The 72,089-nt window shown below is 36.8% G+C and overlaps 1 long non-coding RNA gene across 1 annotated transcript; it reads right to left on the bottom strand.

Moving 5' to 3' along the window:
• Positions 1-33,582: 33,582 nt before the first annotated feature.
• LOC145681670 (uncharacterized) lies at positions 33,583-48,563 on the bottom strand. Its single transcript, XR_014130857.1, has 3 exons — positions 48,446-48,563; positions 40,002-40,111; positions 33,583-34,800 (listed from the first exon to the last, which is right to left on the bottom strand). It is a non-coding gene; the product is annotated as an uncharacterized LOC145681670 (long non-coding RNA).
• Positions 48,564-72,089: the final 23,526 nt, after the last annotated feature.

Here is a 72,089-nt window from a genome sequence, read left to right on the forward strand (position 1 = left end):
AAGAGCTGAATGACATTCAGTCGGTGTAATAGGCCTTGTAAGAGGATGATTGTGATCAATGTGATGTGATGTAGAAGGTTGTAGAGAACAGAGGGTGGAGAGATCAATCCGCTCATTACGGCGAAGGCGATTCCGATGAATTAAAAACTGTCTGTAATTTGTCAGCGAAAGCATTTGCCTTATCTATATCAGTGTGAAGTGGCACACCATTAAGTTGAAGCGGATACGTATTTATTGTACTTTTACCCGTTAGTTGGTGAAATTTCTTCCAGTATCGGATTGGATGTACTTCGTCTCGCAGTTTGTTGCAAGTACTGATATAGTGCTTGTGTTTGTATGCAATAAGGTAGTTCCTAAGTGCTCTTTGCTATTGCCTGTGGTAAAGGAGCTCTTCCTCATTACCAGTTCGGTGATATTCTCTAATGTGTTGACGTGAGCGCTTTACAAGTGCAAGATATTGAGGTGGCAATTTTGGTTTCTATACACATATTTTGTCTTCAGGAATAATTACACGTGAGTTTGTTGTTAAGGTGCCAGTAAGAGAATGAGAGTATTATATAATTCGTGTTCGCTACTCGGTGCAGCAATATCCGTAATATCTCTGTCAATATTCTGCCTATATGTGCTTCAGTTTGCTCGATCATATCGTGTGACAGTACAGTATTCGGTTTTAGACTGTGGGCAACGGCCCCTAGTCAACTATAGCTTAATTGGTGCATGATCACTGTCTATAGTGTCAACAATTTGTATAGTGTAGTCACTGAATAGATTAAGAGACGTTATCAGTACATCGGGTGTTGTTTGACTAATTGGTCGTGAATGACTAGGTAAACGATATACATGTAAATTCAAATTTTAAGTTACACAGCCAAAAAAAGTGTTCTTCCTCTCGGTCGCCTCGACTATGAATGTTCATATCAGCCAAGATTATGACATTTCGGAAGTTATGTGCTATGTAATGAAGAAAATCAAATGGGATCGGGTGTCGTGGCCGTATATAGATTGTAGCAATATTGATAACAAGTGATGGGTAATAAATTGACGAAAGAAGATGCTCCGGATGATTGGTGAAAATCTGTTGATGATATTGACGAAACGATATCTTAGGGGAAAACCCAAGTGCGATCACACCCTGTGCTCTTGCGCGTGCCCTGAATAGTCATGGCAATATATTTGATAACCTGGTAGACATATTGTGGTGGTAGGTTTGAGTGCAGTTTCATTTAATGCAAATAGATCAATGTGTTCCTCTAGCAGTAGCTGTTCCAGTAGAAGTTTATGTTTGTAGAAACGATCGTATATTAAGAAATAGAATATTCATAATTGCCATAATGAGAAATACGAGTGCCATGGTTTTATACGGTTTTTTCAAGTGGTGCGATTTGAAAAGGAGCATATTGTCTGGAGTAGGTAGCGTGGAGATTGATATTGAAGAGTGATTTAGCTGTGTCACTAATAGTGCGAGGGATATGATCACGTTGAAAAGGCAGTGTGTTTTGAAGTACTATAGTCAAACAGCGAAGATCCTCAACACTGACAGGGTGTAAGATTGATTGCGCTTGTGGCGTTGGTTTGTCAGAACTTCGGAGGGGTGCTGTAAGCTCTGGACAAGTAGGTTTTGCCTGAGGCTTTTCCTTGCAGCGATATTGTAAGTGGGGTGTGCGTCTCCGCACGTGGCACATTTTGGAGGTTCCTGTTGGTTTTTACACAACCTAGTGTTATGTTGTTCAAAACAATAGCCACATTTAGGTTGATTAGGCAGGAGTTTGTAAAATGAGAACTATAATCTTGACATTTCTCACATCTGATAGGCACTGGTCCAGTAGTTTTTGACTTTTGTACCTTATGGATCTTTTCCTAACTGGGTGCACCGTAGGCTAATAAGTGATCAATAGCTTGTTGGTTTTGGGATAATAGCCGAACCATATAAGTAGAGCCTGAATTATTCTTGATACGAATGCATTTGTCAAGATTTATGCCTTCTTAAATAAGTTTTTCACGAACTTCTTCATCTGTGAATTCAGGTAGGGCGCTACGAATGACCACAGACAGCATTGGTTTCTTCTTCGGAGGGGGAGATTGTTTGATCCTAGAGTCCCTTTTCTTAGTAAGTTTGGCACTTTTCCCAAAGATTTCGTAGGATGCCTTGTTTCTCAAGTAGGTGCCAAAATTCGGATCTTTTGACTTGATGATATACCCTATTCTAGTGTGAATTATTTGCTCAACATTAGCACGTGGAACGTATTTAATGATCTGCAGAAAGATAATCTTCGGATGTGTGTATTAAGAGTAGAGATGCAAGGGCTCAGAAAAAAACCGGCTTTTTTGGAAAAAAAACTCGGTTTTTTCTGCTTTGCTTTTTTGCTTCGGAAATTTTGGGCTTTTTTCAAAATACTGCTTTAAATTGATAAAACAGACTTTGTATCGCTTCTCTATAACACAAAAAATCATTTAATTAGTGATTGATGCTGATAATAATATAAAACATCGAAAATAAACTATGAATTTCGACAAAATATTTCAAACAATTTTTCTTCAACATATTTACATTATGAATTCCACAGGATTAACCAATGTATATAATAAGAATTTTTTAACCTCCTATATACAAAAGCAAGCAGCATTGGCAAGAACCGTGGTTGTTTTTGAAAATGCCAAAAACCCGTTTTTTGGGGGGATATTTAAACCAGGCTTTTTTGGTTTAAACCAGGCTTTTTTGACTTAGATTTTTTGCTTTATGTATTTATATTACATATTCACAGAAATAGCCTAAGTTGGTTTCGCCTTGATGCTATTATGCAACAGCGGGGTTATGCCGGAAGAACTCCCATAAGCTTAAAGAAGTGCGGTCAGTAAATTTCTTAAGTTGAAAATCTCCCGCCCTAACCATTGGGAAAATCCCGTCATTACTTGAAATGTAAGACAATAACGGGAAAATCCTGTTATTGCTTTGCATGTAAAATTTAAAGGTCAACGTACCATAATCAGTACGCTAAAACTGAGGTATTAAATTACAAATTTAGTACCGGTACGTAAATATCATTGAAAGTCCAATCCAAGCTAATGTTGGAAGCTATGTAGGCAATCGATAAATTTTTCCAATTTCTATCAATATATTTAAGCAATATTGGCTTCTTTATAAAACAACACGCATTTAGGCATGTAGAAATATACAATTTGGTTTGTTTCGTATATTTAGGCTTAACATCCTTACGAAATACCGAGGTTATCAAGGAGAAGACTTTCGCTTAAACTGACATCCGAACCGCTACTTGGGTTACGCATGAAAGAAGGATTGTGGTTCGACCGAGAATTGAACATGGGACACCTTGATTAAAAGGTGAAAGGGAAATAAAACTATTGCAGGTGGTTTGATATCTGGAAACGTTACCATGAAGTTCACACGATTCGCATTTTTCATTCTTTTTATTTTTGTGGTTTAAACCAGTTATTAAAAAAAAAAAGTTGGTGTAAATCAGCCAACCCTAAAAGTAAACACTTCTTTTTAAAGAATACACAAATAACTAGCAAAATAGTATGTGGTATTTTTACTTCAAAATATTCCATACCCTCTTTTTGAAACAAAATAAAATTAAAATAAAACATAAGAGAAATACTTAGATTTATATGATACACTTAAAGACTGCACATCTAGAACTTTTGGTTCTGTATATTCTTGAAATTCTACTGTTAAGTTTTATAGAACCACCATCACAGTTTACCCAATCCTCAAGTTTTCTGAATTTTTAACAAGAGGGATTCAACATATCATTACGGAACTCCCCCCCCCAAAAAAAAAAGACTACGGAATATATTTAAGTTAAGCTAAATACAACTGCACAACAAACATGACTGAGTGATTAGCTTTTGCGCTTCTATCGGGAAGTCCGGGATTCAACCAGCATTCGACCATTCTGTCAAAGCTTTTCTTCATTCCATCTGTGAATGTAGACATAGTGCGTGTACTGTGAGTTGGGCGACTTCCTTTTTTATTGTTTTTAAATCGTCATTATTACTAATTACCAGCAGTGACGGTTTTGCGAAGGTTAGGGGGGCGGTCTTTCGGACTGAAGCCCGTTCCCCAAAGTTACGGAATGTCTGCAACAAACGAAATATCTATTATTTATGCCTTTACTGATAAACTTTAAGCTCCCGTCAAATAAAAATTACGAATGTTTAAAAAAAACTAAACATTAGTAAGAAACCCTTCCCAAAATACTTTTCTAAATCCGCCACTGATTCTCAGTATAAAATGATTTTTAAAGTTGTATCCGGAAGATTATTGCTAAACATATAAACGAAACGAAATATTAGTTATGCCTGTACTCATAAACTTCAAGCACTTCCCAAATAAAATTAGGACTTTTTAGAAAACGAAACAATCACAGAAACCCCTCCCAAAGTACTTTTCTAAATCCGCTACTGATTATTTGTATAAATTGGTATTCAAGGTTGTGTCCGGAAAATTATTGCTAAATCACTTCACAGCTACAGTGTAACAGAAATGTGGAAGTACGGTTTGACGGATATATTGAAAAACGTACGCTTTGACGGATAAATAGAAAAACGGGCAAGTTTAACTTTTGCGCTAGAAGCTAGAGTACTAAAAGCTCTTAGAAATGAAACACGGATGACAAACTAGAGAAGAAAAAAGATGTCGATAACTCAAAAGTTAAAATAAAGTTAAATAGCCTCTAAAATTACCCTCAAATACTACATTCTTCATGTTAGCTTTAATTCGTAAAACATGTGCTCCATCCATCTTGATGGTGAATTTCAGAGCGAAATATCACATTCAGGTCATGGAATTTTTATCTAACTATAGAATATACTATAAGAAAGCTATTTAGATAGAAAAATCATGAAGTTGAAAAAAGCCAAAATTTCCAAAATTCTCGTTTTTTCCCCAAAAAAGCCGGCTTTTTATGTGAAAAAAACCATCGATTCAAAAAAGCCGGCTTTTTTGCATCTCTAATTAAGAGTCAAAATCAATAAACCGGATCTGGAGTTCTGCCGAGAAAGCTGTAGATGATTCTGAACATGGTGATACCGTGCCCATGGCGTTGTCGACATGAATTGGTTGAATGTTAGTAGAACGGGTTCCACCGCGGAATGTTTTTCCAGACTGGACAGAATCAGTGGATGGGTGTCTATCCCTAGATGTACTCGCTACCGGTTGACTTCCCCATGAGAAATGTCTAGTGCAGCTGGAAGTTCCAATGGGTGCAGCTTGAGCAAGTGAAGTGCTGGCGTGTGTAGGAACTGAGGCTGGTAATCCTATATGTCTACAGAGAATCTATTGCCCGTTAGTGATGCCAGAGTCCGCCATTGTAAGAAGGTAACCTAGGGCCGAAGCCCAAATGAAGATGAATGTGAAAGAAAAGATGATGAAATGAAATTCAAAGAGCAAGTTTACCACCCGAAAGTGAAAACTTCCGTCAATCCTCTAAGTATGGTATATGCGCTTTGCTCACAAATGCATATTGCAACACTTGGTCTTAGCTATCACTTTAATTGACACAAGAGAGGTTAGGCTCCTGCATTCAGTATGCATTAAAAGCGACTGAGCTCCAATCTATAACTTTGGCTTTCAATATTTACGGTTATATGTCATTTCACGTTTAACAGAGACAAACATTTTGAGTATGTGTACTTTAAATAAATTAGTTAACTAGATCTTTTTCATAAAATTTATGTTTTAAAATTATTGTACAAAGCCTTAGTATTTTAATAAATCTCCAAAATCAATGCAAGTAAATTGTGCTTCCATCTTCCGAGTTCTTTTAAACTATATGTTGTGGACGTTTATATGTTTGTGGTCAATTTTTTCGACAATGAGATCTCGGATATTACAGGCTCCACAAAGATGGCGTTTTTACTGATCGATTGGAAATTTTGCGTAGATTGTCCACTTCTAATTGAATATTTAAAAGAACATGGCCGTTATTTCTTTATTACATTTTTAATGGTACACTGGAGGCGTTGAAATTAAAAAAAACTAAAGCATCATATCCTACGCATTATACATTCGAACACTACACTGTTGGATAAATGGGTTACATATCTTTCAGGCGTTTGTTTCATGGTCAAATAATAATGAAATAGGATGGATAACCATTTCTCCAGTGTAAGATGAATCTTTATTTTTGGACTGTTTTGCCCAATGAACACCATATATAACTGACATTATAATTAATTGTGTATGTAATGTATTTGGTTACTACATACTGCATGCAAGAAGATAGAAAGCACTGGTTATGCATGAATTAGAAACACCAGCCGGAAGTAGGTACAAATCTTGCAAATGTTGCGAGATATTCAGAAAAAATAACACTAGTCAACAAGATTTTTGCCACATGAAAGAAGAATGCTGATCTCTAAGGAACTTTGACCGCTGAATTCGAATCTGCAATCCGTTTTTCTCTATCACGCACAGTTTTCCCGTGACAGAGGGATTTTCGGGAAATTTCCCCCAAAATTTCCCTTTTTCTTCATTGTTGTACCTCTAGCTCGGGTATCCTTAGGCATATAAACATACAAATTATATTCTAGGTTAGCTTGATTTATACTTAGTAAACTCTGTAAGTTTCATTTGAGTCGCATCATTCTTCATTGAGAAATAAATATATTTCTATAAATATATGCTATGTATACTGTCCATTTTATAGAAAAATCACATGTATCTTCCACGGGAATTACAATATAAGCAAGGTTTATACTTCATTGGATTTGTAATGAAACATACTTTACAATGATATATACACCATGTCCGCCATTTTATAAGAGGGAAATTCTAGAGGGATTTTTCGGGAAATTCCCTAAAAAAGTAGATTTTTTGTCTCATGTCACTATTCATATAGTGATACAGAAACGGGAATTGCGCCAGATTAATCCTATTGAAAAACTGATCTTTAACTCCAAAAGTATATAACAAAATTCTAAGTTTCCACGCCTTTTAAACGTTATTCAAGATAGTAAACAAAAAATTAATATTGACCTACAAAAACAAATATCAATAACTCACAATGGATGAAATGCACAACTGCTTTACAAAGTATGAAAATAAAACATTTGTACTTACAATTAATTCTTCCTTTTGTAGTGCCAGTCACTTTCTCTAACTAAAAACCAGCAGTAGTCGCCCATCATATGAGGATCCCATTTACCTTGATAACGTTGCTCCATTTTTTGAATGTCCTGATGGAATCGTTCCCCTTGTTCGGCACTTACAGCTCCAAAATTCTCGGGGAAAAATTCCAAGTGGGAATGAAGAAAGTGAATTTTCAGGGACATTCTACATCCTAACCTTTGATAGCTATCCAAAAGCTCTTGAACCAATTGACGGTAATTTTCTGCCTTATGATTTCCTAAAAATCCATACACCACTTTACTGAAAGCTCTCCAGGTGAATAGTTCATCATTATTTAACTTTGTCTCAAAGATGTTGTCCTTTAATAGTTTCCGAATTTGGGGCCCGACGAATATCCCCTCTTTTACTTTCGCGTCACTAAGTTTTGGAAACTGACTTCTAAGGTACGCAAAACCTTCTCCATTCTTGTCCATGGCCTTAACAAAGTTTTTCATTAAGCCTAATTTTATATGTAAAGGCGGCAGCAGAATTTTTTCTGAATTAACCAAGGGAGAATACTTAACATTGTGTTTCCCTGGCATATATGTTTCTCTTCGGGACCATTCTTTTTGAATGTAGTGTGATTCAGTTGCCCTACTGTCCCACAAGCAAAGAAAACAACAGTATTTTGTAAATCCTCCCTGAAGCCCCAGTAATATAGCATGACCTTTAAATCACCACAAATTTGTCAACAATACTTGTTATAATGTATCACAGCTAACAACACAGACAAATTTTCATAAGTTTCTTTCATCTCTACGGATATATGCCATTGAAATTGATGCATAGTGTTCCCATTATGCAGCAAAACAGCCTTAAGGCTTGTTTTAGAGGAGTCGATAAACAACCTCCATTCTTCAGGGATGTGTTGGAAACCTAGTGCATCCATTAAACCATCTATATTTGTACATGCACAGAGGGAATTTTGCATTATATAGTAACCTGAAAATTGTTCATGTCGGTTTCTGAAAATTGAAATTCTGGTGGTAGGAGCCAGTAAATTCCATTCTTGAAGTCTCGATCCGAGCAACTCAGCTTGTTACTTACTCAGATTTAGATCCCTCCCTAAGTCATTCAGTCTGGACTGGTTAACAAGAAGACGTGTGTTTTTGGTTGGGCTATAGTTTGGATCAAAGAAAGTTGATGGTTCGGGCAACTCATCTACTTGCTCTTCTGCTGGAGAAGATTCTTCTGACTGTGCGTATGGATCAGGGATTGGGAATTCAGGTCCATGTGGTATTGGTTTTAGAGTGGATGGAACATTTGGGTACTCAATATTAGATTTTGTTCGTTTAGAATGACCCCAAATTTTTGTTAGACAGAAATAACAGTCTTCAGCATGACTGGTTGGTTCTCGCCAGACCATTGGCACCGCAAAAGGCATAGCTCGAGTTTTATCGCCACTTTTCCACTTAATAAGAGTAGAATAGCATGTTACACAGCACACATGGGGAGCCCACACTTTGTCTTGATCACCCACATGACACCTAAAATAGCTATAATAAGCTTGTTTTAACGTTTCTGTTAATGCACGGCGCTGACATTTCACAGTATATTTTCCACACACGTAACAGAAAGTGTTTGGTGAGTTTATACACGCACGCCGCGATCTCTTCATAGCGGAGAAAGAAAACAAACACGCACACGCACTTACGACCACTTGTCACAGGTAAATCCAAATTAAAACTAAACCTACAATATGCATGCAGTTATACAACACTTCCTTATCTATTTGCCATGGACCTGAAATTTATCAGTAGAGTCCGATTTTGCGCGGCTTTATTGCATCAGCTAAACACGTGTTGTTGTACAGCTGTATCCATGCAATCACATGCCAGGTGGTAGAAAACCACAGACCTCTTACTCCATGTCGTATACTCTCATTTTTCGTATTTGTGCCTGTATGGATAAATTAAATTGTGTTTTTTCCTTTCGGTGCAAAGAGCGCAACATCACGTCTTAAAATAAGTAGTACAAACAACATACATGCAGCTATATTTATTTCTCTAGAAATAATAATGCTTTTGTTCTGAAACTTGCGAGGTTTCTTAAGTATAAATCAAAGTTTTATATGGTGTCATTTTTGTATTTATATTTCAAGGGCCAGTGGTACGAAAATTTAGAAAAAAGGTATATTTTGAGGGAATTTCTCAGCTCCCTCCCCTTGTCACGCAAAAAACTGTGGGTGATGGAGGAAAACGGATTGCACTTTCGAATTCAGCGACCAAAGTTCCTTTAGGATCAGATGTTTTCTTTCATGTGGCAAAAACCTTGTTTACTAGTGAGCTATTGATTTATTGAATTGATATAAATCTATATTCTGGCGCAATTCCCGCTTCTGTATCACTATATGAACAGTGACATGAGACAAAAAAATCTACTTTTTTAGGGAATTTCCCGAAAAATCCCTCTAGAATTTCCCTCTTATAAAAATGGCGGACATGGTGTATATATCATTGTAAAGTATGTTTCATTACAAATCCAATGAAGTATAAACCTTGCTTATATTGTAATTCCCGTGGAAGTTACATGTGATTTTTCTGCACCTATTGTATATGGTAAAATGGACGGTACACATAGCATATATTTATAGAACTATGTTTATTTCTCAATGAAGAATGATGCGACTCAGATGAAACTTACAGGGTTTACTAAGTATAAATCAAGCTAACCTAGAATATAATTTGTATGTTTATATGCCTAAGGGTACCCGAGCTAGAGATACAAAAATGAAGAAAAAGGGAAATTTTGGGGGAAATTTCCCGAAAATCCCTCCTTCACGGGAAAACTGTGCGTGACAGAGAAAAGCGGATTGCAGATTCGAATTCAGCGGCCAAAGTTCCTTTAAGATCAAGTGTTTTCTTTTATGTGGCAGAAAAAAAGTTAAAATTTGTTGACTAGTGTAATCGAAAAATCTCCCCTTTATGATACCTCTTGCCGATTTTTTTTTCTGAACACGTCTTTACTTGTGTCTGTAAAAGGACATGTACAGATGTGAGGAATGAGAAGGATTTATGCTCATATGTGAATAATGCGCTGTGTAGAGAGCACAGGTTCACCCAGTAAAATATTAAAGTTATCTATCTATTAAAATGCTACAATAGCAATTAAAACGATTTTTTTAGGGTTAAGCTGGTCAAAGGGTTACGCCCTTTCTTCAGGACGAGGATTATAGGTATGGGGAATTATCTTTATTTGTAGGGGGCATTGAGGGTTGGGAGCATTGTTTTATTTTATTTTATTTTATTTCATTCTTAGCTGTGGGCATCATTTATTTTTTAATATATCCTTGGAGACATCAATTTCCAGTAGGTAGGTGGCATTTATTATTCACTATTGCTGTAATTCGAGGCCGGGCTTTTGGCATGTTATGAGAGATGAGGTGAAGTGCAGGTGGACGTCACAGACACAAGGGTACTGTTAGTATGGACGAGTGAATGGTTATCTTCTGCTCTGGGGCGTCACAGGACTAATGAAGACAGATGAAGCCCGCTGCTAGCAACATTGATGGAACACTAGTTCAGAGATGAATAAATGCATGGACTAAGATGAGGTGGATGGTAACTGCCAAAGTCGGCCTTTTGAGGGTCATTGTCGTCTAAAGTGTTATGGTATAGAGTGAGAAGATGTAGAGGATTGGCTTGGTGATGTGAGGGCGTATCGTGTATTATGTCCTATTGAAAGGTGTCTAGGAATATCGGATTTCCTTCTGCAATGACTTTTGTAATATATTTAGTGCGAAGTGTTTCTAAGTGTGGAAGTATGGTTGGAAAGTTGACTCGGCGATAGAGGTCGGCAATCAGTGCTGGTAGTTTGATACGATAAGCAAGTCGGAGAACATGTCTTTTGGAGATGGCGAGTCTATTATATAGTTCATCAGGGGCAGAGATCCAGCAGATATGGCCATCTGTGAGAGCTGGTCGTAGGAATACTTTATATGTTTATGACTGTGTCGGTATGTAAGCCCTAGGTTGTGACCACTAGCCGTCGGAGGAAGTTTAAGCGGTTCGCTGCCTGTGATCGAATTTTCTGTAGATGGGGTTTCCAACTGAGTTCAGAATCAAACATGATCCTAAGGTAGGTAACTTGTGATGATGGGCGGATGAAAGTGCCATTTACATAAATGTGAAGAAGTGAAGGAATGGGATGGATTCGTGAGCGGCAACGAGGTGGGAGAAAAATAAGGCCTTGTGTTTTTATAGAATTGATGGTAAGACGCCATTTTGAACACCAGGAGGTAAAGACGTCTATTGCCTGCTGGAGTGTTCTATTTATGTTTTGAACAGTATTAGATGTGGCAAGAAAAATGGTATCGTCTCCATATTGGTTTACTGAGACATTTTGTGGGAGAGGGGGCATGTCGGCGACATATAGAATATATAGAAGAGGTGAAAGGACAGATCCCTGAGGGACGCCACAGTGAAGAAAGATCGGATAGGAAAGGGATTGGTTGATATTAATATAAGCCATAAGATTGAATAGGAAAGAATGTATACATCGGATGTACGAGATAGGAAGATTGAAAAAGTGAAGTTTTGCGATGAGGCCGGCATACCAAACTTTCTCAAAAGCCTTCTCCAGATCGAACAGTAACAGACAAGATGGTTTTGAGGTATTATAATGAATTGTTATAGCAGTGGTGGGGAGCAGAAGCTGCTCAGAAATACTAATATGTGGACTAAAGCCGGCTTGATGTAGCGGAATGAGATTATGGTCGGAAAGATGGCTAGGCAGACGGTTGATTAGAATGCTTTCAAAGATTTTGCTCAGGACTGATGTTAGTTGGATGGATCGGTATAATGAGAGTGCAGTAGGAGATTTGTTTGGTTTGATGAAAAGGAGAGTTTTTGAGATTTTCCATTGGACAGGATAAAATCCGTTGCGAAGAATGAAGTTGTTGATGGTTGCGAGAATTGAAAAGAGGATGGGAAGAGATGACTTGATGAGTTTATAAGTAATGTGACCAAGGCCGGGGGACGTGTTTCGTTTTGATCGGATGGTGGAAGAGATATCTTCAGAAGTTATGAGATCGTTAAGAGGGGAAGCGGTAAGTTGGTGGTGAAGATTAGGTTGGAGTTGGGGAGCATGCGGGTTTGCAAGATGTTCCACACGGAGGGTGAGAGTTGGATGAAGTGAATGAATTAATGGTTAATTATGTTAAATCAATAGTGATATCCATGAATGTTATTGGTATGACGATGGAAGAATCAGAGCTTGTTAAAATCATTTTGAATTGAATGCATCCTAACCAAAGGTTTCGTATGTCGAACTTTTATGTTCCTCGTGATAGAGTTGAACTTATTAGTATTGCGGAACAGTATGTACTTAGAAATAGGGATCAGCTTGAATGTAATAAATTTATGGGAAGTAATAAAGGAAAACAGAATGTAGTATTATCTAATAGTCGGGATAATCGAAATCTTGTTCATAAATCCGAAATTAATCAGAAAGCTTGTAAGCTATTTCCGAATGAACAATCGAGTCAATTGAAAGGAAAGTCACGGAATCAGATGACTTCAGGATTGCATTTGGAGAAAAATAAAGACCGATCCAAGAATGAAATTTCGAATTTTGATCGAAGAATCCCATCCGAGTTAGATGGAGATGTGGCGACGTTTGTTTATGGCAAAATTAATGGTGTTTCGGTTTTAATTTGCATTGATGGTGGATCAAGTTTTAATCTCGTCACTTATAATATAGTGAGACGTTGTAATGCCGAGAAATACATTCGAGTAGTTGAAGAACCAGTGGTTAATGCTCCTTCGGAACTAAATTTCATGATGAAAGAAGAAATATCACTCAAAGTGAATTTATTTGATCATTTTGAAAGGGCGAATTTTCGAATTATAGAGCAACTACCGTGCGAGTGTCTTTTGGGGATGTCTTTCTTGAGAGCTACTACTGCAGTGGTTGACTATAATAATAATAGTTTAATTCTTTACAACGGAAAGAAAAGAATTAGCTTGAGTTACCACCGAGGAGTGAGAGATTTGGAGTTTAGGACAGGTGATCATGATGGCCATAAAATGTTTTCGAGTATGGGTAAGAAAGATGGTGTTTCTGCTTCTATTCTTCATTTTGGATTGACTTCTATCTTCATTCGTGCCGATTTGAATTCAGTTGGAAGGTCTAATAAAGAAGTACAATGCGATTTAGACTATGATAATTTTGAATCAAAAATTTTGAAAATCAACGCTCCTAATCCAACTCAATTGTTAGAGTTGCGTAATATGATTGAGTGCGATTTAAATAAAGATGATCCATTAGTGGTTAGGGGATTTTGTCAATGTAGCGGTGCTGAAGAAAACCTATTGGGAACTATGATTGAAGATATTGTACCAAAGGCGGTTGAGGTTCAGGATAATAGAAAGTGGGACTTTATGAAGAGTTCGGTAGAAGATTGTGGTGTTAAATTTTCTTCAGATATGGCTAAGATTTCATCAATGCATTGTGGTGAGCTTGATTCTCCGTCAAGTGAAAATCCGAGAAGGACTTTATTGATGGATAACGGTGATGAACAAAAGGTGTCAACGGATCAGTCCCAGAGTGTTCCTCGGAAGTCTTCGGTGGTTGATGCATCGTTAATTACTGGTAATCAGAAGAAGAAAAAGAAGAGAGCTAAGAAGAAAAATAAAAGTTTGGCTGAAAATAAAATCAGGGAAGAAGGTTGTGTTCCAGCAATGGATTCAGAGCAGAAGAAGAAATCTAGGACTTTAGTGACACGAAAAGTCTTGAAAATTGCCAAGTAAAGAACAATTGCCAAGGCAGGACTTTTTAAAAGACAGTTCTTCAGAAACATCAGATGTGGACGTAGAGCAAGCGGAAAAATTCGATGCCCTGTTGGAACGAAATAAAAAGTATTTGCCGGATGGTGATTCAATTTCAAAAATAGTTGAGGATCGGTCGGGTCAAGTGAAAAACCAGCATTACACTCAGGTTGAAAAACCAGCATTACACTCAGGTTGAAAAACCAAACTCAGTAAATGAATCCTGAAGTTATAGGAGTCCTGACATTGTAAATTTCATTGACTCGATAAAGAATGATTATTCAGATGTTGTTTCAACAAAAATTGGTTGAATTTTGTAGGTCATATTCATTTGAAAGAAAATTAAACTTTTAAGCAGAATCCATTTCCGGTTCCAAGGGATAAATCAAAAATTTTCGATGAACAAATTCAGGAGCTAGTTAGGCAAGGTATATTGGTAGAAGTAGATCATTCTAATTTTGCAAGTAGCTGCTTCCTTGTAAAAAATAAGAACAATACTTTCAGGATAGTCGGAAATTATATTAAGGCTAACGAGTTAATAGTAAATGATGCTTTTCCGGCTCCTAATCTAGAAGCTTGCCTTACAGGATTAGCAGATAAGCTCTTTCATTCAATAATAGACCTCAAGCAATCTTATAATCAGATTTATCTGGATAAAAACTCGAGAGATATAACGACCATAGTCACACCGAAGGGGTTATATCAATATACTCGGGTTCCCGTTGTAATCAAAACCGGAAGTAGCTTTCTAGCTCGAGCGATGCAAAAGGTACTTGGAGACTTGGAAGAAGAAGGTGTTAAGAGTTATTTTGATGATCATAAAGTTTGTTTTAAAATTATTGTTCAATGCCTTTGTATTTTAATAAGCCTTCTCTAATATCAATGCATGTGAATTGTGCTTCCATCTTCCAAGTTCTTTTAAACTATATGTTGTGGACTTTCTATGTTTGTGGTCAACCCTTTCGACAAAGAGATCTCGGAGACTACAGGCTCTCCAAAGATGACGTTTCCACTGATCGATTGGAAATTTTGAGTAGATTGTCCACTTCCAATTGAATATTTAAAAGAACATGGCCATAATTTCTTTATTACATTTTTAAGGGTACACTGGAAGCGTTGAAATTTTAAAAAAACTAAAGCATCATATCCTAAGCATTATACATTCCAACAGCACACTGTTGTATATAGGAGTTGCATATGTCTCAGGTGTTTATTGTTTCACGGCTAAATAATAATGAAAAAGGAAAGATAGCCTTTTCTCCAGTGTAAGATGAATCTTCAGTTTTGGAGTGTTTTTCCCAATGAACACCATATATAACTTCCATTATAATTAATTGTGTATGTAATGTATTTGCTTATTACATGCTGCATGCAAAAAGAAAGAAAACACTGGTCATGCATGAATTAGAAACTCGAACCGGAAGTAGGGTCAAATCTTGCACACGGTGCGAGATATTGAGAAAAAATAATCGATAAAATCTTCCCTTTATGATACGCCTTTTTTTATCAAGACGTCTTTCACTTGTGTCTGTAAAGGGACATGTACATATGTGAGGAATGAGAAGGCTGTTTATGCTCATATGCGAATGATGCGCTGTGTAGAAAGCGCAGGTTCAGCTACTCTACGTATTAAAATGCTAGGTTTATATGTTTGTCGTCCATCCTTTCGACAATGATATCTCGAAAACGAATGTGCTAGAAACATGCCGTTTTTTTACTGGTCGATTCCAAACTGTGTAAATTGCCAGTTCTCATTCAAATTTTCTAAAACCCGTATCGTTATTTTCTATTCAACATTTTAGGGGCCATTTTGTGCCCATAAGATTAACATTTTTGCAGGCCGAAACTACGGTGTTAGGCAACAAGTAGAGAAGTTACGTATGGCGGGTTGACGGATATTGCAGGCGCTTTGCTTAAATATGAATAGCAAAACCTATTATTGCATGCTGGCAACTTCAAAGTAGGGATTGCCACAAAGTTCCGGTTCTGACGGAACCGGTTTCGCGAGGAACCGGTTCTTGGAGATCCGGTTTTCAGAATCGGTTCCGGAACAGGTTCCAGCAGCGGATCTTAAGAACCATTTCCAGACCTGGATTCGAAAGCCCTCAAAGACAAAGTGGCACAAAGTTCCCCTTCAAAACACTGCAAAGATTACCACGCGCTTGTGCCCTCCCCGCCCAGACCCGTTTGTGCCCCCCTCAAGATGTAACGAACCAAATTTTAGATTTGTTTCATTACAGAAAAATAAACTCTGACATCTCTTTAAGTAGCTCCGTCCCGGAGAAGTAAGAAAAATGTTGAATTTAGTATTTCATGTCAGAGATTATTTATGCTAAGAAATATCATAAGATAACCTTTTTGTTTAATGTAAAATTTAAATATTCGTACCATACTATATTTTTCTATACGATTTATTAATTATTATAATTCAACGTATGTAATCCACTGAATGTTTACAAAACACGTCTTATTAAAATTATATCGTTAATTAGAATGATTTCATATGCACAGTATGTTAAATATGTATTGATTTCGACCGATTGTAAATCGGAAATATACTTCACGTTAAGAAGAAGAAAAAAATAGAGACTGTCTTGTCATGTTATATACATAGTTACGGATTGTCTGACACTGTTTTAGTGATTTGTTGATTTTATGGACGATACAACTATGTTGTAAGTTAATTAAAGGCAATTAAAACTTTTCAGTGAAATTAAATATTACTATTAAAAAATAAAATTATAGTTCGAAGATGAACATAAGGGAAATTATATTCGAGTAAATTAAGTCCAGGGCCCCAACTGCTGAAACCTCATCTAACGATATGCTCTAGTTTTTATGCCATCATTGTATTTGCCTGTACTGAATGATTTATCAGCAATTCATTTAACTATTATGTAATTTACTAGAACGTGAGTATGATGACGTCGAGATTAGATTGTATTATACTAAATACCATATATGAGCTAAGTACAGGAAATGTTTTAAATTAGCATCTGCAACTAACCCGGTGGAAGTATAGTTTACATCGTCATGGTGATTTTATGGAAGGAAGCCGCCTTGGTGATTAATAGTTCGACCGAGATATATGCCGAACCTTTTATATGTGAATCTGGCGTTTGGAATCCTTTTCATTAATCATGTCTGTGGTCCAAAGTATAAATTTCCCTTGTGTTGTTAGTGTTTATTTATGGATGCCTTCATATACGTGTGTACTTTTCATATGATTGGAGCTATATTACTGTATATCCGTCGTCCATAGTTTTATGTATGCTCACTAATGTGTTGAAGCTATGTTATATTGAATTTACGCAATCTACAGTCTGCTTATCCAGGCAATAGAATATTATTTTACAGGATACCTTCTACATTCAGGAAACCACATCAGAAGGATCTGGAAAAGCAATATCCTGAACATTAAATATTTAGAATCTACTCTTCATCATCATTCGAAGAGTAATGCGTGAAGTAGTGACAGAAAATGGCGACCCAGCCAGGATCGTCGCTACAGGGCGCTGAGACACTTCAGTGACATTCTTTGATGTTGGCTATCTGATGTTGATTGGTAATTTTTACTAAATGGAATTTTAAAGATCTTCAGCAAAATGGTGAGTGTAAAGTCGTTGGGGAACCTGAGTCGTAATATAATGACAAGTTCAAAAGCTAAAAATACTGCCTCTAAGAATAGTGAATTATGACTAAATATGGATGCGAGTGTGATCCTCGTAGTTCTACAAATGACTTTATAGTGAAGTGCGATAAATGCGAACTTAATTTTCATTTGTATTGCTTGAATCTCAAACCAGAAGAATATGAGAAAATATCTAGACAAAATGCACAGTGGGTTTGCGAAAATTGCAAGTCTAAGGTTGTACAGTCCGCAGCAAAAAACCTGCAACATGAGCATGTAAGCTTATAGTGAATCTATGCCTAACAACCCAGGGTATCAACATGACGTCTAAGTGGCAGGAATACCCCAGGAGAAACCTCGACGTCCTCTCCTGCACACTTATTTTGGAGCAAAAGACTTCGTCGTTTCACAATAAATTTACATCCTCATGTTGCAGGTTTTTTGCTGCGGATTGTACAGTCTGGAAGTCCACAAGTGACGGGTGATTTGAGAGTGCTAATGGAATGGCTGGATAAACGTCTGGAGGAGAAGTTTTCCGAATTCGCTGGCATGAAGACCTTAATGGAGAAGATGAAGAGAGACCAGGAAGAAAGTCGGAGAGAAATTAGTGAAATGAAAGAATCGCAAAGAAATGAAAAAGAGAAACTGGAAGAAAAGATGATTATGAAAAATAGTGATCTGAGGAAGGAAACGGAGGAAGTAACTAAGGAATACGAGATTGAGAGACAAAATTTGGAGATTAAGAACGGAGTTGAGATTGAAGTGAAATTTGTAGAGTGTCATCATGAATGGTTGAATCGGAGAATGAAATGGCGAATTTTAAGAAAAATAACATCTTCAGAAAGAATCACGCATGAAAGGAATCGAAAACGGATAAGGTGGAAAAGTGAAAGTGTAAAAGTCGTCAAACTTCAATGTAGTTGGAAAAGAAAAAGATACATGACATACATGAGTCAGAAGAGAAAGAAATTCAGAGAAAACAGCCATCGTAAAGGAACAAGAAGAAAATCACCAGATATGTGCGTGTTCAGAAATGATTTGACAAAGAACTGGAAGAAGATTGTGCGATTACGCCGAACTCCTATCCATAGAAAGATGAAAAGAAGATGCAAGAAACGGAAGAGAACGAAAAGAATTGGCCGACGGAAGTACCGAATTAAGGAAAATAGAAGATCGCAGGACATAAGATACCATTCCCGCAGGAAGGTGAAAATACAAGGAACTATGAGGAAAAGGAAAAGGAGGAAAGAATTTCCTCTAAGAATTGGGAGTAAGTATAAAAGGAAGAAGAGAAAGAGGATGAGCTGTAGAAATTCTGTAAATAGTGTTAATATGCTGTATATAATGTTGCAGAATGTTCATAGCTGTAAAAAGTTTTGCAGATAGAGTTAAGTGTAAGTTTTTATGATATAATGTGTTATATTTGTTCGGTATGTTATGTTTATCTTAGTTACCTGTACGTACGTTATGTTGCTGGCTGTTGATAATATTACATGGTAGATGTAATCAAAATGTTGAATTCTTTACTTGCAACTTGATTGAAAAATGTAGGTGATAATATTAACTCTTCAGAGCTCAACTGCTGATATTAGGCAACGTTTCTTGTTAGATGCCTTTTATTTTAAAACTGTTATCGATCTATATTGTGCTAATCTTAAAAAAAATATTATTTGATGGTATTAGTCGTTCGTTCGAAATCATGTTAACCTTTTAATGCCCAATGATGCTATTGACATAAACTTATTGTTACTTGCTATTTTATTGTTTCGGGTTGTTCACTCATAGATGTCAAATCCTACTATTAATTCTTTAACATGATGGAATTTGAAAAGGAAATATAAATGTACGCGGGACCATATATAATTATAAAAATTCTTCGGAATTGTGTGGTTTCGAAAAAACTTAAAGGACAACCTGTGGGTTTGAAAAACTAGAAACTTGAAAACAATTTAATTGCTCTGATGAATACAAAACCAAATTAATGCTTCGTTATCAAGTTAATAAGGCTAATTGAAAAAGTTAATTGTTTTGTTCAAGTAGGATGTAATACTGTTGAAGTAGTTAAATGCATATTTGATCATATGTGTAATTAATTGTGTTATTCATTTGATGTGTTATTGATCATATTTCTATTTATTTTTGTGGTACGTGCGCTCTAACTGTTGTACCTCTTGCTTATTTTATTAAGTTAATATTTTGATTTTCAAGAGCTACTGCTGAAATTAAACAAAATAAATGCCTTAATTTTTTTCTAACCGAGCCGGCAATCTGTAACGAACCAAATTTTAGATTTGTTTCATTACAGAAAAATAAACCCTGACATCTCTTTAAGTAGCTCCGTCCCGGAAAAGTAAGAAAAATGTTGAATTTAGTATTTCATGTCAGAGATTATTTATGCTAAGAAATATCATAAGATAACCTTTTTGTTTAATGTAAAATTTAAATATTCGTACCATACTATATTTTTCTATACGATTTATTAATTATTATAATTCAACGTATGTAATCCACTGAACGTTTACAAAACACGTCTTATTAAAATTATATCGTTAATTAGAATGATTTCATATGCACAGTATTTTAAATATGTATTGATTTCGACCGATTGTAAATCGGAAATATACTTCACGTTAAGAAGAAGAAAAAAATAGAGACTGTCTTGTCATGTTATATACATAGTTACGGATTGTCTGACACTGTTTTAGTAATTTGTTGATTTTATGGACGATACAACTATGTTGTAAGTTAATTAAAGGCAATTAAACCTTTCAGTGAAATTAAATATGGAGTATGTTTAGTACAAGGGGTCCAGAAGCACGTAAAAAACATAAAATTTACAGGAGAAATGAGTGATGCAAGTACTTAGACGTAACATAACGTTGCCAAATCTAACCTAACCTAACATAAACTAACGTAAGCTAATCTGAACTAACCTAAACTAACGTAATATTAGTAGAAATAAGCGAAATTCTGTCATTTTTTTGGAAAATTATGCGGGATTCCTACACTAATATAACATAAACTAAACTAACCTAACGTAACCTAAACTAGCCTAACCTGATTAAACTAACCAATCCTACCCTAAACTAACCGAATGTGATCAGAAATTACCAAAATAGTAACATTGTTTAGAGAAAAGAGCTGGACCCCTTCTGCTAAACATAGGCCTTAAATATTATTATTAAAAAATAAAAATATAGTTCGAAGATGAACATAAGGGAAATTATATTCGAGTAAATTAAGTCCAGGGCCCCAACTGCTGAAACCTCATCTAACGATATGCTCTAGTTTTTATGCCATCATTGTATTTGCCTGTACTGAATGATTTATCAGCAATTCATTTAACTATTATGTAATTTACTAGAACGTGAGTATGATGACGTCGAGATTAGATTGTATTATACTAAATACCATATATGAGCTAAGTACAGGAAATGTTTTAAATTAGCGTCTGCAACTAACCCGGTGGAAGTATAGTTTACATCGTCACGGTGATTTTATGGAAGGAAGCCGCCTTGGTGATTATTAGTTCGACCGAGATATATGCCGAACCTTTTATATGTGAATCTGGCGTTTGGATTCCTTTCCATTAATCATGTCTGTGGTCCAAAGTATAAATTTCCCCTGTGTTGTTAGTGTTGATTTATAGATGCCTTCATATACGTGTGTACTTTTCATATGATTGGAGCTATATTACTGTATATCCGTCGTCCACAGTTTTGTGTATGCTCACTAATGTGTTGAAGCTATGTTATATTGAATTTACGCAGTCTACAGTCTGCTTATCCAGGCAATAGAATATTATTTTACAGGATATTTTCTACATTCAGGAACCACATCAGAAGGATCTGGAAAAGCGATATCCTGAACATTAAAAATTTAGAGTCTACTCTTCATCATCATTCGAAGACGTAATGCGTGAGGTAGTGTCACAGAAAAAATGTTGGTCCACCAGTGGATGTTTAGCCAAATAAGTTTGCGAGTTTGCCTGTTTAGCTAATCAGTTTGTGAGTTATCCAGTTTGTTTAGCCAAATGAGACAAGTGGCCGCCGCCTGGGTGCCTGCCTGTCGCTTTCACCATTTCATCTAGCATACTGTTCACATCTTGCCACCCGGCGGGAGCTCATGTGGTTCGGATTCCACGTTAATCAGTAGGTCCACGTCTCATATAGCCTCGCTGCTGAACGGGACGTTAAACTCAAAATCAACTCAACACATCCTGCCAGCAGCTCGGGTTTAGCGTAGGGATGGCCACAAAGTTTTGGTTCCGCCGGAACCGGTTCTTGCAGATCCGGTTTTCAGAACCGGTTCCAGGCCTGGATCTGTAAACCTGGTTCCGGAACCGGATCTTGAGAACTGGTTCCAATCCTGGATCCGAAAAACCGGTTCCGGGACCGGATCTTCTAGAACCGAATCCATTTAGAGCCGAAAACCGGTTCCACCAGGAACAGTTTTGGCCATCCCTACCTCAAAGGCCTGAAGAGACACAATAAGTCGTACTCGGACGCATATGAATTTATTAGAAAAATATTTCTACTTGATATCGTGTTACTTCTAGAAATTTGACACAAACCCACTCCAACATCTATACATAGCAATTCACTTCCTTTGTAAGTCTCCTATCCTTTACTTGTGTGAGTAAGAGGAGATGCACAATGGGAAGGAGATTCATGGTCATAAGAGAACGATGCTTTGAGTAGACAGCGCAGGTTCAGCTAGTTGTATTATAAAACTTAATTTTCACAAGTTAAGTAGATTTCAAAGAGAAATCAATACAATAACACTACTAAAAATAAAATTTCACTTCAAACAAAGAAACAATATTTCCCCGTAAAAATCACTGGGCTAAAAATAAACATGGCGCAGGTATTCAACACCGTTAAAACATGTCTCAAAAAACATATTTTAAGAAACAAGCTGAAGAAATTAAAAGAGACCTGTTGGACTGAAAGCAAAGATATTTATTTATAAAACATAAGTATGTGCATAATTGTTTTTTACAGCAAATATATCCAATTTTGAGTTAAATCTTCTTTTCATTCTATTGATGATACAGCTTTCCATTCACTAGTACTTCGCTTATCTTCTTCCCTCTCCTTGGACTAGTATTTCAACTTGGCTTTAAATCACGAATCTCTTCTAGCATGACTCATCTTCTTAACGAAGGAGTATTTTCTGTCTTGGGTATTGATCCTCTTCTTTTCTTCCATTGCTTTTGGTTCAGTATTCCTTTTTATTAGGCCAACTTTAGAACAGCTTTCCTCCTTCAGCTTCAATGGGGTGGCTGAAAGAATGGCTGGGTGGGGGGAAGACAGACAAAGGAGCGCGAAAATTTCAGGAGAGACATCTGGGCCATAGGACATCGGGTCAGATGAAAATGTAGGCATCAGACTAAGTGTTAGGGCGCTGATAAAAATGCCATAAGCTATGAAGAAACATACATAACATATGGAGAGACAGGTGGGGTATGGTGTCGTGTAAGTGTAATTGTTCATATAACAATCAGCAATAGGAGAGGGTACACAAAAGTAACCGGAATTACAACACAGTATGGATACGTTTTGTAGTTACGGAATGTGCCGCTAGACATTATAGCTTGGGGTTTCCTCGCCAATGTCATGAGTAGCGTCAGCCTTTGTGAAGTGGTTCCTTCTTGATACTACATTGTGTATCCTCCTACTGTTAATTTTCTGCGATTATTGTGATGTATGACCACAAGGAATAAAGAGGACGGAAAGGATTTATAGGGAAAACTGAATATCACTCTTAAACCAACTACTGGAGGCGCATATCAGTATAATTAGTGCTGATTCAAAGCCCGGATAAATGGTGAGGATTAGCGTTAGGAAGTGCATCCGGACGTAAAAACATATTGCCTAGCCAAAACCAACATTTTGCCTAAGAAAATGATAGTGTTCTCCAGAAGCGACGCGTAAAAGCCTGCCTCCTGTAAGAAATGAGGAACGGCTACCAAGTAATGCGCGAGAATTGTTCAACAAGCTACTCCATTTACAAATAAGAACCTTAAATGTGGGATCAATGAGCACAAGAGGAAGGAAAATGGCAGATCTAATGGCAAGAAGAAGAATAGAAGCACTGTTTGTTCAGGAAGCAAGATGGAAAGGTATACAGCGAAGAACCTAAGAAGTAGATAAAAATTACTGTATGGTGGAGCAACTCAACAAGGTAGAAATGAGAGCAGAATTTGTCCTGACTAGTGAGCTAATTCAATGTGTAGTTGGTGCAAATAAAAGCGATAGAACAATTAGTGTCAAATTGCGTCTTGAAGAAATGTTTAATATTATGAGCCTGTACGATCTGCAAGTTGGATGCGAAGATGAAGAAAATGACACTTTCTGGAATGATTTGGAGTGAACATAACAAAGGAAGGAAGAATAATTGGCGATCAAAACGGGTATGTTGATGCAGAGGAGGAGTTATATCTTCAAAAGTCCACGAAGGTTGGAATGCTAGAGAAAGGGATGGGTAAGGGATGAGAATATTAAATTTTGCACAGGCATGTGATTATACTATCTATATATGTAACGCATTATTCCAAGAGAATACAAAGCAATTAGTTACATATAAAAGCAGAACAAGCGAGAGCCAAATAAATTCTTTCTTATGCAGAAGACAACTTGCAAAGAATTGTAAAATCAACCACAAAGAAGCAGTACATCACAGAATCCTAGTACTTGATTGCAATTCTAATGCAAAATGAAAAGAATCGCTAAGAGAACTACAGCTAACATTAAGTAGTAGAAATTCGTAGATCCAAATCTACGGTGCGAGTTCAAAGAAACTTACTACACAAAATACAACCCATGAAGGGTGCCAGCAAATGGTGGGAGATGAATACTGTAGTCATTAAAAAGATAGGGGAAGAAGTATTAGGTAAGACTTCAGAGAAAGGTGCTCTAGTAAATAAACACACTTGGGGTGAGATGAAGACGTTCAGACAGCAATCAAAGCGAAGGGAGATGTGAAAGTAAAATGCGATAAATTAGGAATTAACGAGGACCGAAAACTATTCTGGAAATTGAACACAGTAGCTACAAACAGAATAGAATAAAGCAAAGTCAGACGCCTAGCGAAAAGTGTACGAAGAACTTGAAACTAGTAAAAATGAGAGGGAACTCCTATAGATAGCCAGGGAACGAGATGAAGAAACAGAATATTTTTCTGATATTTTACAGATAAAGAATAAAAAAGAAGTACCACAGGAAGAATAAAGTCAAAAGAAGATCGGAGACTACTATAAAAAGCTGCTAAATGAAGAAAACTTGAAAGTAATCTTGAAGAACAGTATACTAAACAAAGGGGTTGAAGACAACATAAGGGAAAAAGAAGTAATATTAGCAGTACTCAAAACAAAGAATAAGAACGCAACCGGCCCGAATGAAATACTTGTGGAAATATGGATATGCCTCGGCGAAGACGGAAAAGTATATTGTTAAATTTGATGCAGGGTATTTGCCGAAGAAAGAATACCCCAAAGGATGAAGAGTATAATAATACCAATTTTCAAGGAGAAGGAAAATATTCAAGGCTGCGATAATTGTAGTGGGACTAAGCTAATGTCCCATAAAATGAAGATTTGGGAAAGAATCCATGAGAGATGGCTTCGGGAGGAAACATCAATAGGAGAGGAATAATTCGGATTGATGGATGTCGAAGAACAACAGGTATGATTTTTGCAATAGGACAAATGATGAAAAAATAACAAGAAAAGAAGAAAGAATTACATGTAGTGTTTTTCCACCTGAAGAAATCTTTGACTGTATATCGCGTCAAGAGATCTAAAGATTCATAAGAAGTAGAGTTGTACCAGAAAATTTGTTCGCCTCATCCAAAATACATACAAGGAAGGAAGGTATGAAAGACCAATCACTTTTGGGGTATGCTATATGCAGATGACACTGTTTAATATAATATCAACAAAAAAGAGTTGGAATAGTGGAAAGGACCTTTGAGGATAGAGGATCAGAAACCAGTGGGGAGAAAACTAAATATATGAACTTTGGAGGAGATGGATACGATACCGTACAGATGGAAGGACAGGTTGTAAAGAAAGTAAACAGATTTTAATACCTAGGTTCCACAGTGAATATGAATAGTAATTTAGATGCGGAAGTAGAGCATAGAATTAAGATGGGATAGATGAAATGGAAGAAGATCTCAGATATTGTTTGTAATAAAAGAGTAAGTTTCAGGGTGAAAGGAAGAGCCTACAAGCATAATAAGACTCACAATATTGTATGGAACAGGGACTTCGGAAATCCAAAAAGATGTAGGAGAAGAAACTAGACGTGGCCAATACGAATATGCTCAGATGAATTGTGGTGTTACCAAAAAGATCAATGTTGGACAAGATCATAAACGAAAGAATAACAGATAGCTTTATCAAGACTGAGATATCTAAAAAATAAATAAATAAATAAATAAATAAAAATTATGAGAGAGAAGATTCCAGTGGTATAGTCATATTATGAGAGAAAAGGATGATTATATCGATAAGAAAATGGGGAAGCAGAAGCTAAAAGAGGAAGAGAAAGACCAAAAGGAAGATGGATAGATTGTATAACTACTAACTTAGAAGAAAAGAGGTTAATAGAGACTGGGGTTTGCAACTGAGTAAGGTGGAATCAAATTTTTAAAAATATCGATCCCACATAAGCAGAGAAAGAGTAAAAGAGAAAAGAAGACAGTATATCACCGTCCAAAGTTCATGAGTAGAACAAGCGCTTTCGCGAAGAACGGACGTCGCCCGGGGATGACAAGCAGGATGGTGCACCGAAGCGTGTTACAGACCAGCATGTTGCTAAAGTGGATGAACTCATCAAGGAAGTGTAACAGTCGTCGAGTAACAACGAAATTTCAGGCACACCCTTCAGTCCTTGTAGTCATACATCACAGTGGACGCTATGAGCAGGAACATACACAATGCAATATCAATGATAAACAATTCCAACTCCACAAATAGGTGACACCACTCGGCTAGTGACATGCTTTCCGTAACCACAAAATGCGTGCATGTTGTGTTGCAATTCTGGTTGGTTTGGGTATTCCCTCTTACTTACGAACTGAAGTGCTAGAGTGCGCGTATTTGGAAATATCAGTGTAGTGTAGTATATTTATGTAAAAGAATGCGGCAAGGTTCAGTGCTAGAGCGCTCACTTCTGATGCGTAAGTCCTTGGGTCAACCCCAGCTCCAGCCAAGTAAGCTATATGATGGACAAACACCGTGTGCATGGATTTTCTCAGGGTTTTCCGTTTCCTCTCACTTTCGTCATTTCCGTCTTCCTTAGCCTCAGTGCATAATTGTGAGACGTTAAACTAAAAGAAACAGTTTAAAAATCTCTACAACTAGCAGGTGTCTCCGATTCCATTATCGGTGGAAGATCAAATGGTTTCGATTTCATGTTAAGCTATAGATCCACGTCTCATGTAATATCAGTCATTAAGGAAGAAAGAAAAAGACTTGAAAATAATATGTTGTTACTATGTATATAACTTTTACGTATGAAAGGGTGTCATTATGCGTAGTACACATGTTGATGAGTAGAAATATGTAAAGTCGAGATTATGATGCGAGATGATAGAGGCAGTGATTGAATTAAGCCGGTATGAGTCTGTATGGCACACTGGCGGTAAATTGAAAACCAGCTGTAAAAAGTTAAAAGTAAGCTTTATATTATTGAAGTACATCAAAGAGATATCTATGAATACAACCATACGGGTAGTATTTTATTTCTAACATAACTATTGAATTATGGTGAATGTCGGAGTAAATGAAACGAATAGTTAGAAAAGAACAGAGTATTGGGAATGAAAGAAGAGCGGGATAGAAATTTGATAAAAAGATGTACAAACAAATTATTATTCTTTAAAGAAAGATATGGTGAAAGCTTCAGGAAGTAAAAGAATTGGAAAATAAATTATAGAAAAGTGATTATATCAAAGGAATTGAAACAAATGAAGATAACACTAAACACTTAATTCATTTGGAATAAAAGTTGTAGAGAGAGAACGAAAAAACAATTATAGATATTATAAAGAATATAATAAAAAAGGATAACAAATGCATATTAAAACATAATGATAGGAATAACACTGGATTTGGTAAAGAATGGATCATACGGTTGTCACTGTTTCCGAAGTTCAAATTAAGGATCAAAACAGGTTATGATTCATACGTCATTTATGGAATTTGGTGGATGAAAGAGAAGACTAATTTACGGCATCATTTCTCTATATTATGTGAATTGAATGGTGTCCTTGTTAATATAGGAAAATTAGGCCCAAATTGGGCAAAGTGCGGAAAAATAGTATAACAAGCTGAAAATTGGTGGATGTGTTCTTTGGATACCCCTGATTAACATACTCAAAATCCCAAAAAATCCCACCTGGGCAACATGCCGCCATCTTGGAAAATGGCCGCCATTGAAAATTTTTTACTTACGTTCCTTTTGAAGGCCATAACATCGGACACAAGAGAGATATTGATGTGCGGTTTGCGCGAGGTTATCGCAGACACTCCAGACTATTCACTGAAAATAACATTTAAACCTTTAATTGGAAATCTATGTAAACAAAGTATATAAAAATTACAACTGCGAAAATTTTTCGATACATATTTTCAATACAACTCGATTTTCGCTCTTTTCCGTCCGTTTTATCAAAAAAAGTAATGAAGCAAATGTTGTAGAGCACACAAAAATACACAAGAATATATCCTAGTTTTCTCCAAAAACTCAAGTCTGAATGGTTTAATAGAGCGCGCAGTAAACGCGGCACCATGTGTAGTGCAGTATTTTTTTTCTCCGGTTGTTATGTGCCTTTTTCATTTATATGAAAAACAATCAAAATATTTGCACTTGAAAGTACAAAACTATATCTTCACAAATTATAAGTTCGTTAGTTTCTTACGTACGAGAAAACCAAGTATGCGAGTATATTTATTTTCCCAAACATGGAAAAGAAAATTTGATAAGCTAGGTTCTTTAATAGTGCATACCTGGCAACACGTAAATTTGGCAACAGCGTTAACACATGTTAGCGTTGTTATATCTACAGCGGTTCGAAGTTTTTGATTGTAACTCTGTCTTTATATGCAGTTTCGACAGCGTTTAAAAAAAGAAAAGAAAAAAACTTGACTAGTGAACAGTGTTTGGTGGGATCAGTGGTTTTGGCTTGAAAATGAGTACCAAACTGTGCTAATTTTCGTGTTGAATAGGGTTTACAATGGATATGATGGAGAGTGTTGTATGTGTTATATGCAAAGACCCGATATCTGAAAATGAGGCTGTGATCGTGACTAGAGGGTTAGAAACTATTCGCTCCATAAGCTTAATTCGAGGAGATGACTTGCATAAGAGTTTAGTGGACAAAGAAAAAGTGACAGTGCATAATAAATGTAGGAAAGACTACACCCGTCGAATTAAGAAAGTTACAGATAAGGGACAAGATTTTAGCATAAACTTACGTAAAAGTGTCGATGCGTTTGATTTCAAGGCACACTGCTTGCTGTGTGGAAAACCAACCCAGTTTGCCGAATCGAGAAAACATCCCGAACGTTTTCCCGCAGTTAGTTGTGTTACTACATTGCCATTTAAAGAAACTATCATTGCACAGGCAAAAAGAAGAAATGACGAATGGGGAAGCGAAGTTCTTCTACGGGTCTGCTCTGTGATTGACCTTGTTGCAGTTGAAGCTAAGTATCACCGAAAATGTTTTTCTACGTTTGCAGCGAAAAATCAAAATCGTCCATCTGTGGGTTATCACAGCAGGGGGCCTGAGTTGGAAAAGGATACAGCGTTTGCAAAACTGTGTGAATTCATGGAAAATGATGATGAGTGCCAATATCGTTTAGCCGATCTTCATCGGGTAATGAGTGAGTTGTCTCCTGGTGTAGAACTGTACAGTGAAAGGCGCCTTAAAGAAAGACTGCAGCAACATTTTGGCCCAAGAGTAATTTTCACACACATCAAAGGCAAATCGGGTATCGTAGTGTCATTTAGAAGTGTAGTGAGCCGTGTACTAACGGACGAATGGTTTAAAAGAGTGGAAATCAATCTTTCGAATGAAAAGAAGAGAATAGTGCAAATGGCAGCAGAGATTATCAAAGAAGATATTTGTTCTGTTGTATACACGACTGATACATATCCATCAGCTGAAGACATTCGAAAAGGGGGTGCTGACATGGTTCCAGAAAATTTAAAACTGTTTTTGGAAACAGTAACCAAGAAGAATCATTACTGCAAATCACAAACAACACTGACCATAGCCCATGCAATTATATCAGCAGTACGGCCAAGATCATTCGTGTCACCAATTCAATTGGGTGTATCAGTTTATTTGCATAGAAGGTTTCGGTGCCGCTCAATTATCGACCTTTTCCATGCCATGGGACTGTGTTCATCTTACAGTGAAGCGATTAAGTATGAATCTTCAGTAACGGAACATGCCCCGACATTAATAGACGACAGAGCTTTCGTTCAGTATGTGTTCGATAACATAGATCACAACGTTAGCAGTGTTGACGGATATGGTAATTTTCATGTAATGGGTGGAATCGTCTGTGCAACGCCAGCTTCTTTCGTGAAAGTTGAAAATGAGGTTCTTCGTCCAGCGTCAGTGCCTTCTTCCAACAATATCGGGAGGTTTGGTTACACAAAGATCAGGACGTATAACAAGCACTACAAAAGTGGACTCAAGCATTTTTCTATGGAGGATGTTAGCATACTTAACATTAAGCCACAGAATGCTGAATTCGCTAGAAATATCGACTTGTTATGGATGTCTGGAACAAGTTGTAAAGTGTCAAATTTTGTAGGATGGAGCGGATTCATGGAAACAATAATGCAATCCGAGGAGTGTGTGGAAATATCTGATGTACTACCACTTCCAATAGTGAACCTCGAACCCAGTAACATGTCGACTATATACTCATGTTTGGAGTTTGCATCGGAGCAGTGCAAGAAACAAAATCAGTCATCATGTATCGTAACATTTGACCAGCCACTTTACGTTAAAGCTATGGACATCGTTTTAGCAGCAAATGTTGACAGCCCGCTCTCAAAAGTGATTGTACGTCTTGGAGGATTCCATTTGTTAATGTCGTTCATGGGTGCCGTTGGAAAAATTATGGAAGGCAGTGGCTTACAAGAGCTTTGGCAGCAACTATTTGCGAAAAACTCTGTAGTACATATGTTGACAGGACATTCTTACGCTAGAGCACTACGAGCTCACTTCTTAACTCAAAATGCTCTATGCTTATTGCTTGTGACAAAAATCATTAACGATGAAGTGCTGTGTGAAGAACGACTGAAAGAAGTTAAAGAAGATTATGAACTTTTATTCCAGGGGAAGAAGAAAGTAGATGATGTTCTACGCACCGATGCAGTGAGAAAGCTTATTTCATCGATTAAAACAGCTTTAGAAGTAGAAGCTCTGAAAAGCAGGACAGGCAAACTATGGGTTCAGTACTTTGAGCAGGTAGAAATCATGCGTAATTTTGTTAGAGCAGAACGCACAGGGGATTGGGCACTGCACTTATTCAGCGTACAAAAAATGCTTCCCTATTTGCATGCCGGTGGCCATATTAATTATGCGAAATCTGCTCACATGTATTTGCAGCAGATGACAAAGCTGAAATCATATTTGTCATCTTCCGACTATGAAGAATTCGTGAAGAAGGGATTTTTCACTGTACGACGGAAATCGAAATTCTGGAGCGGAGTTTGGTAAGACTTGACCATTGAGCAGGTTTTGATGAAGAATATAAAGACGACCGGAGGTTTAACTCGTGGTCGTGATATATCCGACTCTGTTCTCGCACGCTGGATACATTCTATGCCGGCATCAATGAAGGTACTGGATGCTTTGGAAGATTTTGCAGGTGTAGCTATCGCAATATCACAACAGCATGTAGAACTTGGACAAGCCTGCCAAAAAAGGGACTTAAGGCACATAGAAATATTCGCAATGTGGTTACGAACGCATTCTCCTTTTGAGAAACCTCCCGATCTTCTAGTTTCTTTGCACAGTGGTGTTATAGCAGACGAAACAGTGAACTGTGATTCAGCTTACGAGCAGGGAATTAAGACCTTAAAGAAGCTTGATGGGAAATCTTTTGCGGACATCAAGCTTCAACGGAAGGACAAGGTAGTCACTCTTGCAGCAATGACGAATGCCATGGTTGTTCGGGGTGAATTGATTCCTGTGAATCCTAACCAGCTGTTCCATCGAATGGCATGCGTTGTTCGAAGTGAAGAGGAACTGGAAGGTTGTATGAACTACGAACTGGCATCGATGCCACCAGCACTCTTCGACGCAACTATGCTTAGGAAAGGCACAAAGTCAACTTTAAGAGGTGTTATGGAGAAAATATGCCCCCCATCTGAAACCTTTCCTGAAACTTCAAGCTTTGTTCTAGACGGAGGAGATTTACTGCATCGAGTTCACTGGCCAAGACCAGGGACTTTCCGTGATGTATGTCAGAGCTATGTTTCATTCATCAAAGCAAATTATAAAGGACAGGTTACGATCGTTTTTGATGGTTATACGGAATGTACAACAAAAGCCACAGAGCGAATGCGACGAAGATCACAACTTTCGTCTTCAGAAGTGCTGGTAGAGCTGCAAACTGAAGCAAGTACTTCACAGCATCAATTTTTAGGAAATGAGGCTAACAAGGCAAGCTTCATAGCGCTTCTAGGATCACAATTAAAAGAAAATGGAATTACTGTGATCAACGCTTCGGGTGATGCTGACCGTCTCATAGTAGTTACTGCTATCGAACTGGGAAAAAGTGAGGAAAACCCTGTCATTGTGGGCACAGACACCGACTTGCTAGTACTTCTTACGGCACTTGCACCAACAAATAATAACATTCGGTTGCTTATACCGGGCTCGAAGTCGCACCCCCCAAAATTGTTCGAGTCTACGAAATTGCAGCTGGCCCTGGGTGACATGTATAATCATATGCTTTTTCTTCACGCAATATCTGGCTGTGACACCACATCGGCACCTTTCAAAAGAGGAAAAATACTCGCCTTTAAGACACTGGAAGCATCTCCAAACCTTCGCAAGAAAGTGGACATTTTTAATAAGGAGAATGCAGCAGTTGATGAGATCGTGACGGCTGGTGAAGAATTTCTTGTCGCTATGTACGGTGGAAAAATTTCCGATGGGCTTAACAAAACTCGATATAAGTGCTACGTCAGGACTGTTGCTAAACAGAAAATAGGTGCAACATTCGATTTAGCAACCCTTCCTCCAACATCAGCAGCAGCGAAGCAACATTGCTTAAGAGTGTATCATCAGGTTCAGGAGTGGCGTGGTGTGTCCCTTCCTCCAGTCGAATGGGGCTGGAAGAAAAACAGTAATGGTGAGTTAATACCTGTACCTAACACTCAACCTCCAGCTCCAGATATGCTGATAAACCTTGTAAGCTGCAATTGCCACGTAGGGTGTGAAAAATATTGTGGTTGTCGAAAAGATAGACTTCGATGCTCACCAATTTGCAGCAACTGTGCAATTGAGGGATGTACAAATCAAGAGGATACTGCAGATTCAATGATCTATAAAGAACATGAAGACCTGACCGATAACGAAATGCCGAACCTGATATCAACCGCAAGCAAGCGACGTGGATGCTCTAAATCCGTAGGTTCCTTCAAAAGAAAATGCTCGAAGTAAAATATTTGGAAGTATTGCCCATCTGGAAGTTGTTTTGTTACATTCTTGTGCAGCAACTAAGGCTAAGCAAGTGACACTGCGTTTACTGCGCGTTCTATTAAACCATTCAGACTTGAGTTTTTGGAGAAAACTAGGATATATTCTTGTGTATTTTTGTGTGCTCTACAACATTTGCTTCATTACGTTTTTTGATAAAACGGACGGAAAAGAGCGAAAATCGAGTTGTATTGAAAATATGTATCGAAAAATTTTCGCAGTTGTAATTTTTATATACTTTGTTTACATAGATTTCCAATTAAAGGTTTAAATGTTATTTTCAGTGAATAGTCTGGAGTGTCTGCGATAACCTCGCGCAAACCGCACATCAATATCTCTCTTGTGTCCGATGTTATGGCCTTCAAAAGGAACCTAAGTAAAAAAATTTTCAATGGCGGCCATTTTCCAAGATGGCGGCATGTTGCCCAGGTGGGATTTTTTGGGATTTTGAGTATGTTAATCAGGGGTATCCAAAGAACACATCCACCAATTTTCAGCTTGTTATACTATTTTTCCGCACTTCGAACTAATTTTCCTATACTATGTACGGTTTTAGGAATGGAGAGAAAAACTGTAAGAAGCAGACTTACTTTTAAAAAATAAATTCATAACTATTTATAGATGCGCTTGGAATGATATTAATGTTTGATGATTGTTGGCAAGAAACTGTAAGGCACAGTCATCGAAAAAGTTAGGATTACTTGGATATTCCCAGGATTCAGTTAACAAGTATCTTCTAGAAATGACGTAATGGATATGGGTGTTGCAGTGTCAAATGTGTCTATGTGTGTTAGATTTTTGAGTTTAGCATTCTTTCGTTTGCAAGACTATATGACACATGGACTACAGTTTAGCATTAAATCTAAATAACTTGAGCTCCCGCCGAGAATCAGACCCGGATCTCCCGCGTCAAAATGTGTGTGTGTCATATCTATTTATCTATCTATCTATCTATATCTATATCTATCTATCTATCTATCTATCTATCTATATATATGTATGTATGTATATATGTGTGTGTGTGTGAGTGTGTGGATGGGTAGGTATTTGTGAGGGTGTTAGTGATGTAGATGGGGGGGCGTGTAGTTTAATATATTTATACATATGTACGTGTGTATGCGTGCATGGAAGTGGGGTCGTAAGTGTATATGTTTATGTGTAGATGTGTGTGTGTCAGAGTAATACCCGTCTGCCTCTTAATTGGGATGTCTCTTAGGTTTAATTGGCATTGCCTCTGTAAGACATCCCACGCACCCAATCTAATGCCACCCAAGAAAAAAAAAGATCAATATGTAAAGTGCCGATTTTGAAAAAAAAATACGTAACTACATCCGACCGTCTGTCCAGCGGCCCAAACGCCCTCCTTCCACTGCCTGTTCCCCTGTCTGTTAATCCAGCCACCATCAATCTTCACCTTTGACCCTTTGAAGTCTCTGAAGATTGATGGTACACTATCTCCACCCACCCATTAATCCGACCACCCCATTTAATCAAAGCTACGTAACCTAAAATCAGTTCTGCATACCCCTAGTGATCTGAAAATTTGAAAAGAAATAGATTTAACTCGCCAAATATTGAGAACTATTAAACACATTTATAATGAGAAACAAATAGAAACAATAGGAATCTATTCTTACATCAAACCATACATAATATATAGTATACATGTAAAAATTAACAATTGCTTCCTTATTTATGTGTTATATATTATTTTATTAACTGCAAAGTAAGGTCACCAACTACAAACTACCATCAGAAGGGCCAAAGAACTAATGCAGATTATAATTGAAAGCGTTGAAAGAAAACCAAGAGAAAAAGATAAATTTATTTTTTCACGAACAAATCTTTTTCAAACCAGGATAGTAAATCACTGAATGTTTTAAAGGATTTGTAGTTCAACGTATGGACAATCCACTCTATTCACTATGATTATAATCTATTTACTAACATAGACTGAAATTTTGAGGAATTCAGACATTATAAGTACAAAGAGTAGTTTTCTGCAGGCCAGGTAAAGTTATTAAACAATAATGCCCTAAAAACTATATCTGTAGATTATTCCCTTTGTTTTGGCACTTCTCAACCTCTTTCGTACTCTCAATACCTCTTTCGGTTAAATTATTTTTTTAATATTAACTAATTTTATTTGTTTGAATTTTACGTTTCACATCTATAACCTTAGGAACAAAGATGATGGTGAGAAATTATGATTATGATAATAAAATCAATATTAACATTTTATAAAACTGAACCCATGACATCTTAGCCTTTTACCACAGAACACTTAAGTATGTAGGCCTACCTAGTACAAAGTATTCAGTAGCATTAGTTAACATATGGACTTATATGCTAAACTATATATTTTAAGAAAAAAAAGAAAAGAAAAAGAGTGAGTGTCAGCTCGGGGTAAGGTTCGTCATCTCTGTAATATTACGAAGTTTACTAAATTTTGTTACTACATCAACCACCACTGAATTTTGTATATTATGGTTGATTATTATTACTGATGAATAATCTTATTTATGTTTATATACTAATTAGACATTGTCTATTGCTTGTAAGGTTTAACGGCAATAGAATATTTTATTATATTCTCTTTTATATCTAAATTCAGTACTGAATGTTTGTATTATTCAAAGAATACTTATGTTTAACTGAAGTGGCTCACAGAATGTACTCTGTATTATACGTTTATTCAGTGGAAATAGTACATCGAAAAGTTCTACGATGGAATGAACTGAAAGAGGAAGATAAGATTGCTCAGGATGAGAAAGAAGATTGTATACTGCGCGCTGAATTTGTCAAGACCATAAACAAACAGAAAAAAAGGAGGTATTGATATCGTTCCAACAAAACTTATCAAGGACACAGGTTGTCAAATACATAATGATCTGTTTCGCCAGGTGCAAAAGGATCTATGCCATAGAACAACTTCTGGAAGACTTTAAAAAGTGTCTTACTGTATCATTACGCAAAACAGCGTCTGGCGTCAAATGTGAACGATATAGAACTATAAGTTCAGTAACGTGACGAAAATACTAACGGCCAAAGTTCTATGGACAACTGAAAGAAAGCTGTAATCTATCATTCAGATGATCAGTTTGAATTCAGAAGAGGAAGGGGAAACGCGAAGAAGTATTGGGTTTGCATTTAATCTTGAAGAACAGGATACGAAAGATAAATATACGTATATTGCCTGTGTCGATGTGGAAAAGTCACTTGGTAGAGTTGATTGGAAAATAATGTTTAGAATACTGAAAAGGTTGAGCGTAAATTATAGAAATAGGCGGGTAATACAACGGTTGTACAGAGATGAAACCACTATGATAAGATGTGGCGAATATATTGTGGAAGATGCTATCAAGTAAGGTGTAAGGCATCCTGCGAGGTTCCCGGTAAGGTGTAAGCAAGGTTCTTTATCACCTATTCTATTTAATGGATATATTCAATAGAATAGACAAATTACGAGAGAAAATAAGTAAAAAAAAATTAATTAAATAAAATAAAGGAGTGAGAATACAGTAAGAAAGTGGATTTCTTTGGAAGTGCCAGTGACATGGCTGTGTTAACAGAACATAAACAAGAGTAGGAAGTCATGCTTAATATGATTGGTTGAAATACTCAAAAATTATAATATGAAGATCAATTGCTCTAAGACAGCTAAGACAAAGATAATGGTAGCAAGCAAGAGCAAAACAAAGTTAAGATGTTTGTTGAGAAGTTGGAGAATGTGTCAGCTTTCACGTGCCTTGGTTGTAACATAACACCAGATGTAAAAGGTAAAAGTTGTTAGTAAAATAAATCAAGCTAAATCCACCTTTAACAGTAAACATAATATTTTTATTTTCTGTAATATTGATACGAGAATTCACAAGAGCTAGCTAACTACCTTTATTTTTAAATGGTAGCGAGACCTGGATGCTCGGCCAAATAGATAAGAAACGCATAACAGCCTTTAAAATGTGGTGCTACACACTGTTCGAAGTGGGAAAAAAGCAGAGGCGGTATGTTTTATTATGATTTTGGCTCAACATACCTGTTATTTAAATATTGTCTTGATCACTGAAAAACCAGAGACGGTATGTCCTCATTACTGAAAAACCAGAGGCGGTATGGCATACCACCGCATACCGTCTCACTTCGACCACTGGTGCTACAGACTTGTTTTGAAAAATCCAAGAGTGGACAAAGTAACAAATCAGAAAATATTGAAAAGGATTAGATACGAGAAAAGACGGATATCTGGTGTGAAGACATCTTACGTCATGATGACTAGTTAAGAGGTTGCTAGAAGGATTTAGAGAGGGAGAGAATCCTAGGGTAAGACCTAGATTATAGTACATACACCAGATAATTAAAGATACCGGTTGCAAAAGCTACGAAACACTAACAAAAGACACACTGACAGAGGCTTCCAAATGACCGTGTATTATGGACTGGTTCACACCAATCATATGACTAAATACAAAAGAAGGAGATTCCGTTTAATATACTACCCAAGATATTTTCCATGGGACGAGTTGTGCTGCAGAAAGAAAATAGAATAAAAATTTTTAGTTGATAGATGCAAGTGAATAAATTTGGGAGGAAAGTTAGGAAGTGGAAGAAAATAGAAGGATCTGAGGAAATAATGTCATTAATTTGAACACACATGGACCGAGATTAAAGTACAATACTTTAAGCCAGAAGAGAATTTTATACAACCGAGATGCTATTCTCACAATTATGTGGAAGAAAACTAGAACTAAAAATATAAAGCAAAATTTTATAAGAACTAAAACTATAAAACCCATAATGTTCCTTTTGTTTCCCTATAGCTAATCCAATTTAAAGTATGAGAACATAGTTTATGATCAATCCAAAAATTCCAAACGAGATTAGTTCTTTGCATTAGTTTTGTTATAAATCATATTTACTACTCACCCAAACATGGAAACGACGGCGATATATCTGTTTTAAAGATGGTGAAAAAAAAACGTGAGTACTTCACTGCTTACAAACGTCATGACTCAACACACACATATGCATATATACATATGTGCCGCCCGATTGCACATATGTATACATACATATGCTCATTGCACCGCCGATTGTCATGGATTCCCTGCCAAGAGGTGATCAAGATGCCAGAAGAGACGATAGTCGAATACAGTAGAGCAGTAAAATATGATTGGCGAGGAAGAATTTCATACTTCAACTTATAGAGAGTCTGTACCATCCTTCGAGCGTAACATGGAAGTTCATTTACGTGAAATAAAAAGATATGATGTTTGTCACTTTTTGCTGGATGGTTGTGGACAATTTTTCGGTGATTTGATGGAGTTCTCCACTATAATGTTTAGCAATGACGGTTTCAAATTGATGGAGAAAAACATGATGCGGACTGAGAGGTGAGTTTGGACGTTGATCACGATCCAACCAGTTCTGACCGTCTGTGGTTGTCGCAGCAGGGCCATTTTTCATCCAATTGACACTCTGATGTAGCAAACCTTCCCGGTTATTAAGTACACTCAGAGAACTGCACACTACCAGATGAGGATCCTTGTCGCCCAGTGTCGACTCATGTGACACCCACTCCAACTTTTTCACCTTACCGATTACAGGAAGCCACCGAAAGTCACTGGTAAGAGTCTACGTCCAACTCGTCTGCAATGATACGAATACTTTTTCCAGGGTTTGCTTCCACAATATTGCTGAGGAACTCACCAGATATCCCTTTTGTTGATTGCTGTAGTTCTCATTTATCAATCCCTTGTCACAGGCAAGAAAATGCACTGTTGATGTTTTTCGCGACTAGATAGTAGAATGTCTCACGTCAGTTTAAGCTCGTAAAGAGTAAGCACTCACAAGTGTGTGGTCTCCGACCCTGTTGAACAATACACTTCATCTTGACTGACTGGGCACCTCAGTTTGTTTCGTGAACATCTACTGAGTTTGTGACGTCGTACGCGTGATTTCGGCTCATCCATTGGCTGCATTATAGAGAGTGGTTTCCTTGCAAACATAAGAGCAGACATTCCGATCGTACAACCGAAAATATATTGTATTTCATTTATTCTTTTTTTTAAATGTTTTCTATTTTTCTTGGAAAGTGGTTAAATTCTTTCCAAACCCCTATACTATGTAGAATCAGTGATTTTAATAAAGTCCCAGGTTCGATTCCCGGTTGGAGATCATGTGGTTCGGATCACACACTCTAGATTCATGTCTCATATAGCTTCGATGCTGAGAGGGACGCTAAATCTAAACTAAACCAATTAATAGCATAGCTAAATGAATAATAACCACTACTATTTTTTCTTTCTATTATTTCAACTCAGGAAGTATTATGGCCGATTAGACGGATTTCAGTTGGTTGGTGTGTGGTGAGCCCTTCAAATTACTTCGTTGTTGTCTCGTTCTGTATAGACTGGAGTTCGTTTCCTTTTAATCCAATGGTCCCGATTGTCTCACGATGGTGAGACAACAAAAGAATGCTATGCATTCGTCAGGAATCGAGCTCGATACCATAGTTCATGAAAGACATTGCAAGAAGGTACTGTGGTTCGGTGGGAACATATCAAATTAGTAAACCGTTAATAGAAAGAAACATAAAGCGCTGCGATCCTCGAGAATATGAGCAACATTTTAAAAATATACATAAACATTACACTCCTTGTAATCGAAACCAAGATTTTACTGTTAATGGAAGTAGAAGGAATGTCTATAATTAAACAAAGATAAAGAAAAAGCTTACTTTCTTGAGAGGGAAGAGATACATCTTGCTCTTCTTTATGTTGAATTTCAAGATAGTTCGCAAGATTAAGGTGATTCAACCATAGTTTCTTCTCTGAAGACATCTAAAACCTGAAAAGAATGAAGAATATTAAAGTTTTGTTCACTTTATTCAATGATATTTAAGAAGTTATACGTTCTCTGTAAGAGATTTCTTACCTTGTTTACTACAGTAAAACCTGGCTTCAACGGACCCTTTATTGGACGGAAAACTGTCTTAAACGGAAATATTTCACAGTCTCATGAATTTTGGACTAAAAAAGGCCTAAAAATCCCTTCATTAAGTGAAAACTGTGTTATGTGGACAACGGAAGGTAAAATAAACCTTTAACGGAAAATTCTGGGTTCCGGACTGCAGCGTTTAGAAAATTTTTAGATATCCTGTGAGGGGCAAACATATACATTATAGGGCCTACTATCTGCAATAAATTCTTCGTTCCTTTGTTAAATCTTTCTGAACAATTTTCCTTACGGCAATTTCCCTTGCTGATTTACTAAAGTGTAGTATCTGAGGCTAAAGTGTGTGCGGAAAATGGAGCAGCCAAGCAGCAATATATACAAAAATCCCTACTTAACTATTGGAAAAAAATATAGGTAACGTGTGCATAGCATATATTAGGCTTATTTGAAGATTTTGCGTATTAATTTGTAGAAGAAAGAAGTACTGTAATTGAACAACGTACGTACAGCAATATATTTTCCCAGTTTGTCCGTTATAAGCATATATTTTTAAGGAAAATTCTACTTCCATTAAGCCGAAACCTGATTTTAACGGAATTTTTTACGAGTCTCGCTCGATTCCACAAAAGACAAGTTTCACTTGCTCTTTTTATCTTGTCAGTCAAAATCATGGATCATAGAATTCAATAAATGCATAACTAATAAAAATAACAACAGAAGTAAACTATAAATAATTAAAAGACCGTCTCCAAGAAACAACGCGTGTAGTTAGTTCAAAGCATTGAGTTCACTCCTCCTTCCACTCCAGTACAGAAACGGTTCCTTTTTCCATCCAAACAACTTGAATACAGTGACACCTGTCAAATTGGGTTTTACAGAGCAAGAAAACTGTACGCAACGTGAATCAATCTCTCACTTATGTAGCAGAGTGAAGGTCTTGTAGTAGGCAAAATGCCGATAAGAAGATACGTCATGGCTCTGACCCATGGAAACTTTAACATATCTTTCATAGAAGAACAGTGTCAAAATAATGGCTTTGTCATGAGACAGGCCACTGTTAGTGATTTAATTAAACGTTATGCACAGCATTCTTCTCTACAACTCTTATTACCAAAGGAATTGCATCCAAAGGGGACATCAATGGAACTTACAAGATTTGTGCTAAAGAAGATCTGAGATATGGCTGCCTATGAGAATCCACTACCTCAGCATGTTACGGTCAAACGGTTACATGTGGCCTACGTGCAATCCATCACAAATTGAGGCTGTAAACTGTCCGCAAGGGCAGCTGCATGCGTTAGCATTATGGAGCAAAAGAGCAAGGGCAGAAGGATGTACGAGCGCCACCTATTTAGTACCACTGGAAGTTTGTTGTGACAATGCAGGAAGCTTAAATTTACCTAAAGGTCAAGGGCTCATGGAAAAGGTCGGCCATCACCTACAGAGCTGTTCGTCAAAAAGGTCTATGTAACTTGGTACATCAATTCAAAGTTTCTCGAAAGGTTTTATGACTTTTGCTTTCTCCTGCTATAGAGGAAAGATCGAAACAGAAGTCAAAATTAATGCTGCTTATTCACAACATGTTCTATCCTCAATTTATACAAATGAAATACGACATTGTATGGCTACGACATCCATTGTACGGAACTGCACCAGGACCATTGCCACCGGCAAAGGAAGGGTGAACGCTAAGTAAAAGCAACACTGCCATCACCATCTGCTTTCCCATTCATCTCATCTAAGTATTGCCCAAGTTCAGCAATGATTATACAGAAATCGATACATCAGAGAGATTAGGGCGTTGGACTGTGCTACTGGACAGTTCTAAGGAAGCTTTTACTGGTGAAAGCAAGGTGTGTGTAAAATTGACTAACAGCTTTTAACTCGTGTCTTCTGAATTATTTCTTTTGATTGCCTAACAATTACCACCAAATAAGATGAATTCACATCTTTCGGGTAAGTGAAAGAGATTCAACTAACTCTTGACTTTGGGAAAGTCATTTCGAAGGAATTTGTGAGAGTTTGGAACTGCGATAAATTTGAACTTTCTCAGCGAGTTTCCTTAAGCACAATTGAAACGATTATATGTATATAATTTTTGACTCTTCAACAAACTTGTTTCTTGTTCTGAAAATAAACAGAAAGATGCTACAGTAACTTAATGTTTAGTTCTATCATTATACTTACTAACATCCATAGCATTTAAAGCAGGCGTCGACAGCAGTTGTAACGTAGAAGCTGGTTGCAAAATCCACAACTGTAACATCCATCAGTAACAGCGATACTTCATTGCAGGTATTGGATATTTCAGTTCTTTGAACATGTAACGTTAGAATCTTCTGCTAATTGCATGTAATATTGAGCATGATAATCTCAAATGCACTATAAAGAGTTAATACCAAAGTCTTGAAGAGGTTAAAGAGTGTTGAACAGTCAATCATAAGCGCTGAAACATTACAGAATCTTTCCTAAAATAATCACGGGAGGTTGTTCGATGTTTCGACAATCATTTACTAAGCGTTGAGAAGCAACTTTGTACTCTAGATTCTTCTTTGGATGAACACTGCCAGTTACAATTTGAATTTCTTTATTTATTCACAATTTAAACCTCAATAGTTTTTGAGTTTTCGTGTATACTTCTCACATGCAACTAGTCATAAAATATTTTGTACAAAATGTTGTCTTGGTGTAAGTGTATTATGAAGTTTTCGAAGTATTCCATCTCATATCGGGACTTTCTGCCCATGTAGTTTATAATTTATTGAGTATATATTTTTCCATCTTCAACAACGTTATGTCCATGGAAAAAAGGAGAAAAATATTGTGTTGATGAAGGTTGCATACAATCGTATATTCTTTCAACTTCATCTTTTCTAGATTCTCCTGGTCGTTTATTTGTATTGACTTGTTCTTCACTTTGCATTGACATTTATTGAGTCTTGGTGTGTGATAGATATTATCAATTTACACAGTTTTAGTTTCTTTTATATTTAAAACCTGGTAAGTCCCTTTGAAATTAGAAGAGCAACTGTTTTTGCAAATGCAATGGTTTTATATTGAATGTTTCTTCTCAAATTTTAGTTCCGTTACAATCTTCTGATAAATGGATCACAAAAATTATGGAACCCGTCCTAAAATTAACTTTCTTTTAAAGCATATTAGAAGTACATAAGATCAGTGCATTCAAAGCAAGGAGTTATCGTATCTGTTTCATAGATGTGTTACTCATGATCATGTCGAAGCTATCTGCTTTATCGAACTGTATTTTTCAGTATATTTTACTAATTTCTTCCTAGAATATGAAGTTAGACGGTATATTATTCTCTTAATCATCCAATCCAAGCATTTCTTGGAGATGTAATTAAGGACTATATGTACACATTTTCCCTCTGCATCACAAGTTATCTCTGTGGGTGTTGTACTCATGGCAAAAAGAATATCAGTTCTTTTCTTTAATTCCATTCTGCGAAGAATATATCTAAGGTAAGTTTAGATCATTACTCCTTCTAAACACGTGTAACTCCTTCTTCCATCGTTTTGATTCCTTAAGGAGTATTTTTGGATTCAAAGGAAGACCTTTGATTGGTAGATCTGACGAATGAAAATCTGCCTGTAAAGACAAAACACTTCTTAAGATATTAGATATTTCAATTATATTGTCTATTAATCAACGTACCATCATCTTATTTTCGAAGAAACTGATTACTAACTGAGAATTGTGCTTTGCTTTATTGTACTTATGACTGCATATCTCATCAATAAGTATAAAACATCAATATGATTTAGTCGATGAGTATGCAACAGAGATATCTTGCTAATGGAGAATATCTTTTGACGAGAAAATACACTTGTTGCTAATGTTGGAGCAAGCTTTCATAAATTCAAGTGCTTAAAATTTATTAATATCTGAACAAATTATTATTTCGTATATTCATAATTTCAGGCTAAGAATCTAATGAAAACAAACAAACAGCAAATAATTACATTTAGTAGTTAATATTGTGCGAACTCTCTGAAACTCTCTGACAGGAAGACAGAACGCACTAAATCGCCCAATACATCAAAGTCTTATCTGTTCTTAAATACTGTATTTTCCGCTTTCGCTTTCAACTATTATAATCAGAAATACATTCCCCTCTTAGGGAGCTGCTATTAATATTTGTAATTGCTATTTTGTTTATTATTCTTGTATATCTTATGTATTCTTAATTAATATAGATTTAGACAGAAATCCCGGCCGGGTAAATTAATTATTACAGTATATATAATCTACAGTATATTAATTCTTATCTTTAATATAATTTTGTTTAGCTTAATTGTTAACTAACAGCAATTTTCCTTCTTTACGAAACAGTTTTTTTTTAAACAGCTCACTTAGGGGAGAGCCAGTTACGAACGCTAATCTTGCTTTTTTTTATAATTTTTTTCCGTTAATTTAAAATATTTTAAACCAAGCGTCTGGCTGGTGACCGTTGGCTGTGGTTACTATATAAGAGCAAAAGAATCATAGGTGGGGGAGGATTAGACTAATCTGATGTTTTCGTTAAAACAGCGATTTTTTAGTATTCTTCTGCCAATTTGGGGGGGATATGCGCGATAAATGGTTCTTTCCTACAAAGGGCTGGATAAAATGATCCGAGACATTTTTTTCCTCTTACAGTTAGTATGAATAAAGATTTACTATAGGTTAATCCTTGGGCATTTTCCTTTTTATTTTCCCATAAAGGTTATTAGAACTTTTTTTTTTTTTTTTTTTTTTTTTAGTGTTTTGAAGCTTTGTTTAAACCCTATGCATCTAGACCAATCTGAGTACATTGCTTAGAGAAATATACTTTGGGGGCTCGTTTTCGTTTATTTATTTATTTATTTATTTATTTATTTATTTATTTATTTATTTATTTTGTTAATCAACTATGCTATTCCTCCTGACTGCACACAGATGTTAAATGAGCCACTTATACTCTGTGGACACAAGATATGTTCTTCGGAATGGGGGACGAACTTGGAGGTGGCAGAAATAAACTCTGAATAATTCAAGTACAGTAATTAATTGTAAACAAATATAACTTTAGTTTCATAAGTTAATTTTATAATTTAAAACCTCTGTTTGTTGGGGAAAAGTTTCTTCTAGTTACGCCACCCAGAGTTATAATTGCCCCAGCACACATTACGGAAGAAATAGAAAAAATAATCGTGCAAAAATAAAATAATTGTTCCTTCCATCAATGTACGTATTCGTTCCCTGGCTACTTTGTACTCTATACAGATAGATCTGCCTGTATGAGTCATGTGAACAAAATCTCTATAGAACTATAGCAAGAGCTATAATTTTCTTAACAACTGTTTGAGACTACAGTAGCTGAATGACCCTTTAGTGCAATTGAAATCTGAGCAGAGAATTCGATTAGATAATGTCATTTGTGAATTGCAATAGATCTTTTCGCTTTTGTTTTACAAAATGTATTTGATGAAGTTATTGGAGTGTAAAACACCGAGGGAAGGAAACTATAAAATAATATAATGAAAACATTACTAAAATTACCAGATTACAGTCAGACGAAAAAATGTGTATGGGTGATTGCTTATTCCAGGGATAGCATATGCCAGGAACACCGCACCTGCAGCCCTCCTGAATTTCTTTTGGAAAAATGACTTCACTGGAAGAAGAAAATGTTGCCAGAGTGATTTGCATCCCATGAAATAATTTCGTACACGAATAAAACAAGTTAGCGGGAACATCATTTATGTTTTCCGTGTATAAAAGTAATTTTTATGTTCAATATTTGAAACTATTTGCCCTGCTGCATATAAATAAAGGTGACAAGCAAATACTCCAGTACACTTATAACGCATCCACTGTTTCTACATTCAGATGCTCTTCATTACTAGAATTTGATTTTGTTTATGAATAGGTCGATGATTGTACCGAAAGACATGAGCCTTGATGTAGCAAAAGACCATGGGCGGAGTTATGGGGGCATGGGGGAAATTGCCTCCCACCTTTTTGGGAAAAAATAAAAATGCCACCTATAAGATGGCCACCTACCAAGACCTCCGAGACCGACCAAAAAATCTGCGCCCCACTGCCCTTCCAGCAGACAATTCCTAGCTCCGGCTATGCAAAAGACAATACTTTGGATATAATGATCACCATTTTTTGCAATGATCTCTTCAATATAGCTAGTTTTGGAACCAAGGTGTCTAATTGCATATTAATTGTATGTTCTTTCAGCAAATGGTCTATTAAAACTATGAAATGCGCCGGAGTTCCTTTGTATTACCCTAAATGCTCTCAATAGTGTCAAATAGTTTCCTTTCGAATGCGATTCAGGGTAATGAAACGTAACCTAAATGGTATGTTATAGAGTTATAGTGAGTATAGGCTCATAAAACATTTAACATAAAACATAAACAGGATTTACTTAAAGATTTAACAGGCTTGACAGCCGTATGCCAAAAGTAACACATAATCTACTAGGGGATCTCATTTGATGTTATAGAATTTTAAATAAAACATGAACACATTATTTTTTGAAAGGCACTGCAGACTAAAGCTAAGGTATAGAGCTGTGAATTACTTTGGGTATGAGCTTTTAAAGTGTTCCTAAGTCTCGGTTTAGCACATCATCTTGCTTTGCAAGTGAAGATCTATTATCCCGCTGGTCGATCAGCTAATGTGGATCCATCGAAATCTGGTTCTCCAACCCCTTTCTCTGGTTGCTAGTTTTGTTCTCGGTTCGTTTTTCGGGCCCCACCTTCGATCTCTTCCAATTGCAAATATGGAAATTGGTACTTAGTGTAACATCTACAATTATGACGAAGATAGCCGTCATCTCGGGTGTCCATGAAGGTTGTGAACCTCAGACACGTACGTCTTCTTGAAACCTTCTTTGATGCCATCGAACCACATCGTGGAATCTTGATGTAGCTAAAAGGCGGAATGAAACTCTTGACGGTGACCAAAATTACGGAAGAGTCTGTGAACTTTTTTCGTCCTCATTAAAAACAACTAGGAAGTTTTAATTTTACTCTATCAGCAATCCATTGTATTTTCACAAGCTGACACATGGGGAAGCAAAATACTGGCAAAGGGGTGTAATGACAGGAGATAATAAGGAATTGCTGTAAAAGACAAAAGTAGCGGATGTCGGCTGAGTTTATTGTACAGAAAAAATTAATTAAAAAAAAAAGTTACAAAAGCGCTCAAGAGAGCTTGAGACCACATCAATAATGTGCCTATATATATAATTAACGATAATTCCTTGAATTGACATCAACGGGGATCGAACCCATGGATTTTTCGAACACAATCATCAACAGTAGGGAACAGGAAAAAGTTACATGGAGTTAGATCATATGATTAGGAGCAATGGTGTTCGACGGTGATGTTGTCTTTCTGCAAGAAGCTAAACACCATCCCTTAAGTGTGACACAGACCGCTGTCATAGTGCAAATGCTGCTATCCAAATACCCATTTATCCGGACGTTTACGTCGAACGGAATCGCTTAATCGTCATAACACAGCTGCGTAAATCTCCTTATTGACAGTTTGGCCACATAGAACAAATTTACGATGTGCGATCCCGAATATGCCAATAAAATACAACACAGTAGTATTTTCAGCAGGATTAAGCTTGTCTAGCCTTTTAGGATGATTTCAATGGGATGACATTAGCTCTGTTTTTGTACCCGTAAACCCATCATTCATTTTGTATGACGATACTGCCCAGAATTTTCGGATCATTGGCAGCTGTTTTCTTCAATCCGCTGCTGATGGTGCCATGAGCGTTCTTCTGGAACTATGTGAGTATCCTCGAGAAGAATTTCGCTAATACACGCCTAGATCTTCATGTATGATTTGGTAAAATTTGGAGTCAATTGAAATATTTAACGCCTCCGTAGTTTCACGGACAGTCAGTCTATGATGGAATTTCTCGGACCGAAAGTGCGTACACTAAACGTAGTCACAAAGCTCTACACTGATTCGAATCCCATCAAATTGTCAGTATATGTCTCATATAGACTCAATGCTGAAAAGAGGCACTAAAAATAAATTCTACTATGGACAATTATGCTAACTGAAATTTTGTATTCATGTTTTCGACATACTAATGTGAACGTGATGCCTTTAATATTTTTCTCTAGTGACATCCCTCACTGATAACCTGTAAATAAAGATCAATAGAAGAAACACACTTATTTTATTCTACTTGATAAGGAGCTTACCAAACCTGCCTACACAGCACACGTGACCCACTCGGATCAAGACAGATTCTTTCGCCAGTTGAAGGAATAACATTCCTTAAATATGTAGGGTCACACTGTGACATCAGGGAAACAGTCTGGAAATAAAATGAAATAAATAATAATTGGCATGCAGTTTAAAGTAATTTATTTATTTGTTTAAAAACTCCGAATAACACAGGGTGACCGAATTATAATTGAGAACTTTTAAATTACACATTATTACGCATTTATTACAGATTTATGACAATTATTACACATTTGAACAAACGGGTCTTTCGGTTAACTAAACTTTACGAAAGTAGTCGTAAGTTTGTAAATTTGTGTATATGGTGCAGACGGTGCTGGTGTACCTTAAGAAAAAGTACAATGTGCGTATACTATGAAGTGTTATGCAAATGCAATGGAAATTTCGCCTGGTTTTATAAGGATCGTTTGTCATCTACCATATTATACTGCAGTACGTCGGCTTAGCTGAGGGAAAGTTCTAACGCGACTTTTTGAACGTTGAACAATAATAGAAATTTTCTTGAAACAGAAGAATCGTCCTCTGGATGAGTTACTCAACAATGAGTGGTTATGAAAGGATTTATACAGATTTAACTAAACATATGAATGACTTTAATTTAAAATTACTAGAAGAAGACAATTTTCTTCCTGATTTATGCTCTGATACTAAGTCCCTTCGACAAAAAATGTTTTGTTTCAATCCCAATTTAAAACAAAAAGAATTACGCATTTTAATACATGCCAAACATTCAGTCAGCAAACTGAGACTTCATTTCCGGTAGATTTTGCAATAGAAGCTTTCGGTGCTTTAAAAATAAATTTTGTGTCTCGTTTTTCAAATTTTGATACAACTACAAACGACATTAAGATTTTTTCAAAATCCTTTTAACGCCGACATAGAGGTCCTTGCCCCAGAACTTCAATATATTGGAAATGATTGATTTGTAGTGTAGCGATACTTTTAAAGAAAAATATTTAAATTCCTCATTGGTGAAATTTTCTAAGAGTTTCCCACTCACACAGGTTGATCAGTTGCACAAATTTGCTCGAAGCATTCTTTCAACTTTCGGAACTGCTTATCTGTGTGGGAAAAAAAAAAAAATCCAAAATGAAATATACAAAAGGAAAAATATTTACAGATTCAAGTTAACTGATGAGCATTTGAAGTCACTGTTGGTAATTTCCACTAGTAAATTTCATCCACAAATGGACAATTGCCAACCGAAAATTACATAAATCTCATTAATCATAAGTATAATGTTTAATTTAATTATATGAATTACCTATGTATGTTACTTATTGTAAGTTTTAGAATAAATTTCATATCTTTAATTTCAGTTTAAATGTTGAATTTCATTATGTATATCAGTTAATGTATTTCTTAATTGATCGAATAAAATATCTGATTATTATTTTGTATGATTTACTTAGTAAATTTTACAATTCAATCAAAATAAACTGTGGCACCCCGGATTGATGGTGCTCGCAGGTCGGTGTTGACCTGTGGGCCGTAATTTGGAGATCCCTGGACTAGTAAGTGTTTTATATGAGATTGATTCTAAGTTGCACAAAAAACATCAACAAGAAATAATAATAATATTAATAATAATAATAATAATAATAATAATAATAATAATAATAATAATAATAATAATAATAATAATAATAATAATAATAATAATAATAATAATACGAGAGGAAATCACTTCATTGATTGAGTTGTATTTTATTCTTACTTTGATTTTTTAAATAGTTTGTTTATAAAACTGAAGACTATTCAAAGGAAGAATAGATCAGTCTCATTTGTTCCTCCTGGTGACAATAGTAAACAGGTAAATGGACTTGTATACTGCTGATAAAAATTGGTTATGTTCCTAGCAGAACTATAGGTATAATTTTCTTAATATTCACAAGTATTAATAATATTCTATAATAGACGTGGACTTTGGTGAAAGAAGCATACATTTCCATTTTAAAGACACGTTTTCAGGAACAACATAAACGCCATTGAAACAATCTTTCTATACCAACATGTTCTAACACGGAATTCCTTATTCTAGAGGTCGGGATCCCAAGGGACGAGAGAGAGGAATATATGGGGGTTGTGAAAGAAAATGAAAGAGAAAAATGTATTTTGCTGTATTATGTTTGTTGATAAATCAACAATGAAGAAATAATTTCACCGGCAACTAGAAATGGATTAGTTTCGTTGCATCAAAAGTTGCATCCGCATCGAACCCGAAGTTGCCCGAACCGAAAGTTAACCGAAAGTTGCATCATTGCAATCTGTCGCAAAACACTCGAAAACGAGTCCTACTTCTCGCTGCCCGTAGAGGCGAATTAGAGCGTATATTACGAAGTACAGGTAAATCTGTCATAGGCGTACGCAAGGGGGGCGGGGGTCGGGTTTTAATTCCACGTTGATATATATATTATTGAAAAGTAAAGGTCAGTCACGTTTGTACTGAAAGAATATGAGTTTAAGTATCTGAACCCCTTTTGTTAAAATTAAGTGTACGCTACTGAAATATAATTTTTTCAATGATTACTAGATCTTACACCTAATCCCCACCATAGCTGTATTATGTTCATCTTTCCAACTGTTAGATAAGGACCGTCTCCTTTAGCCTAGCCAGCATAATCGTAGGACGTAAAACTTAAAGATTTAATTTAATTTATGGTAGATAAGGACAATCATATCCAGTTTCAAATGAGAATTACCACCAAATTTTGCTATATCCATTATATATAAATGATTGATTTAGTAAATAATTATTTTAAAGCATTAGGGTTGTGAATCTGGAAACACTATAATCATCACTATTAATATATAACATGCTTACATGCAAATAAATTTTCATCAAATAGTTTAGGCCAATATACTGTATGTAAATTTTCATTCTTCCATTGGCCTATTGTTTTATAATAAGATTAAATTCAAACACCGTCGTAGATACTTAAGCTACAGACCCACTATTACGGTGTATTTATAAATAAATATTACCTATTGAAAATCACGCATACGGATTTTTTCCTCCAAAAATACAAATTCTCCACATTTTATCGTAAAGTTTGCAAATGAATTAATCAAAATATATGAATAAAAACGAAAGAAAAAATGAGAGAAATTACTATCAACTCACCTTGCGTCCATATCTTGCGGTAGTGTTCATGGTAATAGATTTTTAAACAATTACAACAAATAAAGTAAACTCAAAATTTTATAATTTAAACGAATTTCTATTGTTCCTTTCTATTGTTGAAATAATGCTCTGAGCAGCCAGTATCTCTCATATTTTTTTTATTTTAATTTTATTTATTTAATTTAGTTTAACATCTAATGATTATGCACCGAGGCTAAGGGAGACGGTTATAATGGAATGGATGATGATAATGGTGGAATAAAGGAAGTGGGAGGAAACTATAGAACCCCGATAAAGTCCTCTCACACGATGTTTGTTCCCCACAAAACTCACCTGGCGAGAGCTGGGATCAAACTAAAGATCCCATGCAATAGAGGTGAAAGTTCTACCACTGAGCCACAGTAGCCCAGTACTCTTAATGCTAAGAATACAGTGTTATTCCCAAAATGCTACTTGTGAGAGAAAGAGAATGGGGAAGAACTTTTATAAATACTTGTTAAATGGCTACAATACGATCGGAAAGTCTTGTCCCTCTTTTTTCATTTATAGGTATGTGTATTTTTATTCTTTTTTTTAGATGGCTCACACCTCCCCCTTTTCTTTGTATGTTTATGTGTATTTATTCTTCAATATCTTTTCAGATTGCTGACACAAGTACCTACAGTGTGGAATTATGTGTTCTGGCAAGTACATGTATGGGCAGAAAACGATACTGCTTTTTATAAGAAAAGGACGGTCGATCATCAACATGACAAGAAACATGTGAAGCAGTGACGGATTCTGTGGTGAGATTTCCCCCTCCCCAGTGGTGTTATTCTATTTTTAACAATATATATATATATATATATATATATATATATATATATATATATATATATATATATATATATATATATATATATATATATATATATTAATACACAATAACACACTGATCAAGGCTATGTGATAATATGTAAAAAAAAAAAACAGTATCACGTAACAGTTTCAACACAATAACTGTGTCTTCATCAGACTTCCACTCCTTCTGGCTGCTGGGAGTTGGTCATCATTTATATATACTGTCCGGAGATCAACTTTTAATTAGGCTCCGCCGCTTCATTAAAAAGTAACACTTGTGTGGCTTTCACTTTCACTTTTTAGCTGCACACGTGTCCAATTAAAAGTTTACTTTTTTCCGCTGGTTGGAAACCAGGGGAAAAAAGTAAAAAAAAAAAGTAAACTGTTAATTGGACACGTGTGCAGCTAAAAAGTGAAAGTGAAAGCCACACAAGTGTTACTTTTTAATGAAGCGGCGGAGCCTAATTAAAAGTTGATCTCCGGACAGTTATATAAATGATGACCAACTCCCAGCAGCCAGAAGGAGTGGAAGTCTGATAAAGACACAGTTATTGTGTTGAAACTGTTATGTGATACTGTTTTTTTTTTTCATATTATCACATAGCCTTGATCAGTGTGTTATTGTGTATTAGTACAAAATGGAAACAAGGCCTGATAGAATATATATATATATATATATATATATATATATATATATATATATATATATATATATATATATATACTAGCAGCGTTCACCCCGCTTCGCTGCGGTCACCCCGGAACGCAATAAACTTTGTTACTTAGATAATTTTTACTTTTTCGCTTTCAAGTGATATGATAAAAACCATAGAAGATTGCATTAAATGTTAACATTATATCGCCTGTCATTTATGTTAACCCGCCCCGCTTCGCTGCGGTCACCCCGGAAGTTTTCGCTTTCAAGTGATATGATAAAAACCATAGTAGATTGCAGTAAATGTTAACATTATATCGCCTGTCATTTATGTTAACCCGCCGAGTGACACGGTCATGCGGGTTGCATATAAATACGTTTATTTTTACCTATGATGAACTAACAAAGGATTTGTACGTTATGGACACTTGAATGGTCAATTATCTCAAGATACTGGTAATTAAAAATTAAAGTGATATGATAAAAACCATCTAGGGTCCAAATCCTAATAACCCCCCAAAAATAAAAGAAATTGGTTCAGCCGTATTAGCGTGATGAGGTAACAAAGGATTTGTGCGTTCTCTTTTATATATATAGATATTGTTACCATCTCAAGTCGCCGATAACCCTGATAGCCGGGTTTCGATTCTGTTGTGTGGAGTGGGAGCTAGGGGCGGTGACATAGTGACAGGAGACAGGGGAGAAAAATATCCTTTCGGGAACGATTTATTTAAAACTCTGCCTGGCTAAGCTGTGTTCCTGGCCCCTGTTGGCTGTAAGACCGCAGAGCAGCGAACAGAATTATAAAAGACAAAGCAAAGAGGGTCTTGTGCCATTCATGATGGCAGAATGGAATCCAGTTGTAAAGAAAGAACAAGAAAACCCTAAATATATAGATAATAAAATAATAAATCTCAATAGATATATGGTTTCGCCGCGTGGTGTATAGCCTAGCATGGGTTAGTACCATAGTTGGCCGCTAGGGCAATGGCAATGTTAGTTGTACTCTGCTTCCTGCCACGTGTCGACTCCTGCCCACGCGCTCCTTGAAAGGTGCTGGATTGACCTTGGCTATCTGCCCACACACTCCTTCAAGGTGAAATAGAGGTCGTAAAGACAATAGAAAGAAGCTAGATTGGCCTTGACTATCCGCCCACGCGTGGTGCAATATGGTGCAATAAGGTGAAATACGGGAAGTGGTGCAATCAGATGAAACACGGTGAAATCTGATGCAATAGCCACCGCCCCGAGAGTATAAAAGAGGTGAGTTCGACCTTGCCGATATCCTGTTTTGGGCTGGCACTCAACCTGCGCTGGTCTCGTCTCCAATTTGCAGCAGTTGCGCTACTACTTCAGACTCAGGTATGCTGCCGAACCTAGAAATTATTTCTAAGTTCGCCATCAATATGTTTTAACTTAAAATTTCTTAAAGAAGCGATAACATGCCAAGCAAAATCTAAAGGGTTACGCAAGTATTAACACCTTACTTGCTGCTCGAGTCCAGGTATTTCTTAAATCTCTTTTCTTTTTTTTTCTTCTCTTCACATTTTTACAATATGTGGAAATTTCGCGAACCGAGGAGCAGTCTATAGGCTAGTAACATATATGTAAGATGGAGTAATGTCAGTTAAACTATAAATAGTCTGGTCACGCTGTATGTAACTCGATTGTACTTCTTTTCTTTTTGATTTCTTTCCTAATAAATACTTTATTATGGAATTCTTATTTATTTATTTATTGGACTCATTTAATGATTTAGGTACAAGCCAAGAATCCTCACATTTGTACTGGGCGATTTAGGTACAGTCTCAAAATTAAGCCTCTGAGCTACGAACTTCGATGCTACTTCTCTTTCATTAAGGTACCAGTTACTTAATTCCAGACTAGCGGCCGAAGAGAACGCTCAGTTCGAGGTTAATCGCGGATTAATACAGAATCCGTCAGCTAGGAGGAAGACTACGAGAGAGAGAAGTATAGGTTCATTCCATCGAACCTGTCCTGTGCGTATGTTGCACAGGTGGTGGAGCTCCCAAACCAAACTCACACACCAACTTACTAACAATAAATGTAACAGATTTTGGTGGAGGTGCCTTGGGTACAATATTTTTGGTTTGTATAGTCCTTACATTTACCTTGGCTTGCTTGGTTATGTTATCGCAGGAAATGTAGTTTATCTTTCTTTTCGTAAATTACTTAGTGCTAATATTATAAGTTGTGCTTCGAAACTATAGAAATAGACAGTGTTGTTGCGCTAGTTAAAAAAAAAAAAATATAGCGGAATTTTTTTTTTCTTTTTTGCGAATAGTCAACGTACTTAGTAGCATGTAATCCCGTGTTTAGTTGAGTGCGTTCCGTGACAGTGTTCAGCCTACTAGCCTTTTAGCGAATTAATATCGGCGTAATTTGAGATACTTATCAGACATTAAAATTTGATAAGAAGTAAAAGAAGATAAAATAAAACAGAGCATTAAATTTGGTTTTAAAAAATAAGAGGAATATCAATATACTACGTAAATCTTACATTTTTTTTAAGGAATAAAAATATACAGGAAGAAGGAAGTGTGTCTATTATGATAAATTCAATCTAGAATTATTTTTTTTTATTTCTGTACGATTGAAGGAAATAACGCAATGAACCACAACATTTTTGTCTTCTTCCTGTCATTGCTAAAATAAGAAGTAGGTCAACAAGGGCATTGTCACGGACAAGTACTCGCTGAACTGAAAATTGTAAACAAACATGAGTTTTTCGCAGAAATTAAAAACAAAATTGCGGGACATAGGCAAATCACATTGTCCTAATTCACCAGCGCATGATGGAAAGCATAATTATATTATAGATAGATGGCTAAACGTCTTTTGTACAAATTGCCACAAAATGAAATCGCCAGGATATGGTCCTCCTGAATATCCTCCCCCTCCATTTAATCCGGGGCAAATAAATACTTCAGGAGATCTGAATGTTAGTGCCGATAGAACTCTATATCTTGACCCTCCTAGTATTAAGATAGAGGAACCGCCTTCTTCTGGCTGCGTAATAACGCCACTGGCAACATCCAGTCCGGTAGGGACTGAACCAACCCCTGCGACGGTCAACGCAGGAACATGTGGGAAACCGCAACCTTTTCCTAGAACTTTGTTTACTAAGGCGGAAATGAATGAGACCCCACCGGGAGTCGATCCGAAGACTTTAGCAAACGAATTAAACTTAGCAGAAGAGTTAAAAAGAGCAGAATTAATCGTTGCAAGTCAAATAGACCCTCGCGGGATTATTGAATTAGAATCTATTTCAGGTGTCGTTCCCAATACCGAATCGAACTTAGTTCAGGGAAGTGAAACAGAAATAGAGGTTCTAGAAAATAAGTCAATCGCAGTTGAGTCGAGCACTAATAGCGACAAGGAACAAATTTCTTCACACGGGCGTGAGGGCATAGAAGTAATTTATTTCCCAATTAAGTATGAACCGTCAGAGATTCCTGACCAGTCTGTTCCCGAACAGTCTGGACTGGAACCCGTATATACTAATACTAGTCGTGAACCTTTAGACGCGGATATGAATGAAGAACCTATTTATGCGAGTATTGACGTAGAAAATGAAAAAGAGAGTAAGATAAGTGACTCGATTTCTTTGAGTCAGAGTAGGGATGATGAAATTGTAGACCAAATTAGAAAATCATTAGAGACAGGATTTTCACCAGTGGTAGGGACCTTAGTTCGACCCTGGGTTAAGCAAATGAGAAATAAGAAAATACAAGTTACAGTATTGCGTCGTCCAGACGTGGGTGATGAGAAAATAGGTCTTGTTTTTCAAACCGATCCTTCAACTGTTATAGAGGGCTTACGCCCTACAGACTTAGTGTTAGGAAAATTTGACGTAGATATACAAACTGAGGCCTTGCCAAAAAGAGATGTTAGTATACAGACAGATTATAGGTTCCCTAAGATGATCCGCATTGAAACGGATCCGGATCTTAAAGTTCTACGGTCCGTTGCTTCGCAAACGCATCCCATTATGTTTGACAAAAACATCCCGTTGGAACAAAAATTAGAGCAGCTAGGTGAAATTGATAATTTACTTAGTTCCGTTAAGAGCGTTAGATGGTCGGATGGAAACGTTAGTACTTCGGAATCCGGAGACGACGATATCCTACAGGAATCTTGGTTAAAATATGAACTGAATAGGCTACGACCTGAGGAAGAATCCCTCTCCGAGGAAGAAAAGGAGCATTCCCATAGAAAAAAGCCCCGAGTTAACTACTACCTCGTTCAGTAATGAAGACACCTCCCTACCTCCGTGGAACCCAGGAGACGACCTCACATATTCAAATTGGGACCCCCTAATAGCATCAACGCCCCAGAGAACGGCCAGGGATCTGATGCTTATTAAGAGTAGTGAAGGAGAGGATGACAACACCTTTGACAGTAAAACAAAATCTTCAGTCGCCGAAGATAAGGAAAATGAGGATCTTTCTACCGCTCAGTCGCCCAAGCAGGAAGAGGAAGAAAAGGATTCAAACGATAACGAATCATGGTCGGAATCAAGAGTCTTAGAGAACGTTGGAAAAATATTTGAGTACGCCGAATACGCGCCATCAATTGTATGTTTAAAGGAGATTGAAAAACCAAAATCTTATTCACCCCCTTCTTTTTCGCCAAGTACACATCAGTCCAAAAATAGTGTCAAACCCAGTAGTAGTTTATTCTGTGCACCTTTTGTCAGTTCGGAACACAGTATTAGCGATTCACCTGCTACTAAGGAAATGAGGAAGTATCAGGAAACAGGGCGGTATGATCCCCCGAAAATAACGCTTGTCTCTCCACCCAGTAGTGTAGGCTCGCCCGCAGATAGTGGCACCAACAAGTTGGAAAATACAGCGGTTAGACCAGAACAAAGTTCGAAATCACCATCACCAAGTAGGGTTGAAAGTAGGTTAAATTCTGCGACGCTTTCGGCAGAAATTGAACCCCCCACAAACAAATCAGAGGATAGAACAACTGAATTCTCCCCGTATGAGAGTGATTCAAAGCAAACATTTAACAGTCAAAGGTTAGGTTCAACTCAAGATACCAGTTCAGAACACAAAAATAACATTAACATAAAATCTGAAAGAGAATTTAAAACTAGTCCGGTTTCAGAACCTTCGTCGCAGCCTAGTTTATAAAAGCCTAAGATCTCAGATTTATACTTAAAGAAAAATACGCAAACTCCACCACCTAAAGGCGGTCCACATACCGCTGAGGCGGATACTGGATCTCAAGCATATCGTATTTACCCAGATGTGAAAATCCCGTTGTTTTCAGGAGGTAGATACGAGGCTGTAGAAAATTTTCTATCATCCTACGAACTCACGGCACGTATATATGATTGGACATCACAGGAGATGGCAGATTTCTTTCCTCTTACTTTAACAGGCTCAGCCAGTGCGTGGTATTTTCTGCAAATTGCAACCCAGCCTACGCTTACCTATCCAGAATTAAAAAGTAAAATAATCTCAGCTTTCCCATCCATCCATTATCGTGTTAATCTTGAGTATGATTTAGAAAATAGAAAGCAGAGCGCAGGCGAGTATAGTTTGGCCTTCATTTTTAAACTAATGAAAGATCTCAAATTTCTTCGTGGACAACTAGATAAGACTGAATTGATGCATAGGATTAGAGCAGGTTTGCGGCCCGAGCTTTTAGAGAAACTAATACTTGGTGTTGACGACATGAACGATTTAGATGAAGGTATGGATTATCTTAGGAAACTGGAAACTGCAAACCGCATGACATATACGAGAAAACACCCAGAAATACTGTGGTGCAACGAAAGAATAGATTGGCCAGCACTGAAGCACGCCAACGAACCCCATTACATTCCTGTGTCCCATTGCCCGGAAGATTACGTCGGTGCCGAACCGGCAAAGCCCTCTCTTCTACCCTATAGGAATCAGATTTTTAACAACTATGGGGTAGGACGGGGTGGCGGAAGTTTGTGTACCGTATCGGTCAGGATAGGGCCCAATTGGGGCTCTGCGCTAATAGATAGCGGGGCCGCTATCTCACTGGCGAAGGCTGATTTTGTACCTAAGCAGTATTTAACCCCCCAGTTTACAAAGGGCTATACCCGGATAAAAGGGGTCGGTGCTAAGACTAGCGAGTTACTAAGAGTAATACGTGTTCCGTGCTATTTCACGGATCATCTCAATAACACTATGCGACGATATCTAGATTTTGCAATAATTCCACCGGAGTATTGTTCATATTCAGTAATACTTGGGGCTGACTTCCTACACAGACATGTTTCAGTTATTCTGCGGGATCATCTAGTCATTGCCAATGCATTTGGAAACGCTGCTCAAGATCTTTTCTTTGAGCTACCCCCGGAACAGAAGTCCAGGAGAAGACGAAAACAGAATGTTAATTACACTCATTTTAAACAGGTTCCGCATATTCGGAAGAGAGATGAACATTTACACAGAAGGAAGTCGGACAAGCAATATCTGCGCCACAGGTGGAACGAATATTCCGACGTGCATGCAGAACCGGTCCCGAACGCCGTCACTCGCACTACGCCAAGAAACCGTAAACGCTCTCATAAACAGTATACTGCTCACTTTCCACTTTCTGAGTGGACGCAACAGAATATAAATTCTCAAGTTAGTGATACCACTAGTTTGGCTAATTTAAATGCAGCTAGCGACGCGACGCGAGCCTCGTCACCGTCGCGGCGGTCTCGACGGCGTAAGCGACGCAGAGGAAGGAAGAAGAAACCCTCTTCTTCCCTCATACCGAATGATGACAGTAATCACTCCTCCTGCTCATCTCAACAGGTGGATGCGCAAGGAACGTTACAACCAGCCCGTACGGAAAATCAGGCCCAACCCTTTGAACCGACTGTAAATAGGATCACGGCATCTCCTGAGAAGGACGCACCAATATGGAGAAATCCCAGAATGTGGAAGGACAAAGTCCCGAAATTCTCCTCCCCCGTGACTTCTTCCACTTTGCAGCCAGCTCCCAGTGAACTGTCGGTGCCACCAAAAAGGCAGGGTGCCACAGACAGTCAAGAGCAGGTTGAGAGTGTGAGTTCTACTGGGACCATCCCAGCTGAGGTCACCGTGAGTCCTGAAGAGGACGCTAAAACAATACTTATTTCCCACCAATTTGAACTTCACGCACCTAATCACCCTTGTACAACTTTACCACTTGGTAAAACCAACGCACATGAGTTGAATAGCCAAGGGACCAATACTATAACTAGTAAGAATAACACACACCCGGGAGTGACACAAGTTACTCCTCAAAATTTGCCTGCAAAGGAAGGGTCTTCGCGACCATCTTCCTCCAAGGAAATTACTAATAATCTTTATACATCGCGAACTAAAGAACAACCTGAATCAGTTAAGGTAACTAACTCTTTAGGGCAACTGCAAATAACTAAGAAATCTTCGTGTTCTGCATTGGACGATCCCAAACAGAAACACTTGACCGTGGTAGCCAATCAGGCGGTAGACGGTCTGCCGATCTATGATATCGCATTGCCATATAGTGTTCAACTAAGTTATCATACCGAATGTATAATGAAAATTGACATCCCTCGGCAGGATATATATTACTGGGACTTTCAACCTTCAAGTGGCATACAAACGTGGTACCATTGCGAGTTCCCAAAATTAACAGTTACAAATCCTACCAGACAAATTAGCATACCGCTAGTAAGCATAGGTTCAAAGGATACCGGTCAATTTTTACCAGCAGGCCTAGTGATTGGCCGACTGACTCCGTCCCCTGGAGAGGATCCCGCAACGGACGATTACAGGAACAAGCAAGACGTCCCCATTCCCTCGGGATCCTCAACGTCAGACTCCGTTCGTGGATACCCACATCAAACGGGAAAGAAACGCCCTAATTTACTATTGCCAGGGGTGAATAATACAGTCGTAAAAGATCCATCAATCGAACCAGAACCGTTCGACTCGCCTGATATACCGAGTCCCGTTACTCCTCCTTCCCTTTCAGAATTTGTAAATAGTTCTGATGAATGGGATACCCTATCAGATTACTCTGAATCCGAAATAGATTGCCTGATGGATGATTCGGATGTAAAGCAAGAATTTACGGGTTGTGTAAATGTACGACCCGTGGAAACTGCGCCGATGGCCCAGTTATCATCTAACAAATTGTTTGACAAATATTTTGAGTCATTATTAGCTCAACACTTTCCAGAGATGAGGGACGAACAGCAGCGGGCACGGACAGGAAAGGAAACGAACTCTTTTTATATTAATGCAGTTAAGAACAGTGTTAAGTCAAGCACTAAACCGTGTGGGTTATACCATCAATAATAATACTTCAGTACAGTGCTTCAATTGTAATATAAGTATGTTACATTTTCCTTAGAAACAATAATAGATATAAAACAAAATAAAGAAAGGAAAAGAGGAAAATTATTCAGTTACTTTGTACGTCAGTACCACTGAAATTTTGTTTCTTCTTTCCTCCTATTTATACCTATATAGGAACAGGAAGCCACAGGCTATCCTCTTTGTAAAAATATGCAGGGCATAGAACCATACACTGACGTTGGTGAAAACTGACAGGAAATGTTGTCATGAACGTTCTAATGAATTGCTGCTTATCTTACTTATTGATACAAAACTATGTAACCCAATTATATTAGAACACACGAGATTATACTTTAGAGACATAACAAACCCACTGCGATGAGTAGCACTGCGATATGCATGAGTAATAACCTACATAACATATAAACAAAAAAAAAAAATAATAATAATAAAATAAAATAAAACGAAGCAAACGTGATAAAGGAGAACCTACATGCGGTATATTTACCACACACATCTATAACATGTCACAATCGATATCGTTAGTGTTAGAACGGAGAACTTCGAAAAGGGTCCGAACCACAGCGGGGTGGCCAACCTGCTGGGGTTAAGTGACTAACGGATTTTAAGACGAGCCCAGACACCACGAGAAGTTGTAAGCGCGCGAAATCGTTCATGGTGTGAAGGGAATTTCTTTCGAATGAATGTGGGCGCCCATGAATGTGTTCTTTCTCCTTTCTCTTTTCCCTTCCCATTGCACTATAAGTACGATAATCCCGCATAATAAAGTAAAAGTTAGTCCGGACTGTTAATAAGGAACTGCTCGTTTGATACATACAAGTTCTCTCCTTCTTTTTTCCAACTGAATTCTGGTCACATTCATTCATCTGGTGACCCGGTGGATTAGACGATTAAGCTTTAAACCCATTGCATGGGACATGCGTAAAATTACTCGAAGGTTCTCTCACACATAATAAGTACAATATTTATTATTCACTTACCTTTAGTAATTGAGGTACCAAACACCCCCATCCATGGTTAATTGCACTGTGGAAGAGGGGCAACCAGAACGTTCCACCGTGATGAATTCGCTTAGATCCTCGAGCTGAATACACATCTCCCGTGTTACCGCTAGGAATCCGTCACTGATGCGGAACGTTCCGCGGCACCACGCCAGAAAACGGTCCCTAGTTCCGGGAGCAAGGGAACATCCGTAATTTTCCGGTGAAAACACTAGACGGCAGATCTGCCTCCAGAAATGGCTAAATATTCTCAGTTGCATACGACGGATCTCTACTACGGTAGGCATCCTGTCGCTCTACTAAGTATAATACCACTGGTTTGTACTAACTTAAAAAGCATATACACTTGATAGATTGTAACTTCCGGTTGCACAGGAAGCAGAGCCCTCAAATAGTTATTTTTTTTTCTCGTCCGCCGTCTTGCTCCCTCTCTGATTTGCGACCGGATGAAATTTCTCTTCGCGGCTGACGATTCCAAAGATAACGCTGAAACTACTTGTATCATTAAGTTTTGTATCGTAATGGTAAAATTCCAATATAATAGTGAGTTTATAGTCTAAATAAAGTACTCACGTCTATGTCGAAGATATACTGGACTCTTAAACTCACATTCTGCATAATGATACAGTAATTACTCGTAGTTATTTTTGTGTGTCAAATAATCAATTTACATAAACGAAGTTGTTAATGTGGTTACTTTGCACCCTTCATATTTATGGTGTAAAGCACCTGACGTACGGTTTCGACTTAACGTACACCCTATTATTTGGATGTTGAAGCCGTCACTGTTTTAATGATGGAACACAGCACCAGTATTTCGAAAAGTGTAGGGACGCATATACCAGTGAGTCCATATGAATCACTTTCTGATGCATATTTTGTAGCGGTCACAGGGATCACTCTGGATCCTGTCCTTTTTATTGCGAAAGAAATTAGCTTTCTTTGCATTAATGAAACGCCGCTTGGAGAGCCTGTTATACATGACGAAGATCATTTTCTTCTTCGACCTGCATTTCCTTCAGCGGGACTTTCTATCACCCACCGTATTAAAATTGTACAATATGAGGCGGAATCACGCAAAATAGGGCAACTCACTCATCATCATACTCTCCAGTCGGCATATATCCACCCAAAAATGTTAAAACATACCATACGAAGCAGGAATCCTATTAATATTCGGTATATAATAAGAAATTTCCTAGTTGGTAAGTGTCTTTATAGGGAAATAGCATATGGTTGCTGAGAAGAACCACCCGCACCTTAAGAAGAAGAGCGATCTACGCTGAGAAGCCAAAGCCGTACAGTAAAGCGAAAGAATCCAGGAAAGCACGCTTAAGTATAATGTATCACACTCTTTTCTTTATTTTTTTTTTTTTTTTTTTGGGTTAAAGTAAGTGGTAAAAAGTTCTTTAACATACTTCATATAGAGTAAAAATGGCGGAATCATTCAATTGCAAAGAAGTAAGTGTATTGGGAAGATTACATTTGGATAGTTAATCAACACCCTCTTATTGTGTTTAATCTTAATTATAGAGCGTTGAGCAAGAAGATTGATTGGAAACTGATAGTACGATTATTTGGAATTGGTATTATAAAATAAATTACTATGAAAATTTCTGGTAGATGCTAGCATATATTTTTCTAAGTTGGCAATTTGAGATGCAAATTACTTGAATAAACAAAACAAGCAAAGTCTTAATTAGCAACATAAATCATAAAAAGAAGGAAAGTACACTCGCGTAGTGACAAATGCTAAACCTGAAGCAGTTATCGCTTCTTACCGGAAGTGTTGTGTCGCGCTCCTATCTCCTCGCCAGGGATTGCAGTTATGTATCTCAGTTGAAATCCTCCCGGCAACTATAAATCACTAGTCGGAGTGTTTCTCAAACTGAAGCCCGTGACCCATATAGCCAAATCCTTCAATAAGAAATTAGTCTATCTACAACTCCTCACCTACCGTAATTTTTACTTCAATATGTGCCTGCTTATTGGATTACGAATGCCCTGTGTTCAATAAAAGCTCCATTGCCCCTTTTGTCCCTCCAATGAGTTCAGAAGAACGCGTATATTTTTCTAGTAGAATAACCAAGGGCCGAGTCGTTTTACATCACTAATCACCCATTATTTTCTGATTCGGGAACTGAAGCAAAGACTCTCCTCCTACGTGATCATTCCACTAAAACCCATATCGCTTCAAAATCCCTTCAGTTTGTACTCATATTTCCGTACAGCAAACCTTCTTGTTGCCCTCTAGCGTTGTTCAATTAAGCAGAACCAAAACAACACCCGGTTCTGATTCTCTTGATGTGTGGTCAGCGCACCGTTCAACACCGTCGGCGAACATTCCGTTAGTTAACATGCACAGTGGAAAATAGCCCGAATGTGTACTAAACGTTAAAATTTTTATGCTTCTTCTTACCAATGGTTCGAATACAGTACAGACGAGAATGTGTGGTCAGCCACACTAGTCGTCCCCCGTAAACAAAAAAAAAATACCTAATTGCTCTCACATTGACCAACTATAGTGTTACAAAATTGGTAGTTATATAACACTGAGTAAATTTGGTGGTAATATTGGTGGTAATAACCACAGTCATTAAAAAAAAAAATTAACCTAATGAAAAAAAAACACAATTGTGACCATCCCACGGGTCTTTTCATCTCTTCCCTACTGTACTCATTGTTGGTGTCATATTAAAGCCCAATGACAGTACGCATGTTACAAGTTGCCTCGTTTCAGGAGACCATTTCATTCAGAGACCATTTCATTGAGCTGTCCTGATTACTGCCGTGTGACCCAGAAGGTACCAGGACCCGAGATGACCCGTCGAGCCTAGAGTCAAAGTCTAAGAAGCCAAATGAGTTTCTACAACTGTTCTAGTGTAGCAGAGTAGAAAGGTTTGTCACCGTCCAGCCTAGTCACATACCTGATTGGTGCACGCCAAATGCCTAACCATGGATGCAGATCCTTATTCATAAGAGACTATGACCATTCAACATGACGCTCCCACACTCAAACGTTAAACAGCATGAAATGTTAAGAAGTTTACCAGATGTTAGCTGAATCAGCGGCGATGAACTTTCATAAAGTTTACACAACTAATGACCTGTGACCCTAAACACTGTGTATCTTTGGTTACTAACTAAGGAACTCATAATAAAGGCAAAAAGTAGCAGTGTCAACTTATCCCCGTGAAAAGTGAATAACATAATAGGACACATAGTAACCAATCTCTGGAAGTGAACATTTTCATTATCTTCAATCATATCATCTCTTTAAAAGAACTAGACAAGGACTATTTCTCTTCATCAGTGTTCTGCCATACGTAAAGGACTGATCTTTAGGAACTTTCAATAAAAACGTCCAATGCCCAAGTTGTTTGACAAAATATCACAGTTATCTTTACTCCTACGGACTGTCAAACCCAGGAGAGAAACCCATCGGTGGAATCCGAAATGGCTGGAATGCAACTTAGAACTACCTCCCCGCATCTTGTATAGCCTCGATGCTGAAGCAGAAGGACAATGAACTAAACCAAATATACATCAATATATTGTACGCGCTTCATTAATCATGTAACTAAGTGAATTGTATATGTGTCATTACGTTTATATTGACTCGCTATCTACTGGTATTATCTTATTTCTTTATAACCGTAAAACCATGTTACACTATGAGGCTAACGTTTTAGAAATATTATAATGTATTTGTCTTTTTGTTTACATCACTGAGGGCCTCATGCTATGTTCGTCGGGATTGAACCCGAAACTTCCTATATATGCATCACTAACCACTATATCACTATGCATAGAAATCAGGGATAATAACCAATGATTGTAGGTATCCGGTTTTTCAAGCTAGTATTCTAAGAGATAAAAGAAGTAAATTTTAAATTATGATGTATATTGTAATTTTTAATATTACAATGTTAAAAAATAAGTATCTTAAAAAGGGCTATTTTGTCCACTTGTTGTATAGCAGTCAGACAATGAAGCGGAAATCCTGTTTGTAACCACAATAACTTGTGTGCTAAGAACTGTTTCCGCACAACAAAGATATGTATTCCTTTAATAAAGCAACTTTCCTGCTAGCTTGATTAAGCCACAAGAACAGAAATCTAATCTTGTTTTAGATTCTTTTTCTTTCTTTTTTTTAATATACGAGAGAATCACCTTGGAACCGAACCCCGGACTTACAGGCGACTCCGACTCCGACCGACTCCGACTCCGACTCCGACTCCGACTCCGACTCCGACTCCGACTCCGACTTACCCACTTCTCGTTCATGATATCTGAACACTTAGGATTAAAAAATAAATGCTTATATCTTGTTCTGAGAGATCATATGTTTAACCCTGTAACTGTAAGGATTTTTAAAAACAAAGATAGTTAAACTAAGATTTACTGTTCCTGACAACTGGGTAAAATTTAGTGTTATGTCTGGATATAAGAAACGGTTCTGCAAACTCGAAATATTTTAACAACCGGTTCTAGGGAACCGGTGCGAACCGGCTCAATAGTACAACTGCCCTCCCCCAAGTAATAAAAAAATCATTGCGGAAAAGATACTGTGAACTTGGAGTTCCAAAAGTGACTATAGTAAACACATCAAAATGATCTTGAATTTACATCTTTTAGGCCATCATTAATAAATGAGATGGGAACATGCGACGAAGACATGAAGCATGCTAAAATTTGCTCAATGTGTTTGTGAGAGGTAAAGTTTTCATCTCAGACGAAAGTACAATTTATTGACCTTGTCGGAATAGGGGAGTGCTTTTTTTCTGAGCAAGAAAAATTTGGAGCGGCGGAAAATTTCACACAGGACATGGCGCCACCTCATATTGCGTTACGATAATGGTGGTATCCAATCCATACTGATGTTCTGGATCACTAAACAAGCTGGAACAAGAGGAGTAACAAGACGTTCGGACTTTACTATATTAGTACAGAACATTGAGCCCTCGGGAATATTAAAATTGATAGTGGCGTACGTAGAATTTTATCACGGGGAGTTCAAGCATTCAATCCTATATCCTTTCAGAAGTACGATTTTTGTATATCCTTATATAGTAAAAGGGACCGCGGTGGCTCAGTGGTAGTGCGTTCACCTTTGGTGCATGGAGTCTCTGGTTAGATTTCAGCTCGCTCCAAGTGAACTTTGTGGTGGACAAACACCATGTGTGTGGGTTTTCTCGGGGTTCTTCCGTTTCCTCTCACTTTCTTCATTCCACCATTTCATTCATTTCTCATCATCACCGTCTCCTTTAGCCAGGCCGACATAACCGTGGGCCCTAAAACAAAGATTTTATTTCATTTTTCTAAATATAGTAAATGTTGATTTCTCCATAATATATTTCTCAAGGGGGTTTAAACCCCTTGAGCAAAATATTTTGTAAAATTAAACATTTATTACGACGGGAGGCGAAAAGTTCGTAGCCCAACCCAGAAAGAGTACAGGTAGAATGATGAAATTGTATACCTACAGTATTAAAGAACATGACTCTGTACAAATACAAATTTTCTTAATAACGAAATTCTTATTGAGTTTTTCAGGCCTTTGAAGTGATTATGTATGCCCAATCAACGAAATTCTCGAACAAGGAGATCAGATCACCCGTCATTATTATTATTATTATTATTATTATTATTATTATTATTATTATTATTATTATTATTATTATTATTATTATTATTATTATTACTATGGATCGTATTGAGACCGAGACGGACTTTTGTATACCAAGACGACACTGAGAGCGAGACAGATCTCTATAAATCGAGACGAGACTTGGTTAGTCTCGAAAGTCTCGGTCTCGTCTCGAATATTGATAGCAACTTTGCCTTTACTCAAAATTTGTTTCGTTGCTGCGTGAATTAATATGGGAATGGTTGACTGATGTAAAGTGGTGTATTTAGGGGGTAAGTATCGGGCTCAAGCCCCTCTAGAAATAAATTTGTGATCATTTTTCCCATTGCACGTACAACACAAATGTTTCTTACCCGTTCCTCAAGCCTCTCCCGAAACCAAATCTACTGCTGATGTATATAATCTGATATATATATATATATATATATATATAGGGCAGCTTTAGGTGGTGCACGTGCATCCTCCCTTTCTTGTAAATATACATTATCTAAAATGAGAAACTAGCTGTGAAAATAGCAACACTTTTCGAAACTTTCTACCATCATGTTTCCGTTTTGGACCAAAGAAGCCAGAGTTTTGCAAAACTAATAGTTTAAATCGATTTTCTAAAGGTGGAAGGAAAAGGATTTACCAAGCAGAACAATGTAACATTTTTCAAGTAAGAAAGAAAACGGAATCCAGGAGGAGAGAACATTTTTCCTACATAATACTTCGGACCCTCTTTAAAATAATCCCCCCCCCTCCGTTCTATGCGTCAGGGTTAAGAAAATTGTCACGTGTCACTTTGAAGAGTTTCAGTGTGATTGGTTACATTCCTCTGACAACACTGGATCCGGCCGTATGTATATATTGCAGCGGATACAGGATATGATCACGGGAGGGGCTAAACCATACTTTGCCACTTTATCCAGTGTAAAGCAGGATTGAAGCTCATTTTATCCGGTGTATACCTCATCGTTAAGGAGGGTCATAGCCCCGATAGCCCTTTCCCTGGATTCACGGCTATATATATATATATATATATATATATATATATATATATATATATATATATATATATATATATATATATATATATATATTAAAATGCTGAAATCTTGTACCATGTTATGTGAAATATTGAAGGGGTGTGTCTAATTTACTGACCAACACGTTTCTCTGGCCACCGGCAAAACGACAACAGCTATAAACACCAAATTCCACACAAATATCAACCTTAGGGACCCCAACATATTTACAAAAAATCATTAAAATATCGTGATATTTAATATATCTTTGTCACGAAAAACTCTTAAAATATGATAAAAAATTGGCCACCACAGAAACTATAATGGCCACCAACACCAAACAATGCACGAATATCAACCTTAGGAAACCCGACATATTTACAAAAAAAACATTAAAATATCATGATATTTAATATATCTTTATCACGAAAAACTAATAAAAATATGATAAAAACTTGGCCACCACGGAAACTATAATGGCCACCGACACCAAACAATGCACAAATATCAACTTTAGGGAACCCCAACACATTTACAAAAAAATCATTAAAATATCGTGATATTTAATATATCTTTATCACGAAAAACTATTAAAAATATGATAAAAATTTGGCCACCACAAAAACTATAATGGCCACCAACACCAAACAATGCACAAATATCAACCTTAGAGAACCCGACAAATTTGCAAAAAATCATTAAAATATCGTAATATTTAATATATCTTTATCACGAAAAACTATAAAAAATATGATAAAAACTTGGCCACCACGGAAACTATAATTGCCACCGACACCAAACAATGCACAAATATCAAACTTAGAGAACCCGAAATATTTACAAAAAATCATTATAATATCGTGATATTTAATATATCTTTATCTCGAAAAACTATTAAAAGTATGATAAAAACTTGGCCAAGACGGAAACTATAATGGCCACCGACACCAAACAATGCACAAATATCAACCTTAGGGAACCCGACACATTTGCAAAAAATCATAAAATATCGTGATATTTAATATATCTTTATCAAGAAAAACTATCAAAAATATGAGAAAAACTTGGACACCACGGAAACTATAATGGCCATCGACACCAAACAATGCACAAATGTCAATCTTAAAGAACCCGACATATTTACAAAAAATCATTAAAATATCTTGATATTTAATATATCTTTATCTCGAAAAACTATTAAAAATATATAAAAACATGGCCACCACGGAAACCATAACGTCCACCGACACGAAACAATGCACAAATATCAACTTTAGGGAACCCGACACATTTGCAAAAAATCACCAAAATATCGTGATATTTAATATATCTTTATCACGAAAAACAAAAAAAAATATGATAAAAACTTGGCCACCACGGAAACTATAATGGCCACCGACACCAAACAATGCACAAATGTCAAACCCTGGGACACCGACATATTTACAAAAAATTATCAAAATATCGTGATATTTAATATATTTTTATCACGAAACACTATTAAAAATATTTAAAAACTTGGCCACCACGGAAATTATAATGGCCACCGACACCAAAATATGCACAAATATAAACCTTAAAAACCCCACCATATTTACAAAAAATCATTAAAAATATGATATAAACTTGGCCACCACGAATACTATAATGGCCACCGAATCCAAAAAACGCACAAACATCAACCTTGAGGAAACCGATATATTTGCAAAAAATCATTAAAATATCGAGATATTTAATATATCTTTATCACGAAAAACTATTAAAAATATGATATAAACTTGGCCACCACGGAAACTATAATGGCCATCGACACCAAACAATGAACAAATATCAACCTTAGAAAACCCCACCACATTAACAAAAAATCAATAAAATATCGTGATATTTAATATATCTTTATCACGAAAAACTATTAAAAATATGATAAAAGCTTGGCCACCACGGAAACTATAATGGCCACGGACACCAAACAATACACAAATATCAAACATAGGGAACCCGACATATTTACAAAAAATCATTAAAATATCGTGATATTTAATATATCTTTATCTCGAAAAACTAATAAAAATATGATAAAAACTTGGCCACCACGGAAACTATAAAGGCCACCGACACCAAACAATGCACAAATATCAACCTTAAGGAAACGACAAATTTGCAAAAAATCTTTAAAATATCGTGATATTTAATATATCTTTATCAAGAAAAACTATTAAAAATATATAAAAACTTGACCACCACGGAAACTATAATGGCCACGGACACCAAACAATGCACAAATATCAACTTTAAGGAACCCCACCACATTTACAAAAAATCATTAAAATATCGTGATGTCTTATATATCTTTACAACGAAAAACTAATAAAAATATATAAAAACTTGGCCACCACGGAAACTGTAATGGCCACCGACACCAAATAATGCACAAATATCAAACCCCGGAACTCTGACATATTTACAAAAAATCGTTAAAATATCGTGATATTTAATATATCTTTATCACGAAAAACTAATAAAAATATGATATAAACTTGGCCACCACGGAAACTATAATCGCCACCAACACCAAACAATGCACAAATATCAACCTTGAGGAGGCCGACAAATTTGCAAAAAATCATTAAAATATCGTGATATTTAATATATCTTTATCACGAAAAGCTAATAAAAATATGATAAAAACTTGGCCACCATGGAAACTATAATAGCCACCAACACCAAACAATGCACAAATATCAAACTTAGTTAACCCGACATATTAACAAAAAATCATCAAAATATTGTGATATTTAATATATCTTTATCACGAAAAACAAATAAAAATCTGATAAAAACTTGGCCACCACGGAAACTATAATGGCCACCGACACCAAACAATGCACAAATGTCAAACCCTAGGACACCGACATATTTACAAAAAATTATCAAAATATCGTGATATTTAATATATTTTTATCACGAAACACT

The sequence above is a fragment of the Thermobia domestica genome, chromosome 3, assembly GCF_964235325.1.
Source record: "Thermobia domestica chromosome 3, izTheDome1.hap1.1, whole genome shotgun sequence".
NCBI lineage: Eukaryota > Metazoa > Arthropoda > Insecta > Zygentoma > Lepismatidae > Thermobia > Thermobia domestica.